Consider the following 68,108-nt stretch of genomic DNA (forward strand, 5'->3'; position numbering starts at 1 on the left):
ATCTCTCCAAGATGATCTGGCTCTCCTTCAGATTTTCTGATGGGGTACCTATTGCCAGTGCATTTTGAGTCCACCCACCTTGCTGCTTCTTGCCCTCCTTTTCCTTCAATCTTTGTCAGCATTATGGTTTTCCCCATAATAAGGCAGCTGGGTACTTTAGATGAACTGGTGATATCTGCCCCACCCCCCAATCTGCATTTATTTTTGAAATGGGTTGAGCCATTCTGAATGGCTTGGTTCAGCTTATCCTTGGGGGGTGGGGGAAATGCAAGATTCGGGTGAAGAACAGAGTATTTCAGGAATTAACCACTTAATGTTGTACGTAACTAATAGTTATTGCAGCATGGCACTGGATAGCACATTTTGTCAAAATGATTCCTGCCAAGATAACCATCTGGAAAAGTTAAAAGGTTTATCAAATCATACTGTACATAATGTAGAGATGTTGATTTTGGCAGGTTGAGAGTGGCACTTTGGAAGGCTGAAACTGTGTTGAATGGATAAAATGTTAGATCATAAAATTAGCACAAAGGATGTACTATTTCTTCTTTAAAAACCCATTTGAATAGAGACTCCATGATAAAACAAAAGGGCTTTAAAATAAACTTCTGGAATTGTTACATCGAATTTTGGATCATCACTAAAGTTGGGACATTTTACTATCTGAATATAATAATTGTTACTTGAAGATATGGTTCTTTGGTTCTAAAAAGCTCTTGTTCCATAATCTTGGTTTCTCCAGACATGCTGCCATTTCACTTAGCAACCCATTTGTTTATGCTGCAGCCGTACTGGAAGTAACTGCTAACAAAATGATGGCCAAGCCACAGACCTGCATATAGGTTCCAGAGTGTGCATTTAAAAATTAGTCTAAGAAATCATCATCAATTTAGTATGGTCATACACCAGCAATACTCTAAGAAATTACCAACAATATTAGAGCCCAATTCCTAAGGCAGAATTTGGCAATTATATTTTTCCCCTTTTGTTGAAGTGTATCTTTTGCTAAAGCAGGGCTGAAGCAAATTCCAGATAAGAGTAGAACCAAAATGGGTGCCTCCTCTCCACATATTCTCTCCTTCTGGCACCTTTCTTTGTTTGTTTTTTCTTCTCTCTGAAGAACAGAGATTTGAGCTGAATACTTATAAAGGGCTTATGAATGCAATCAGAGGTTGCCCATAGTTTCTCTCTTGGCTGAAAGAACAACCCTTCTTCCACCTTTTGTGTCATTCAAGAATTCTTTTATTTGCAATATTTACTCACTAAGGCAGGTCTTCTTGATTTGTTAACACTTTTGAGTTAGGTCTAGTTAATTGTGAATAGTTATATGCCAATCTGATTGCTTGATAGCTATACTGCTACTAATGAGCCACAGAATGAACTAGCTTTATCTGAACGAAGAACCATTCAGCCTTTTTATATAGTAGCATAGCATATACGTTGACTGTTTCTCCTTTAACACAGAAGAGAAGCCAGACCAAGGAAAACACAAAGCGGTTTCTATTACTGCCTGCCTTGGAATCTATGGCTAAAGCTATGTACTCCCCATTGGTTTTGACAGGCTTTTTCCAGGGAATTTGTTTGCATTAGCAGTCAGGCCACTTCTGCTCAGAGCATGAATGGTCACTTGGAAGAAGCATCATGTTGGGAGTCAATGGGGATGGAAGGGAGTAGTGTAAATACATGCCAGATTGGATATGATTTCAGATATCTTCCTGAATTTAAGTGTTCTAGTAAGAATGCTGATTAGACTATATTACATTTTGCCCTACATTCTGCTTTGCAAGGATCCAAGAAGCCCCACCGTGAAGCCAATAACTTTTTTTCCTACCTGTTGTACTGAGATGCTTGTTGCTTCGGAGTGAAGAATTCCTACATTACCATATTCCATCAATGTATTTAATTCCCCTTTAAAGCTTTTTTTAGACAGTGGCCTTCAGTAAATTCCATGAATTATTTACTGTATGTTGAAATGTTTTCTTTGGCACTTCCTGAATCTATGGCTAATCATGTACATTAGCTCAACCTAGACACACATGCAAGCTTATACACAGGCTATATGCACTGGGGAGAAGGAAGACTTCATTCAATGAGTGTGGCCTCCTGTTCTCAGAGCTTTTATGATTGCAATCACTGCTTTCTTCACAACCCCTGGTTTAAAAGATGCAGGGGTTTGTTCATTTTGTTAATTGAAAATTAGGGTGGTACTTCTGTCTGTCATCTGGATAGAAAATCAGCAGAATCTGCATATACTGTATATAGGCTCACAAAGTAAAAATACAAATTTAAAAAGGAAGATAAATATCAAGATGTACAGAAAGTAACAGATAGTTCCTTTCTAACTGTCTAGCATCTATCTTCTAGCATCAGGCTTGAAATCAGAAGACTGTGAGTTCTAGTCCCACTTTGGGCATGAAGCTAGCTGGAGATCTTGGACCAGTCACTTGCTCTCAGCCCACACAGCACCGAGGCAGAGAGCCTGGGATATCAATGCCTTGAATTACTGTTTCCCATGTCAACCCTGCTCTCTTTCTCTGGCATGTTCTTGAGCTGCTTAGGTCATACCACAGAACTACACTTAGGTTTAGTTTAGGATTTGTCAATCCTTTTGGGTTGGAAACTTGCACAGATGCAGCCTAAAACTCCCCAGAAGCACTGAATGAAAGCATCCAGTTACTAAGAAAAGAGGGGAGAATGAGAGTTGGCCACCTGTTGCAATAACAGTTTTGTCGTGGAGGAGACCAGGTTGTAGTTCTGTCTTCCTTCTGTTGACACTAGATCAGAGGTCCCCAACCTTTTGGGCACCAGGGACCGGTTACATGGAGAGAAGTTTTTCCACGGACCGGAGGAGGTGTAGTTTTGTGTGTTGCCTGCATCCCGCGGATGGGGCTTTGCTTGTTTTTGCGGACTGGTTGCTGGCATGCCATGGCCCAGTACAGGTCCACAGACCAGGGGTTGGGGACCCCTGTCATGGATATTACTTGGACTGCTAAATTTGAGGAGAGAGAGAGAAAATGAAGGATAGGAAGTCCAATTCTGAGGTAGAAAGACAGTGAGATACTACCCAGACAGTACATATCAATAGGAATCCCTCCAAAAATTTAAGGGATTGGGTTAAAAAAAAGTGAGGGACAAAATGCTAGGAGTGCATTAAGTTTGAGTAAAGAAGTTTAATTAAGTAATGATATTTATCATTATTATGTTGCTCTCTTGAGAATAACGTGCTTGATTCTGGATGGGGGGGTCGGGGGAGTGAAGATATCTGTGCGTACATAGTAGAGGAACACTACCTAAATTATGGGACATGAGGGAATATGACTTGCAAAACTGTGGTATCATATTTACATTCGCCCTGCTGTTTGTTTCATCAATGTTTAGATATGTGTAGTTTAATGGACTTTGACCTTTACAACGTTTGCATTTTTTAAAATAAAATATATTTTGTTGTAGGTTTTTTTTAAGGCATATTAGCCTTGCAACTGGCCAGCAAAAAAAATGGAATGCAGCAGTAGCATAGTTTTGGATTTGCTGATACAACACAATTGTTCTTAGGTTATTATGATGATGCTTCTTGAATTACATGTTTACATGCTATACTTAAACAAATGATGAGAATGCCTGTTATGAATGATGACAGCTTTCTGAAAATTGGCGTGGTAGAAAGGTGTTAGTGGTTGGCCAAAGTGGATTGCACCTTAAATTTAAAACACTTAACTTAGTTTTCTTTTCTGGCAATCAGATTGTACTCTTCTCTAAGAACTCTGATTTGTACTCTGCAGCAAATTGTAATTCTAGAACCCAGTTGGTTATTCTTTAGTTTGCTTTATGCATTTGTTTTTTGGGGTGTTTTTTTAAAAAAAGAAGTCGATTGTCAAAACACAGCAACAAAAGTAATTGTACTGGACCTCTTCAAATATATTTAACTGGCGCACTCCCAATTTTAGACTTGAGAAGGTTGTAAGACAGTGTTTTATACACAGCTAAAATAATCTTGAATTTCTATTTGACAGCAGGGATGCAGTTTTATGTTTTTTGAATCTTAGTTGTGTTAGTGGAAAATTGTCAAAGGCCTGCTGCTTTCCTAGTCTTGTTTAGAGCACTTCAGTAGTTTTCACTATACAAATCTTCAAAAAATTTCTAAGAATATTTCTACTTGGGGTAGATTGGGGAAAATGTTAGGATAGTCTATAGCCTCAAGCCAAAATATAAGTATTTTGGTACCTTTTGAGATCTCTACTGTATATATTTTATTTGTAACAGGATATTTATTATGTAAATGCAACCCGGTTTTTCTATAGTAGTAAAAGATGCCAGTGAATATGCTGGGTTTTTTTGGGGGGGGGGTTGTATTTTACTAGCAGTGAGGAAGGCAAGGTGGCCATCAGATGTGGCTAGAAGGATAAAGCCATACAACCAAGTTCTCTCTTTGCCACAGAGCAATGAACGTGAGGGTTTCTATGACATCACATAAGAGACTGATCTCTTTTTGCCTCTGTTCCTTTGTTGACACATTCAGAAATTCCATGTTCTTTCTGACAAGTTGGGCCAACACCAAATTGCTGGGTTTAAAAATATTCTCAGTAGCATATATCAGGTTTGTTTGACCAGTTATATTAATCTCAGTCCTTCAATGATTGTATCGGATTTTGAGCCCATTACTTTATGATTCTCACTTATTCTGCTCAGAAAACAAGCATATTATTTATGGGACATTTACAGGCAGTCTGAAAAATGGGGAAAAAAACCTTTGGAAAGGAGTGTGGAAACATTGTGCATAAAGAGACAATATAAATACACAGATCCAAGAAATGGAGGAAACAAAAAACGTTAGAGATGGAGATATATGAAATAGTTGCCAGGGGCAAGGAAACTGGACCTGAAATATCTATGTGAGATATTGCAAAACTTGCTAATATGAAATTACTTTTGCTTACAATACGCAGGATTTGTTTAGCATATGTATATTTAGTTTGACCATAGGCCTAGCTAGAATGATGATTTTTCCAGCTGCTTTATGTACAGATAATTGCAAGGTCCCATATAAAGTGAGTAAGTTCCTCACATTTGGCTCCTGCTTACTAAACCAAGGGTCCGTTGTCTGCATTGTCAGCATAAATAATAAAAAGTGCAAAACCATTTATACAAGTTTTTTTTTAAAAAAATATTTTCTTTGTCCCTCTCACAGTCAGAACTAAGGCACTATGTTTCTTTCTAGAGATTCCTTCCTGAAGCCTTTGGCCTATATTTGTCTCCCAGAGGAGTGTGAAATATGCTACAACCACATTGCTAAAATGTGCGTGAGAGGGAACAAGAGAAGCTAAGTTTGATTTCACAAATTACAGCCAGTTCAGTTCTCTACACCCACCCAACTAAAAATTTGTAGTTTCGTTTCTAAAAGAACTTTTGATTGCAATATGTCAGAAGTTTGGAAAGGATAGGAGAACCAATTGAAGCTTAGTAAGACTGAATCTACAACACTTTGATTTTCTTGTTATTAAAAGCTGCATCATTTCGTTCAAGTAGTATGGGAGTCTGCTGACTCGTAAACCAGGGTCTTTATATGAACTAGATCACCATGCCTTATTCTATAAGCCATGGACAAAACAGGTAGGGTTTAACATGATGCTTGAACCCAACTTCCATTTTCTGTTAATACTGTATCTTAGATCCCTGCCTTTCTTGGTTGGTGAAAGCCTTCAAGAAGGAATCAGGCCATTTGCAAACAATACTGAATGCCTCCTTGAAGGAGAAGATGGTGCCACCTGCCTGAAAGAGGCAATAGTGCAATCCTTCTCCAAGAAACCATTGCTTGGCCAAGCAGAGTTAGGAAATTTTCAGCCTGTTAAGTGTATCAGTGACATTCCCTTTCTGGGAAGAGTTGTTGAGAGGGTTGTATGGCTGCATTTGCAGAGTGCTCTGGAGGAAATCCACATCAGTCACTTTTGTAGAGGGGCCAGAATAGGGGAAGTGTAAGTCCTGGTCCTGCTCGTCCCTTAGTGGCCTTTACTACAGTATCCACCTTAATTGTCAACAAGAAGAGGGAGGCACAGTTTCTTTCTGAATGAGTGGTTCAGAACAATGGGGGGGGGGAATAAGAAGTTGCTGGTGGAATCAAATCCCAGGTGGGCACATCTCTGAGAAGGCACCATTGTCTCATGTGTTGATCAACTCCCTTTTGTATTACTACAACTGCTCTACATTGGGTTGCCCTTGAAGTTCACTCAGAAATTCCAGCTGGTCCAGAATGCAATAGCTTGAATAGATACGAATGTATTGTGAGTTGACTATATAGCACTCTTGAGAGCTGCACTTGTTACCAATCTCCTTCTGCATGCAATTCAAGGTGCTGGCTATCACTTTGGAAGCCCTTCATGCATCAGGATCATCTACTTTTAAAGCCCTTCATGAATATATTCAGGATCATCTACTTCCAGCTGGAAGATTGAGCTCTCTGGATCCCATCCCTTGAGGAATGCCATCTCCTGACATGCCAGAGTCAAAATACCTCTATTGCTGCCTCCCTTCTTTGGACGCGCATTCCCCCTGCCATCAGATAGGATCCAATTCTTCTGAACACAAAGCTGTTTTGGGTTTGAGGGTTGATTTTTTGTTGTTGTTATATTTTTGTATAGTGTTTTAATCTTACTAATGAAGTGGGTCTGTAAGCTGCCCAAAGTCAGGTATATGCTCCTTTTGATTAATGGGGAGCTATACAAACATTTTCAATAAACAAACTAGGCATTTAGTGGTGACTTTTTATAAACTGTTTTTGCAACATTAGATCCTAGGTCAGTGATGGCGAACCTTTTAGAGACCGAGTGCCCAAAAACTGGCTCCACCCCCCATCCCCCACCCCACCTGCCCGCAGGGCCACTCACCGCCTCCAGGGCCCACTGCAGATTGCCCAGGTAGCCCAGCAGCGTCATGGTGGCCACGCCCTCTGCCTGCGCCCTACAGCATCAACTGTGCGGGATGAGGCATGAGGGCAGAGTCTTGTCTACGCTGCCTGGCTGCCATATCCTTGGCTGCGCTGCTCCATGTGGGCAGCTCCACGTGGGGGCGACTCTGCTCCAGGGGGGCTGCTGATGAGGTGGCCGTGGGGGGAGGCGAGGCTGGGGCAATGGCGCATGTGCCCACAGAGACGGCTCCGAGTGCCGCCTCTGGCACATGTGCCATAGGTTCGCCACCACTGCCGTAGGTGATCCATTGCAACCTGTGTCTATGGAGAAGAGCAATGCAGAAAAGATGAACTTACCTATAGAGAAGCTCAGTATCTTTTAATGGACATTGTAATTAAAAGGCTGCTAAATACGTTGGTATTAATTATTCACAATGGCATTTCCAAGCTATTGTTTAATTGCTAAGATTTTAAAGGTAGAATAGCAAAGGTAGAAAGCGTGAGCCATAGAAATGGCTGGACATTTTGAACAGCAAAACTGAGAAATAGTTAGAACTGAAGAAGCTTCTTGGATGAGAAGGGAAACATTTTCAAACAAAAAAAACCAATGAAGTCCAGTTGCCTTTTAGTAGAAGCACCTTAGACAGTCATGACCTGGATAATTGAGAATCTCCATCAGTAGCAAAACTGAGCTGAAGACCTGCAGACATTCCTCAAGAGCCACCGGCATCTCAAACGCAACCAGTTTACTTCTATGTGTGCATCCACGTGTCAGGGTTGAATGCTGAGCCAAGAAGTAGCTTGTCTGGATCTCTTTTCTGTCATTTTCTCAAGACAGATAAATGAATGGTGAATGGTAAAACTGTAATAGTAAATTCTGTGTAAGAACGTTTTTCTGTGTGACGTTTGGGAGCCAGTCCTACGGTGCCTATAAAAGCTTGATCGGGTTGAAAAGGTCACTCTACTTCACCTCCTTGAGTCCCAATTTAGTTTGAGCACTGAATTAGCCTACAATATAATGAATGACTATCAAAGCAGTTAAGGATATTTAGAGGAAGGGATCTGCAACCAGTTTCTGAAATGATTTCTGCCTTCCCTGTCTTTATGGGTATCATTCATTTTAGTGGAAACAGAACGCAAACCAATGAAGGTTAAAAAGAAAAAAAAAGCAAGATTATTACTCTGTAACTTCATTAAGCAATCTTGGGATATTCTGATCTGCTTTAGAAGGCTGTTCTATTGCAACTGGTAGGAAACAGGCACTGTGTTTCAAAAACAGGTATTGTTTCCTTGATTCGGTCTCCTCCAAGCATGCTATGGCCAAACTAATATTGTTGCAAAATGGAAGGATAGCCTCTTGTAAACATGAAGGATAGTTTTGAATGCTGGATGGACCTCTTGTTTTTCTTTTCTGTGTACACTGACTGCCACCCAGACACAGACTGCTTGAAGTACCTAGGTTGCCTGTTTCATTGTCCAGAGGCACTGTTATGCATTGGGATGTCCTTTTTCCATGACCAACCGTAGAGAAGAACTTGGAAACTGTAGCTTTAAAGAAAGAGCAGGCAACACTAATTAGCCAAGTGATGTTTTTTTGGCCTCTAGGGACCATGGGGAGCATGACTGATGATGATGATGATGATGATGATGATGATGATATATCACCAGGAGGAAGAAGGACAAACATTTCTGGCTTATTTTTATAAATTGGTCAATTTATTAAAATGTGGGTTTTATTTTTGTACAACTTCTTTTATTCTGAAACTTAGCAGTTCAGTGGTTCTTGGGGTAGTCTTGGCAGTACAAAATGTCAGTTGGGGCCAGCATGCAGTCTCTGGATTGAGGTTATGCAGACATGCTCTTAACAGGCAACAAGAAAAGTAAGGCTAACTGTTGACATCTTAAATGAACGTTGTGGGCCTTTAAATGGATGCTGTGCTAAGATGGTATAGTGTCTGAGCATTATGGGAATCAAAACTTGAGTGCCTCTGTTGCTTCTTTAAAGGGGAAGAGTCATATTGATGCAGGTTGGAGTGTTGTGTTAAATACTAGAGCATGTGTACCTTTTTCCATTCCTGCCTCTATCTAGGATTTAATATAAGAATAGCGTGACAGATGAAATACCATGTTTGTCTGTAATAGAAGCATTTGAATTAAAAAATTGTGTTAAATTTTGCTCACATGCTCTGCCTTCATATTTTGCTATTTACAGCTTTTAAAAATTCCTTCCGAACTTCAGCTGCGCATTTGTGAGCTTATGCTGATATATTAAAAAGACAGTTATTACAAGCAGAGATGTCTCAGAGCAGACAGAATGATATTTTAAGAAGTCAGATGGGGTCACTTATTTGCAGTTATGATGTTCATCCACACTTATTTGAGCTGGAATCCATTGCCAAAATAGAATTCAACAGCTGATGCAGCTAAAACTTTGAAAATATTCATTCAAAATATGCGAAGCTTTGTATAAAAGCATAGTTACTTTTATTGTTCCAAAGTTTCTCTTTGGGAAGAAATAAAAGTTAAGCAGCCATTTAATCTATCTGTGAAACACTTTAGATTGTTTCGTAAGAATTGGGTTAACTTAACAATGTACAGCATCAAGAGGTTGTGATGTAGTAGATAATCCTAGGTGATGTTAGCCTACACAGTTCATTTTCTGCTCTGAGACAGGCCAGAATGTTGGTTTACCTGGAAGGTAACGAGCATGAAGATCTAACATTTGTGCAGCAGATGTCAGCCCAGTTTTGCAAGTTAGGATCACAGGGCTCCAGGAGAATTTGTTAAAAGCCTATCTGGAGGGCCAAAACTGTATATGAGTAGTGAAAGTGTATACTGTGCCTCAGATAAGGATTTAAATGTGTTTTTAACTCTTCTTCTCATTTCAAATGTACACATTATTTATAAAAGGGCTAAAATCCCATTTTCTTTTATCAGCTTTTGTGTGTGTGTGTGTGTTGTGTTGTGTTGTGTTGATATGCAGTTTCTAGCACCTCCAAAGGAGTCTTTTGCATAGTCCCAACTCAGAATATTGGCATGTGGTTCCTAACTCTGTGACTTGAGAATTCTCACTGTACATTTTTTTCCAATTGCACATTGGTTGAAATTAAATAATTCCTGTTTCTTAGCTGAGTGTGAAGTACAAATTTGCTCTAAAAAAATCAGAAATGTGTCCAAATTTTTCCTGGTTATTGAAAAGCAGAAAAATTAGCCTGAGCAACTTAGAGTGAATTGAAATGCAAATGCAAGAGTACTTAGGTGAGATGGGTGATATAGAAATGTGATGAATAAATGAAGATAAATAAGTGTTACTCCTTGTTATGTTTCTCTGAATTGTAGTATACAGAGATTCCTTTGAATTTGTCAAATGGGAGGCAGGTGTGTGGGTAGAAACTTGATGTCATGGCTATAATTTGTATAGCAGCAACTTAAATAGATTAGGTACATTTCTGCTTCCTAACATTAACATTTTAAGATCCACCTACTTTGAACTATGCAATCACTATATAGTGACTCTTCTGGTCTCTGCCAATAATAGTCAGTAGCAAGGGGCAAATTTTTGTAGTATTTTGACATAGAGCCATGATTTTAAGCAGTACACTAAAGAAAGTGAGACCTGACCCAGAGATGCTGTTATCAATACAACAGTGTGTTCCCGATGTCTCCTTACTTTTCATGAAATAAGAGGTTAAAACAATGTAATGTTAAATCCCTCTATGTAGATTAGACTGACTATTCAACTAGCTTTTTAACACCAAATTGTATACATTGGTTTGTAAACCACCTGGGTTCATACAACAATACTAGATTTAAAATAATGAATAAGCAGTGGTTCAGTCTGTTTTAGCTATAACATTGTATATGAATACAAAAATTGTGATTTGTTTTCCCAGGTTTTAGGGTTTGACATAACCACCTCTGATTTTGGAAAAGTTGGTCAGTTTAAAATCTAGCAGCTTTTATTTAGAGAGGGAGGTGTCACCCAAATCTGCAGAAAGATTGTATTTATAACTTAGCTAATATTGTCCCATTTGTTTTTTACAGAATGCCACCGACAGTTCTTCTAATTCTTCTCAGAAAAGAGAGCAGCCTTTACGAACACTAGCATCTTCTCCATCCTTTGAGCATCAACGAATTTGCACCCGTGGCCACTTTCATGACCAGTTTAGCCCTGAGCATTACCATCTAGAACAAGTGAGCCTATCTTTAGATTTTTTTTCCCTTGCTGTTCCAGAATGGTGATTTTTTTCATACTGGCTTGGCCAGAAAGTCGGGTGACTATCTGCATGTATGAAAGCAGGAGCTCTTTGATAGAGCTCTGTGACAGGAGTTCTACTCTATTGTCTTCCAAGTCATGGTTAGCTGTTTTTTGGGAAATAGCAGAAAATGTATTAGGCCTGGTGTATTGCCTATTTAAAATTTCCAATTAATTATTTTTTTAAAAAAAATAAATTTAATTAAAATGTAACCTATTTAAAAAGAGGCTATCTTTGAAACCGTCTGTTCCCTACCCTGCTCAATATGTATTTAAAAAAACAGCATTGTAATTTTGACTGTATCAGTAATTGAAAATGCATTGGTATTCTCTCCAAATGCTACAGTCATGAGAATGATTTGTCATATAGCTTAGCTTTCTAAGTTCAGAAGGTATAGGCAATCTTGGGGTGCTTGAGGCTTCAGTTAAGGCCATGGTAAATGACTGTGGGAAACTCCAAAACCCCAGCTTGTGTCCTCCTGTGGAGAGGAAGCTTAAAGGCATCCTTTTCAGTATCCTTCCCTACTCTAGAGAGTATCAGTTGAGGAAGGGTACCTTTCTATGGGAATTACAGTTTCATGTTCCACAATAATTTCTGTTGTTGGCTTTTACTGTACATAGAATATTTTTAGTCTTTGTGTTTACTTGTGTCATTATCTGTGCTTGTATCTCTGATAAATCTACTGCTAAATGTCATACCCACCTGCTTGCTTAAAAAATTGCGCTTTCTCAAATCTCTTTCTCTCTCACTTATAGTCAATCTTGCGATCGTGCCGGCATGTCAGCTTCCCCGATGATGATGAGGAGATTGTACGGATTAATCCAAGGGAAAAGAACTGGGTGACAGGTTACGAGGACTACCGTCATACCCCTGTGCGGGGGAAGTACATTGATCCCGATGATGGGGACTCCTATGTGCGGTTTGCCAAAACGGAGGCCTCAAAACATGACTACAATTACCCTTATGTTAGTAACGCTGATTTTGATCGAGGGGATGATGTTAAGGGTGCCGTGATAAAAACTCAGCCACCCAGTTGTAAACAGCGGCGGCGAAAAGAAGATGGGGAAAGGTCACGATGTGTCTATTGTAGAGACATCTTCAACCACGAGGAAAACAGGCGGGGTCAGTGCCAGGATGCTCCAGACCGAGTCCAAAGCTGTATCCGTCGAGTCAGCTGCATGTGGTGTGCAGACAGTATGCTCTATCACTGCATGTCTGATCCAGAAGGAGACTATACAGACCCTTGCTCCTGTGATACCAGCGATGAGAAGTTTTGCCTCCGGTGGTTGGCCCTAATTGCCTTGTCCTTTCTGGCCCCTTGTATGTGCTGTTACCTGCCCCTCCGGGCTTGCTACCACTGTGGGGTGATGTGCAGGTGCTGTGGTGGGAAACACAAAGCAGCTGGATGACAGCGCTCTAAGCTGGTGAAGGCCTGTTTTCTTCCCATTCTTGGTCTGGAGCATTCTCGATTTGTGCCCAACTGAGCCGGCCTTGGGAGCCTGTTGGAATCTAGGAACCAGACGGCTCCTTCTCTTTCCCTCCCACTTGGCTGCTATGCATTGATTGCTCTCGGAGTTCTAACAGACTAATGTACCACATAGACGTTTGTATTATTGACCTGTCATCCAGCAGAAGATCTTCTGTGTGATTATTCCTTCCCTCCTGCAAGGAAAGCGTTTGAGATGGGAATGGTTGAATGGGACGGAATTTGGAACATCTCACGGGAGTAACCTATATTTAGCAAGCTCGTCGCACCCGTGAGAGTATATAACAATGGAGTGAAATCCCACTTTGGATTGTGAGCACCTTGCAGCCAGTTTGAGGGTATGGGTTTTTGTGCATACAGAAGATGTTTATGGGTAATAATTGTACACCACGATAATGTAGGGCCAACAATCGCACAACCTACATTTCCTGAAAAGTTCCATCATGTTTTTTTGGTGGTCTTCTGGGATTTTCTGATTTTTGAGGGTTCAGCTAAAATGTGGGAAATGAGCCTTAGTATTACCTATGTATATTATATGTGAGAATCTAAGAAGTCCTGTGATTTCAGACCAATTTTTATACACAAATTGAAATCTTTATAAATAGGTTTCTCCTCTTCCTCTTTCCCCAGCCACCATCGCCTTTCTCTTCCAAATAGCAGTGGAAAAATTAGCTTTGCATTGATGTTCTTCCCGATAAAAACAGTCTTTACGCTGTGGTGTTCCTATCTGAGGCAAACGGGGAGTTTGCATGTTTGAAATTGACATGTACACTCATGCACTTGTGTACCTTGAAAACAAAAAGAGGGAATGTTGCTTTTAAACTTTGTCTACAGGTCAGTATGCTAAAGATAAGGGAAAGAATCCTCCATCCCCCCCTTTTTGGAATCCAGGGTGGGAGTGCGTCTGGAATTAATCTGAGATCTTATGCTTTCCAGACTAATCCAGAAATATAGGGAAACCTCAATTGCAAGGCATATCATTGGCCAGTGTCTTTGCCTTGAAGGCCTTTGAACCAATGAGGGTGCTTTGAACATTTTCTATCATAGAGTAGGACATAGGACTTCCTGCACCTTTACTTGTTAGATATGGATTTAATAGAGCCAAAGGGCACCGCCGCTATAGCATTTGACAATCACTTAGATATAGGCAGGAACGTGGGTTTGTTTTAATTGTTCAGTTTCTTTCAATGGAAGTGCATTTCTTTCTTTTTCTTTCTTTAAAGAAAAGCCTAAGAGGAATTGACACATACAGTATTGTCCCAATCATGAATCCAGAGATATTGCAGAAATGGGGGGGGTTTAAAAGAAGCATTTACTCATGCTTTTAGTACCAATGTGTGCTGTTAGCTGGTCTCTCCCCCTTTTCTTTACTAACCTGCATGCCTTTGTCCTTAGGTGAAATTGACTGAGAACAGTTTCCCCATCCAGGCAGCATGCATCTTCCATTTCTCAAGTTCCTGTATCTGCACAGTAAACTATACTGTGAATATAAATAATTCCTAGTGACGTCGGGTCAATGTTACTAGTTTCTCTGTTCCCGTTCAGTGACATAATGCCCAGATAGGAAGAAAAGGTAACAAGGCAAATTTGTACCAGGGTGTTTTCAGGTTCTCTGTTATTGGCCTAAACCAACATCCCACCCCCACCCCATCCTCAGCTATCTGCTATCTGCTATGCAGAGAAAAGGATCAACCTGCAGTTGGCATAAGGCCACCCTGTTCTCCACTCTCAAATGCACTGAACCAGCATATTTGGCATCTGCAGAGAACCAGGGTGAATAGTTCAAAACAAATCCCAGGCCCTTCTTATCATCTTGCCCTGAAAGATACTAGGACCCTTCAAATATTTAGTAGCCCTTAAGGTGGGCCCTGCTGGAATCAATAGGCACCCTGACACTGGCAAGCAGTGAATTTCAATATAACTTGGTAGTGTATAAAGCGTGCATGCATTGCAAAACCTGTATCAAACCCACTTCTTTGATTTCTGAGTTGTAAAATACAGCAGGGTGAAGCGATAACCTTAATTTTGTGAGGTTTTTATTTTCTTTTAAAAGTCATGTCTTGTGTACAAGGCTTGTAATTAACTGGGGAAATGATATTTTTCTAATATATGATGTGGAAATAGCAAAGGTTTTATTCAAAGGAATAAAGTGTAGAACAGTTTAGCTATAATATAGCATAGTACAATCTGAATATTCTGAGGCAGCTAGGCGCTGGCTTGTGAGAACAGGCACTGTCGTTCCTGCTTTGGGCAGCTGACTGCCGGGGCACGCGTGACCTTGCCCCTCTCCCACCTCTTCTATTGCACATAGAAAGAAGTCTTAATTAAAAGAAAAGGAAATGGCTTTTCGTTTTTTGCCAAATAGCAACAACCAAGAGTGAACACGCTTGCATTGTTCCATGCGAAAACAGGCCAGCAGCTCCTTCCAGGAGTGTTGTCGCTTTGATCTTGTTTAATTGCATATGCAACAATCTGTGATGTTGTGGCCAAATCCTGCAGCCAGAGCACCCCTGGATATACTCAGGCATTGATTTCACAATCAGAGGACATTTTTTTTTCAGTTTTTGCTGCTCTCTGCTTTGGGCACTTCGTAGAATGCATTGAACCAATCCAGAAAGACATGGGCTGGGATTCAGCACCCTTGCAATGAGCAGCCCTCCTGAACACAACCTCTGCCCCATACTTTTGCCATAACAAGCTACTCTTAAACTCAGGGCACCTCAGGAGAAGTATTAAGGAGAGGCCACACTGGCTTGCAGGTGTCAGTGTGGAAACCAGCCTAAGAAGATCTTGAGTCTGCTTCTCCTTGCATTGCCTTTACAGGCAGGAGCTGATGAAACATAGCCTGCTCCCATGCTGGCTGGGCCTGTATTCCCTCCTGGATATATTGAGGTGATTTGATGCTAAAGCTCCTCCCCCTGTCAATATCGCCCTCCTTTGGAGGGAAGGAATCTGCTTTTTCCCCTTCCAGAGCCCCTAGGGCAGGGCTAGGCAACCTTGGCGCTTTTATGACTCGTGGACTTCAACTCCCAGAATTCCTGAGTCATAAAAGAGCCAAGGTTGCCTAGCCCTGCCCTAGGATTTCTTCTGGCAGCTGAGCAGTGAGTACTTAGCTATAAACTCTCCTATCATGAAGATTAAAGTAAGGACCATGCAAACTCAGATCTTTGACATCATTAGGATTGGATCAATTAGTTTTAGTTCTGTATTTTATTGCGAATCTACCTGATTTTTCATTTTTGGACCCACACCCGAATTGAAATTAAATTACCTTTTGGAATGTGCACTTATGTGAGAATGTTGGCTTGCAGTTCTCCAAACAAAACAAAACAAAAAACACACAGTATCAGGTGTCAGGAGAAAGGTGAGCAAAAAATAATTAGAGTGTAGAATTGCCTTCTGCTGGGAAATATGCTTGCCATTCAGCACAAAAATGGTACAATTGTTGCCTAAAGTTTGTATTCAAAAAGATAAATACAAAAATGGGATAAGCCAGGGTTAAAGCTTGGAAAAATGAGGAATTAAAATTCAACAGTTCTTTCATTCTTAATAGAAAGTAAAAAATCTGAACTGGATAACTTCATCTTTCACATACATAGAGAACCAAGTAATATTTTTTTCTTTGTTTAGCAGATCAGTAAGAATCCGTATAACCTCCTTAACAGGCTAATTTACATCAACTTTTTAAAACAATTCCTCAATTGCAGCCTTCAATTCACTTGTGAGTCAATTAGCTCTAAAATCTCCATTGTTCGTGTTTCAAATTCCAAATCTGAGATTTGTCTGTAACATATAGGCAACATACATAGCAAAAATGAAAATACTGCTGTTAAATATCCTTTTTTGGAAAAGTGCTAAATGGTAAAAGAAGCTCTTCACTTTAGTATTATTATTTTTTAATTGGGGGGAAATTCACGGGATAAATGCATATTTATGTGCCTGACAGCAAATGACATCCCTCTAAAGGGTGACTAACAAACATCAAGCCAGCCTCAAAAATAAAATAATGGAACAACTTTATTATCCTAGCGGTTGTTGCAAAGTTGTCCCAATTTCCTGAATTTCTGTAAGGTCTTTCTCCTCTACAAAGCACAACACTACAGACGATATCTTAAGGATTGTCAAGGTTCCTCATTCAGACGCCCCTATTTATTTCATTAAAGCAGCTAAAATTTTCCACCTTCCTATCTGCTTCCTCCTGTAAATTCCTTCTCCCCATCTCTACCTTGGCTTTCTTTGAATCCTTGGCACTTTGTTTCACATTCCTTCTTTCTCTCTGTGCATTGGAGCGAGAGGTTTGCTTTGGGAAGGAGGCTTCAGAGGGGCATGAGCAGAACTGGGGGGGGGGGAACTGGGGGTGTGTAAATATTTCCCATTGATTTCCACACTGCAGCTGATCAGTATGTGGTTTTCTCCTCCTCTCAGCTTTTCAGTACTGACATTAATCATCTGAGAAATGATTCAGATTTTATTTTTGTATCTGTGGTAACAATCCATTAACGAAAAGGTGGGTTTTTTTCCCTCAGTTGTGATTTTTTTTTTAAGCTATTGCTCACGTTAACAGATTTAAGTGCCTGAAGCAACCTTCCATTATGTATCTGTATACTAAAAGTTAAAAACTCAGTTGTATTGATTTTTATAAGCCTTTTTACCTCTGTGTAAAGAATATATATACAAGTGTATGATGTACATTTTAGTTCTTAACTTCTTTTTTATTGTTTCTAATAAGTATGATCATTGTAGCTATTGCTTTAAAAATGTACCATGTAAATATAAATACATCATATAAAAACAAGTAAGTGTTTTTCATGTTTTGACAAACTGGACACTTTGGGTAATTGATGAGATTCAAGACAAACCTCTGTGGTGTATTTCTGATTTCTAAAATATATACATCAGCATTCCTTTTTTTTACTTTTGTTTGTTTTTATTTATTTGTTTTCACAAAACAGTTTCTTATTACAGAATAAATTTTAGTGTAAAATTGATGAATGATATATTCCAGGTCTGTCCTTATCATTGCAGTAAATGTATAGACTTGTATTCCAGTCTTTTTATGGCAAAATTCAGATAAACAAGCCGGTCTTTAATTAAAAGCCTGACTGTAGGTGAGGGTATGACAGGCTTTCCTGGCATTCAGACAATATGCCTCTGAGAAGATGCTAATTTCTAGCTTCAGTGCTGCGTGACATGGTGGTGGCTACATAATATCTCACAGGCATGTGATGGATGTTTTGTGTTGTAATTTTGTGCAGTTATTTTGGACAGCCCACTGAATAAACTTATTTAGGATAGGCTATTCAACTATAAGGATTGTAGGTATTTATATCTGCGAATAAGCCTCATTGTACTGCCTGCGATTATTTTAACACTTAGCATTTCTCAATGTTTGGCATTGTTGCTGGGAAGAGATGCTGTCAAACTAAAATGATTTTATAATGTTTTCTGAAACTTCATTAAGTGTTAAAAACCATTTTGAGAGTGGGTTATGGTTACAAGTTATTCCTTGAAGTAATATCAGAATTCTCAATCTCCACTTAAGCAGATAAAAATCAATTTCCTATTCTATTCTTGCATTTGGGGTTCTGAGAATTCCTTCCGTTATTACCGGGCTCCCTTCCCACAAATAAGTATTCAGTTTCCCAAGTTAACCAAATCAAGAGTGAGATTGCAATTATGAGAAGTTCAATAGTAGTAAATATGTTCTTGTTAGGAAGAGCTTGCAAGTGCAGTCTAATGGATGATCTGGATGTGTGGCCCAGGAGCCACTATGTCTGCTATTTGTACATAAGTCGTAATGGTTTCCTGTTTTCGTTTTGGTGAAAGCATGTCATTGAAACTTCTGAAGTTCCAAAATGTACCAAACTATCAACACAGTTGGAGGACTGATTTCTGTCATCTAAAATATTTTGATAATGGCTGATTTCCCCAGGAGTAATTAGCAGTGTCAAAATGTAGTAACAAGGCTTATAAAAAAGTGTAACATTCAAAGGGTTTAGAGGCACGGACTTCATAATCTCACTTGGAATTAGTGTTACAAATGCTTTTTTATCAGACTGCCCAGATAACAGGAAGTTTTCGCAGCTATAAAGAGCCTCGCAATTTAAAACAGATTTGAAAAAATACATATTCAAGATCTGCTGTCAGATCTCTTGGTTCTCAGAAGAAAAACTCACTAAATTTCATAGGACTTTTCTCCAAATATATATGCCTAGAATTTCAGCCTTCATAATCATTTTACCTACATCATCTATAGATAATACATAATCATTTTACCTACATTCATATCCAGAATAGGTTGTGAGTTGCTTTTTTTTAATTTCTCTATTTGGAGAAGCAATTCCACCAAGTAGTTATAAGATAGTACAGTAATCTTTTACTATTCCTCCGTTAAGATAGGACTGCTGAAACCACTCTAGCAGAGTGGTTTATACTATGTTTGATGGTATCAAAATATAAATTATTAGACAAGCAAGAGAAGTGGAACTACTTGCTAACCTGTTGGAAACTCTATTTTCAGGGTTTCTAATGGAGTAACAAGTATCATTTTCCCTCAAATCTGGGTTTCTTCCAGAGAAGGAAGAATGGAAACTGGACACATGATAAACAAGTCAGTTTGGAAAATTAAACATCCTGTATTTTTCTACTTGGTTATAGGAGTCCATTTTTCATGAAGATGGCAATGGGTAAACAGTGAATAATATGCATTTGAGGAAAAAGCAGTGACACCATTAGAGGGATCCCTATGTAAGATGCCTTTCCAGTGAGGATGAATGATAAATAGATTGGGACAGTGAAATGGGTATCATATAAATTTGATGTAGATGATAGATTAGATGAGAGAAAGAGAGAGGGAGAGGAAGAGTTGTTTTGAATTACAGTGACATATAAATAAGTTTAATAATAATATTTGCATAGTATTTTGAGAATGTAGTCCAAGACATCTGGAAGTCACTGAGTTGCCCATTCCTGTATTATGCAGCAAGTGCAGGGATGCATTTTTTCTTCACAGTTCCAACGGCATAAGTGAAAATAAACTACTTGGCTTTTAACCAAAGAAGGATAGTTCAAAGGATGGAAACTGTATGTATTTTTGGTGCAACAGCTTTGCCTCTCAGAATTTTTAGTCTTCCCATGGCCTGCATTTCTGGACATGAAGGCACCAACGCTCATCAAATTTTGTCAATCTTGGTTGCTATGAAGTTTGAACAATATGACAAGCTTGGCTGCTTTTGCTGATGCTGATTCTAAAACCCATATAAGTTGTAGGTTGTACTGTTAAACACCATAGGCAAGTCATGTAACCTCAGAGATACAATTCCAAGAGGAAGAAGGAAGATATTATATTTTCAGATTCCATCTGGAAAAATAACAATTGCTTGTTTTTGCTCTGAATGAAAAAAAAGTAAAGTTCTATTATTTTTTGAAGTACCGTATTTCTGGAAATTGCAGGGGAAGACATTCCGATTTCTCAAGAGATATAATTTTTTTCCCATGTGTGTGGATAAAATGGTTTTCTTTTTCCTTCAGGTCAGCCTTGATTCTTAGCAATTGCCTGGATTAGTGCCTGCAATTTTCTTGGCAAGATTTTTAGAAGTAGCTTGCCATTGCCTTGTTCCTAGAACTGACTGATAGTGACTCCAAAGTCACCCAGGCAGTTTCAATGCCTAAAGTAGGATTAGAACTCAGAGTCTCCTGGTTTCTAGCTTGGTGTCTTAACCTCTAGACCAAACTGGCTTTCAGAATGATTTTCTGTAAAAGAAGACCTGAGAAACTCCCTAAAAAATTCAGTTTATATGTCATTGCTATCTCTCTTGGGTGCATGGAGATATAAACATCCTGCAGAAAGAAAATATACATACTACTCTTCCGTTTATAAAACATATTCAAGTCTAGACATGTTCAGTTTCTAATTCATTGTTAACCAGTCTATTTATTTTTTATTTATCAAATTTTAAAATCCACCCTCACAAATGAGGCAGCAGCTCTTACACGGTTTATAATCCAATAATTGTAAGACTAAATAGAAGAATTCTGAAGTAAATAGGTGGAAACTTAATGGACTATTACTATTACAAGAAAATATAAAATTGAAGTATTACTAAGATCTAAAGAACTTCCTAACCAATTAAACCTCTGGTGTTTGTTTGTTTGTTTGTTATAGCCATCCCTCTTTTAGCAAACTCCAGGCAGCTTCCAAGCATTTCTTATCTACAGTATGAAAAAATTGTTTATCTCTGTGGCATCATTTACTTCTGTTAGTAAAGAATCAGACATATTGTTAAATAAAACTGATGTAATTTGTAAATTACTATTTTAACTTACATAGTAAATAGACAACTGATCCAGAAAGATAAAAAATGTTTGAACAATACATTATTTACAAAGTGTATAGAGAAGTGACACAAAGCATCTGGGGAAGAGAGAATTTACAAAACTTTCTCTGCTCTCCACTTCTAGTGAGAATGTGGAAGCCTTCCGTTTTTGGGAATTCCTCATGGCTTGGTTTCACACAGATTAATCCATCAGCTGGGTTGTTTGATTCTGGCTTAACATAATGTGTGGACTCAGGAACTATCCTTTGCAATTCATAATTTATGACTTTATGCAATGTGTAACATTGCAATCTGAACATTTTTTTTAATGAGTCTATGGTTGGTAGATCTCTGGTTGGTGGATCCCATGAACCTGAAGTCTACCAAATTTTATCATAAAGAAAGAGGGAAGATTTTCTGAATGCTCCTATTTCTGATCTAAAATAATTAGAGACAAGCAAAACCAGATCTTTGGAATTCAGCTTTAAGATGTAGAGACCAGTCATATGTTCAAGGAAAGAGCCAGTTTGGTCTAGTAGTTAAGGCAGCAAACTAGAAACTGGAAGACCATGACTTCAAATCCTGGCTTAGCCATGAAAGCCACTAAGGAAAATAGGAGGAGGAAGGAGTATTAGATACTATACATTCGCCACCTTGAGTTATAAATAATAAGTAAGTAAAATAAATAAAAATAAATAAATAAATGTAAGGGAAACTGCAAATCAACTCCCCGTTCCACTCCAATTGCAGGAAAGATTTTATCCAATTCCTTCCTATTAATCTCATATAGGAAACTGTAAACACTTTAGCCACCCACAGTAGAATGCATTCAATGCAAATGGCAAAATATAATTTGAATGGATCCTCAATATGCTGTGACTCATACGCACAATAGCTTTTTACCATAAAGATTAATAGATTGCTAGAGCTTTCTTCTTGATTTCATTTAAGTGCAAACTTGAGAGAAAAGAATAGCAAGACTGCCTTGAAAGACTATCATTGTATGCCTTACTTACTTACTGTATCCCTTCGTATTAGTGCCAAATCAGAAACCAAGAAATATATCTCTGAAGAATTAGGGCCCCATGATCTGCGTTCTTCTTTCATCCAGTGTTGCAGTGTGCATCTTGCTTTGGGTGTCTGGTTGCATCTTCTGCCCACAAAATAGCCACTTGTCAAAATAAGTCAAAACTGTTCTGTCTTCTGCCCTTGGCTGCCTGTAGCTCACCTTGCAGCAGAACTGTTCTGCAGACATAGCTTCATCCTTTTTCTCCTTCCTATAAGATGGAATTCATTTGGCTTTGCTACATTCGGAGTAACCAATGAACATTTAGTTTTTATTCACAATTTTGAAGAAGAAAAAAGCTTGCACGTGAATGTCTTTTATTTAGTTACTTATCACGAAATTCTATCTTTAGATCAGAGTACTCCAAGCCATCTAGGTTTTTATCACTGCTTCCAACTGAGCAAAAGTTGTATTCCAAACTACTATTTAGATTCTAAGTATAGGTAATCCTCAATTTACAATTATTTGTTTAGTGAATGTTCAAAATTACAATGGCGCTGAAAAAAATTACTTAATCACCATTTTTCACCCGACCGTCACATGATCAACATTTGGGCACTTGGCAACTGGCATGTATTTATAACAGTTTATAACTACCTGTAATTCAGGATATCATATTTGGGATTATTTTATCTTTTTGAGAATACTACTTGGCTAATGTAAACAAAATTATTATACAGGTAGTCCACTTACAACCACAACTGAGCACAAAAATTATGTTGCTAAGTGAGAAATTTGTTAAGTGAGCTTTGTCCCATTTTATGACTTTTCTTGCCACATTTGTTAAGTGAATCACTGCAGTTGTTAAGTTAGTAACACAGTTGTTAAGTGAATCTGGCTTCCCCATTGACTTTGCTTGTTAGAAGGTTGCAAAAGCTGATCACATGACCCCGGGATGCTTCAAACATTATCAGTTGTCAAGCATCCAAATGTAAATCACATGACCATGGGGACGCTGCAATGGTTGTAAGTGTGAAAAATGGTCATAAGTCACTTTTTTCAGTGGCATTGTAACTTTGAACAGTCACTAAGCAAACTGTTGTAAGTTGAGGACTCCCTGTACTCCTATGAACGGTGAACTGAACACCAGTCTATCCATGTTTACATCTATCACTGAAGAAACAATATGCTATGTTGAATCAAAGCTTATCCTAGCTGCAGGCAGGGAAACAGAGACCTTGTTTAAAGTTCAAGAGAAACAGGAAGGATGAAAATAAATTTTAAGAAAATGATCGTGGGCACTGATGTTAGTTTTTGTAATCCTATTAACAATAAAAGTGAAATACTTTTAAAATATTCCTACTTCCAGTTTCTTGTTTGTTATGTTATAACACTAACATCTGAAAAAGTGGTTTGGAGTTCATTTAACTGTCTTGTTTATATATACAATGAGCGTATCAAATTTGGATGCAATGCCCATCTCCTGTCCTCTATGACTCACATAAAACACTGCAGAATGACAACTTAAAACTGCACTGTGCCGTTTTCCTTATTAGTGCTTGGCCAGTTCTTTGGAGAGACGCATTGGGAAATGGAGCAATAATTCTGTCAATGCCTGACTTTTTGGGAAAGAAAAAAAGAGAGAGACACCCTACCGAGCCCAATTTTGTAGCTCTAACAATTATGTACAATCAACCTATTTGCATGTAGTCACAATACATCAGCTCACAAGGCTTGTATGTTTCAAGTTTGAACATGGGGGGGGGATGTTTTCTAGATTGTAATTCCTAATAAACTTAGACCCACATATTCTGAAAATGTTCTATTTATAACTAATGAATAAATAACCAAAGGAATATACTGGATTAGAAGAGTCTCTGCATATATAGAAGCATGCTGCCGACATTTTTAGACCTGGCCTTGCCTGCTTGTATATTTCTGATGATGGTGGTGGTGATGATGATGATGATGATGGTTCATTTCTAAAACTGGATGAACCCATAAAAACTGGTAGGATAAATGGATCCACAGCAGATAGTTCTGAAGTCCTGTCTTGAGGCTTTCTTTCTACTTACCCTGCATAACTTCCTTCCGGCCTGCTTTCCTTCAACCTCCCTCCCTGGAGTCCCCCTGGAGCTGGCTGTGATAAACTAGCCAGGAATCCCCCACTTCTGCCCCAAAAGCAGAAAGAAATCTTCCTCCCTCGGCCCCCAGGCAAGGGAGGAGGTCAGCCCCTAATTGTAATTGTGAACAATATGGCTATTCATTGTTTTGCAGTTCTGGGAAATACATTTAAGTTCAGCTTGCTCAATGATCTGGCGCTTGAGGAAGCCACAGCTGCCGCATATCTGTCCCATTCCACTGCCCCCAAATGCCGCAGTTCTCATTATAGGCAATTCGTCTTTTGACATATGGTCCTTCCATTATACTTGTGGCCCTGTTGCTAGGCAAGGATGTATATATACATATACATATACATACACATATACACTACACACACACACCGATCTGTTACATATATTCTTCTTCTTTCATCAGCAAACCATCCCTCTTGAAAAGAAGTGAGAGGCGGCGCTTTGACAGCCCACAGCAAGGCACAGAGCTGGGGAAACTCTTTAAACAGCACCCCTTGTTTTAATAGTGCTAAATATTTGCAGTTGCTCTGCTCAGACTTCCTATGTGCATCTACAGGAAGAGTTTTCCCTCAGACCACCATCATCGGCTGGATTGGCCTCAAAACCATTCACATTCCTCTGTTTCACGGTGGGCTAAAGCACAGGATCTCAACAATTTCCCCCCCCCCTCAAATGATACTGATAGTATGGAGGGAGTTTAGGGCAGTTTTCTCCATCCTAGACCTCTTTAGGTGCACTGGGACTAAAACTACAAAAAATCCCTGCAATATCTAGAGCAGTGGTGGCGAACCTATGGCACAAGTGCCAGAGGCGGCACCCAGAGCCCTCTCTGTGGGCACGTGCGCCGTCGCCCCAGTCCTAGGCCTTCAACTGGGTTTTATAAAACCTTTTTGCTTTAGGCCTCTGCCGCTGTGTGCAAAAAAAAAAAAGGTTCAATCAATCAATCAATTTCAACTTCTCGCAGGGGGGAAAAAGATCTCACAAAGTTGTAATTGATTGATTGAACTTTTTAGTCCCACCCAGTCTGCTGTTACCACCGCAGCCACGCCCATCCAATGGGCCACACCCACCCAATGGGCCACACCCACCCGGCACCCGATGATGCATAAGTGGGTTTTGGGTTGCAGTTTGGGCACTCGGTCTCTAAAAGGTTCGCCATCACTGATCTAGAGGCAAGGGTGGTATTGATTATCCAGAAATGGATTACTGAGTGGAAGAACATGAGTTCTTCCAACAATTTCCTGGGATTAATATCTTTTCATCTAAAGAATTTAGATCTTTCACTTGGTGGAGGGCAAGATAGGGAGTTGGAGAGGGCTCAAGTAAACAGGAAAGAGAATACAGATAATTCTCAACTTACAAGCATTCGTTTAACAGCAATTCCAAGTTACAATGGCACTGAAAAAAGCGACTACCAGTTTTCACACTTATAATCATTACAGCATCCCCGCAGTCACATGATCAGGCACTTAGCAACCAGCATGTATTTATGATGTGTGCAGCATCCCGGGATTACACGATCATCATTTATAACCTTATCAGCTGACTTCTGACAAGCAAAGTCAATGGGGGAAGTCAGATTCACTTAGTAACTGTAGTGATTCATTTTACAACCATGGCAAAAAGGCTGTAGAATTGGGTGCAAGTCATTTAACAACCACCTTGCTTAGCAATGGAAATTCTGGTCCTAGTTATAGTTGTAAGTCAAAGACAACCTGTAGACCAGGGGTATCAAACTGCCAGCCCACGGGCTGGACGCGTCACCAGGAAATCGTGCCCGCCCCATTGCTGGCAATGGGGAAAAAGCTCCGATACGTCGTGTGATGTCATGTGACATCACGAGTTTGACATGTCTGCTGTAGACTAATTCATACTTTGCCTACCCAGCTATAATGTCCTCCAAAGCAATCTTAAGTCAACTCTAAGCTAGTCAGTGTTGCAAGGAGCTTGTATTTTCATTGCTGTTGTTTTCCCCTGAAAGAATACTGCAGGTAGAAAGTGACTGGAAGTAGTTTCAATAATTACAATATTGAAACAAGTGTGCAAATATTCTTTGGGTGATGCTGAATAGTAAACATTTGTATCTTCTTAAGAATTGTAGTTTCCAAAATAAATATGGAAGGTTACCAAAATATTCTTTGGTAGGCAACATTATTATTTGTATTCCTGGTCTTATCTGGAATTCTATAAGGATGAAATAGGCATCCTCAGAAAATGGCTGACATGGTGGTGCACATGCCCAGTAACATAATGCTTACATTCTGGAAAGCAAACTGGGGGGGATTGCCCAATCTCAGGATTAATTGTGTCTTTTTTCTGAGTTAAGTGGGTTCATTGTCAAACACAGGTTGTTAACCAGCCACCATTTTTCTTTTCCGAGAATTATGCTAAGATGTATAGTCTCAGCAACACCCTTATAAATAAAAGCAATGTTTACAAAAGCATAGGTCCTATATTTTTTATATAATGAAGATATATTTAAATGTAATAGTGAAGTCTGGTGGAGTAGAGACCCTGGTTGGTATCAGGGGGGGGGTGCCAATGAACATACTTTCTATCGCTGCTCCTCACCATATGGTAGGAGCAATTTGGAATTGTATCAGGAGAGCTTTATTTTCTGCAAAAGAAAATAGTATACTGTGCTCAGTACATTGTGAACTGGAAATGTTTGGTGCATTTTGGGACTACTGTTTAAGTCCAGACTGAGCCATTAAGAAAACCCAACAGAATATCAATTTTTTTATTTTTACTACCCTGTAATCCAGGAGTGTCAAACTGCTGGCCCACAGGCCAGTTTCATCATACTGAAGCCGCACCCACCCCATTGCTGGCAATGCAAAAAGAGTTGTGATATGTCGCGACACGTCACGTGACATGGCGAGTTTGACACCCATGCTGTAATCCCTTAATTTGGAGTAGAGATGGGACAACTGAATGGAGCGGAGCACCCAGTAAATCCAAATGCTATACATCAATGGTCACATACAATGAACAGAATACAGAAAGGATACAGGGAAGATTCCATGCTGCTCTTATTCATTTCACAGGATTAGTTTCCTCCATTTCCCCCTCTGACACATCCTTGCCTCCTACTACTTCTTTCAGGTCTTCATCAGGTTCAGGGTGTTAATTTTAGCTTTGCTTATCCAATGCTCCTTTTTCTTTACTCTCATGCATTTACATCGGGGGCTGCAAACATCTTAATTTCCACTTGAAGGCAGCATGCACAACCCCAGAGAATGGAAGAGATGCTTAAATCTTTTCTACCTGAGGAAGCCCTTAGAAATTGTAGCTGAGTAACAAACACTTTAAATGGAAAGTTATTTTGAATCTTGTGCCAGAATTCATCTGAAAGTATTATTTCAGTTTTAAATCTCATCATTATTGTAAGTCATAAAGTCCCGCTCTATAATGTTGGCATGGAACTGCATCTGAAGAACAGTGGGGGAAACTAAGAAGAAGCATATATATGGATAGGAACTTGAGGAAAAGTGGCAAAGCAATGTTGCAAACAGATTTTAATTATTACACTTTGTGATTAATAAGTGCTATTATATTCACTGATTTTGTTTTTTAGGAAAAGCTCACAAATTCTTGGATAACATGGCTACTGCTTTCACATCGCTGAAATGATATCCTTCATTTCTATGGCACATACTCTTTTAGGTTTAGGATGGTAACACAGACACTTACGGGCAAAAGACAAGGAGCTCTGGAGAATTTCAAGGTTTGTATAAATATAACACACCATCAGAGGAGGAGATTTCTTTTAAAATGTGGGAGTAGGATAAATAAAACCAGTTCAATAAGGACTAAGGAACAGGAAAGGAAAACTCAGAGAAGTACACAGCACCTTCTGATGTCATTCCCAGCAATCCTTAACATGGGCCAGGTAGCCTTGAAGTTGTGGTTTAGCAAAATCCGGAAGGATGTGTTGTGCACCTACACTTGAGTGAATGAAGAGCCTCTGCGCTGCAATGCTGTAATGTTTAACTGCTGGCCATGCTAGTTGGGTCACTTTCAATAAAAATATTGATTAGATTGATATGATATGATACTGTGAGTACTAAAAGAGGCTAAAACTTTTTAAAAAACCAACACCAAAAACTAATCATTACTGTAATATTAAAACAAACCAGGATGTTGAGTGGGTAAACAGACCTCAGATTCATGAAATGAATATTTTTTAATTTAAAATCCACCAACTAGCAAAGGCTACCTGTTTACATAGTATTAAACTGGATGCATTCAGAATTAAAGAATTTTGAATAAAAGAATGCGAGTGCCAGAATTCATCTGAATTCAGTGTTTTTTCATCCTTGGCCACATAACATTCCTCTTTCATTTCAATGGTTTTATTGATGTGGGAGAATATTTTAGTGCTTCCAACGTTAAAGAGTTAAAGGTAAATAAATTCTTGCAAATCATAGAGAGAGCTACCTATAAAACTCAACCTGCTCCCTGTTTACCTTTACATGAAAGTGCCATTTATTATTTCCCTATAGTTTGCCTTGGGAATTAAGAGGGAGAACTTGTTCAAAATGAAGGATATTATTTATCCGTATTCTGTTTGTAAACTACAGCACATTCTTCTGTTAAAAGAAACTAGATTTATTAGTTCTGTTGTTTTAGAGAAAACTTAAGGTTCTCCAGATGTGGCTGGACTGCAACTCCCAGCATTCCTCACAATTGTCTATTGATTATACACAGCTAAGAATTGTAACTTGAGGATCTTAAGCCTTCTATTTCCGATCTATATTCCCTGTTTCTGAGGTAATCTTATGAGAAGGGGGAAAGGGTGTATGAATGTTGAAAACTGGTTTGGCATCTCTATCCTCCTCTTCCTCCTCCTCTCCCCTCCCCCCAACAATTGGAGATGAAATTGTTTCCTCAGCTTTTCTTCCTAAATCAGTTTGACTGTTCTTGGCAACCTCTGTCCTTCTGTACTGCTAGTGGGGATTCCCTCTTCAATTCCTCCTCTGGGCTGTTCCAGCCATCCTGCTTTGTGCAGATGTGATGATGCCTTCCTCTGCATCTGTCTCACTGTTAATTATATTACCAGACAAGTCTACAGCCTGAAGAAACAGACTGTTCATATTCTTTAACCCAGCAGCACCTAAAAGTCATTTCCTTCAGTTCCTCTCTTCTAGCAACAAAGAGCTTGGACAGATAACAGACAACTGTTCGATTCCCACGCCCCCTTTTTTTTGGCATGCATTTTACTCATTTTCAGAGAGCAAAACATCAGCTTCTGAACATATTCTTCTCTTTTCCCTGGACATGGAGAAATTCAATCTCCAGGATGTTGAATTTCCCAAAGGTCTCCAGATGGGGGAGAAAAGCATGCAGATAAAGTGATTACCATATGCAAATGACAGGTAACAAACACATCAGCCATGAGAAATCTGCTGATTTTACAAAGAACTGTTTTCTGTATAATTACATATGGAAGAAGGAAACAGTTTAAAGAGTTCAACCAGAAGCAATGCAAAGAGGATATAGCCCAATTATATGAGTAAAGCAGAACTTAAATACTTTATTGCCTGAAGTTTGATATTATTGTCTTTAGGACAAAGGATTTAGTACTGTATATCAATCATTCATTCAGAAGAACTGCTTGATGTGCTTACTTATCCTGATATTTCATAATCCTGAAGCTAAGCCCAGAATCTTTTGTTAACAAGCACATTGCAAAAACCCTACACCTATTTTCACTCAACCATGAATTCTCCATAATCTCAAACATACTCTCCTGGGGCTGAGTCCCACTGAAGTCAGGGAAAGTTATTTCTGAGTAGAATGTTTGACTTCTGGAGACTACATAAACAACAAATACTATTTGCCAGTCTTCTTCCAATATATTTTTTTTCAACTTTCCAGCTAGCCTGCTGTTCTCTGCTGGTGGATTCGCATCCACGTACAAATTATGAAGACCCCAACTCAATGGAATTAAAGCAAATAGTTAATACAGGTTTTAGAGGCTCTCTTCTCTTGTTCCTTAATGCCATCTCCCTGTATTGTAGCTTGCACCTGGTTTTATTTGTGTTTGCTTAAATTCAAGAAAACAGCTCCATGCATATGGCCATGGAAGCTGAGGTCTGGGAAGGAGAGGAAGCCAGCGTACCAGACCCTGTCTTTGATCCAATTAATGTCTGACAGTCATGGAAGAAGGGAGAGATGTTGATCTTTCAAAATGTTTAGCTTCTAAAACTTTCTATATTTATCTTTTATACCAGTCAATCTTTTGCCAGGAGACAAAGAAGGCTGCAATAGCTAGACATGATGCAGGATGGATGAGGTTGTCATTTTTCTGGATTTGACTGGAATTGTTCATGTTTGTACTGGGAGGAAAAGATGTTTCAAGGCTACTACTTGCCTATATTTAATTTCTGTTTTTCTCTTTTCAACTTGCGTAGGCACATGCACAAGCACTTACAGGCATACACATTTTTGTGTGATTTCTTCCCCTCCAGTTTTTTGAGCAGTTTCTGAAGTAATTCCATGTTATACTTTGCAATTCAAGTTTTTGTGCATCACAAGTTTGCTGGCCTTTAGGTGCTATGAGGTTTTTTTTTTAATTAAGAAGAGCACTTCTTGATCTTCTTCAGCTCCATTTCTACCTTGTTGCTTATCAGAAGGTATAAAAAGTTACATCCTGAGCAAGTTGGATGCAAAAACATTGTACACTAAAACTCTTACCAGACAGCCCTATACAGGTAGTCCTCAACTAATGACAATTGTTAAATGAGCTATTTGTTAAGTGAGTTTTGCCCCATTTTACAACTTTGCTTGCCACAGTTGTTAAGTTAGTAACCTGGTTGTTAAATGAATCTGGCTTCCCCACTGACTTTGCTTGTGAGGTCACAAAAGATGATCACATGACCTTGGGATCACATGACCTTGGGACACAGCAATGGTCATAAATATGAACCAGTTGTCAAGCATTTGGATTTTGATTGCATGATCATGGAGATGCTGCAAAGGTCGTAACTGTGAAAATGGTCATAAGTTACGTTTTTCAGTGCTGTTGTAACTTTGAATGGTCTTGTAAGTCAAGGACTATCTGTACAGTTCTGCCCCAAAATTTGCCCCAATTCTTTCTAATCCCATGTCTAAAATTGAGAACTGTTCTGGATCCTTAGATGCTAATGAGATTTAACTTTGATGGTGGTAGTAAATACATGTAAACAAGTATGTTCTGGAATCAGGCTTTTTCTTTAAGACCACCCAGTGCCGGACCTACCCAAATACAAGGAAACATCAGTGGAGGGAAAAGCCCCAGATGATACTGCAAAACACCATTAACCATTCTGAGTGTAGAACTAGTTCACCTGCTGTGGTGTATCCTGGATAGTGTGCAAGTATGAACCAGATGAACTAGTAATCTTAGGCAGCCAAACAACTACCCTGTACTAATCTCCTGGTTTATGTACCATAAAATAAATTTAGCACCATATGCTAAATAAATATATACTACTAAAACTCTGGCCATGACCTTTAACTAGGTGAATAATGGATCATAGGACAACAGTTTTTGAACTAAAATATCTCAAATGGGCTAACTCACAGAATATGTACAAAATCTGGGATCCATGATTCCCAAGGGGTTGAAATTTGGGGAAATTATGGCTGTTTCAGTGCTACTGGCTTCTGCTGGGCTGCTCTTGCAGTCACATATCTAAATTTTCACTGTTTCGTGACAGTTTCCCAGCCAGTCTCACAATGCCTTGCTTCCCCCCCCCCCCCGGTAGCCTTTTACCTGCCTGATGGGAAAGAAATGGAAAGGGAGGTTTCCCATGCTCATCAGATTTCCACAAGGAAACTCAATGGGGAAGCCAGAAGTCACTCCTGCTCCCACTGCTTTTTTGACCACTCTTAAATCATTGTTTCTTTGTTTAGGGAAGGAAATACTTCTGAAATGATGGCTCAACAGGGCACAGATTGTCTAGTCATGATATATAAATAAAATCCTTGATTCTATATTGGAAAAGTCTAACTCTATATTTAAGGTTGCAAATTTTTGAAGCATAGCACACAATAAAATAAAGCTGTAATATATTCTACGTAGGACGTTCTTGAAGACAATTTGAGAACTTCAGTTGATTCAGGATGATAGACATCTCCCAAAGCATCTTGCAATTTTTATTTTTTTTATTTTAGATTAATGATTTCTTTAATCTTTTTTGCAAGAGATTTGCACCTCTGTTAAATGTACAGGTAAGTAACTTGTTTGTTGCCTATTCTTATTTTACATCACCAAAAAGACTGGAAAGTAACTTTTTTTTACTTATTCAGTTCTGTCTCCACTTAAAGGCTAAGTACTGCTAAGCTTGGCCATATATTTTATAACAAAGTCTATGCTCCATTCTTTGCCATGTATTATTTAAAATTGTTTATCTTGGCAAGAATAGAAATCAGTGGCTAAATATCTCAGAGTGGAGCTGGAGGGGGGGAATGCATGTTAATTTGCATGCAATTAGCTTCATTCACCTTTAACAGATCCTGGGAAAATCAAAGTCAGTTCTCAGTTGACTTGTTTTTCACCCCCTTAGCTCTTGTTGGGACTCCTTATCTTTAGAATTCTTATGTACTTTATTGTCTGTGGCCACAACCCAGTAGAACAGGCCACTGATATTTGCAGTCTTGAGTTACACACAAAAATGATCCAATATAATTTTTAACAGTTTTCTGAATACAATTATTTTAGAGATTAATAATTGCCAATGTTTTTTTATTTAAATTTATTTCTGAAAGCTTTGGATGTAATTTATTTCACTTAAATCTAAAGCTCTTTTTCCCATTTCTGATTGAAAGCTCTATCCACAGAAGAGTTTATATTGCACATGGCAAATTTTTGGAAAGTGCCTTCTGAATTGTCATGCTAGGAGGACAATTGTGTTAGTTTATGGTATAGTCTTTTGCTTGTTGTCATGCAATTAATGTGTTTTGAAGTTGGTTGTCTTTTTTTTTTAACACCTTGATATACTTTTCTGCTTATGCTTTTTAAGGTATGTGTTTTTTTAAAAAGATGACTTACTGTCTAATTTCAATAGCATGCCCTATTATAAGGGAGCTCCCTCCACATTCTTTAAATATATTTATTTAAACATGCATATTTCATGCAAAGTACTTAAAATCTCCTTTATCCATTTCACTGTGCTATCTTCTAGTGCTATGTTATTAGAAATTACACTGATCAGTTAATAAACATTTCTATCTTTGGATTGCTGGCAAAATAGATACAAGAAAAAAAGAGTAAAAGCTTGTAAGCAAAAATGAAAACCAGACAAGTGGAACCACTATAAAATACTACTCTGCCATGGCCTGGATCCTAATCCACTGTGGAGCACATTTGCAGATTTATGCTTGTTTGTAACAAGTATCTTTACAGATGTTAAGGCTATATATATTAAGTTTATCATTCCTGCATCAAAAAAGGACAGTACTAGCAGAAATAAATATTTGGAGCCATTATTTTTCATATGAGATAGTTTCCTTCAATTGTCTATTTGCTGTTTATGCTGCCTGAAGCTACTCCAGCCAAATGTTTAGAGGCTTGTATTTTATAGGCATATATGGTTAAAAGGATCATATATTGACCAGGAAATGCTTTATGAGAAACAACTATATTTCTTGTTTAATGATAGATCTCAAATCACTGGGTGATAACAGTCACCATAATTTTTCTGTGGTACGTTTGCCTGAAATGACACAATATTTCAAATACTTGCTTTATTTCTCTTCTTCCCGGTCAAGATTGAGCTGAATATTTACCAGACAAACGAAATGCCTACATTCTGAGATTTTTCCCCCCCACACACATCTGCCACAAATTCAAAATTCTTTTTTTAATAACCTGCGGACATTTCCATATATAAATATGTGGATGATTTTAAGTAACATTTAACAGTCATATAACTTTTTTTTTACAAGAATTACTTGGCACTGCTTTTTTTACTGTGTTCAAAATTTAATACAATTCAATTTTTTTGTAATGTACCAATAATTCAAGTTTACAGACTTTTTTTTTTAAAACATATTACTTATAATAGATAATATCCAGGAAATCCAGTCCCAGATGACATTCTAATGTTGCCCATTTAAAAAAAAACACAACCCTTTATGCCCAATAGCAAAGAAAGAAGAAATGGTACCAAAACAACAAGGGAGCGGAGAAGAATCTAATAATATGTATTCAAGAACACAAAATGATTTCCTATTGCCCAGGGTAGGAAAATACACTTCCAAGAGAAAAATGCAAGAGGTTTGGGTAACTAATTTGTAGCAACAGCCAAGCAAATCAATGGCTTTTTAAAGGAATAACATTGATTTTTTTTTCTTAACTTGTACTGCCTGATTCATCTGATCCTAGCCACTTATCATGGTACTTAAGCCTAAAAATATTCTGGGATAATATTTTTTTTTAAAAAAAGGATGCTGGTAGTTTGACTTAATTTCAGAATTCCTATGTAAGAAATAATGTCACTAAACAGCAAATAAGGATGAAGGCAGAAGAATCAAAAATAAATCATTACAATCACATGATAGTCAAGAACTACTGTTTTCTTGAGTCCTTATACTAATAAAAATATTTGATCCATGATGAGCTTATGGACAAAAGCTGATAGCATTACAGCAATAAAGCAAAGGAAAAAAAGCTTATTGGAATTATCCAACTGCATACTGGGAAGGAAACAATGCAGTAAGCAGGCTGGTTTTTCCCTTGTTTTGTTTGCAAAGAAGTGGTCCAATTAAGTAGTTAAATATAGACATGTTATCAAATATCTAACAAAAAGGAGCAGAACAAAACCTAGCCTTTGAGTCTAAGGATAGTAGCAGGACTTTCCATTTCGTGTAGCTGAATGACTTCAATGATTGGTAATAAAGGAATGACAACAACAAAGCAGTGATGGGGAAAAGCCTCTGAGTTTATCGAACAGTCACACCAAGTTTCTCAAGCACACGCACTCCCTTCTCTTGATATTCTTGTCTGGTCATCCAGAAGTTGTCTTTGTCCTTCATGATGTCTGCAAGAACTGCACCACCTAGGAACACCATGTGCTTTCGACGAGGTGGATCTTCAATTCGAATCTTAAATTTCTTACAGGAAAAAAAAAGATACTCAATATAACTGAAGTTTGCGGGGCAAAATTTCCAAAATATAATGGTGATGATGATAGGTTTAAAATACTTTTTGGGTAAGTGGGTAATGAGTTCATGTTCTTAAATGTTAATTAAAAAACATTTATATAACATCCTTAGTTTAGAGAATATTGTTAAACTACAGAACTATAATTACAAAGTAGTTTAAGTGCTATGGGACAAAGTGGAGTTTCAAGCTGTTTCCACTTTTATTCGCTTGGATCAGTGTGTACTCGATATGCACGTTCTCCTCACACAAATATAATGGACCTATTAAGTCCACTACATATTAAACACCAATCTACTCTTGATGATTTCACAACCCCATGGAAACAGAAGTGGGGAATTGAAAGGGCAAGATATCTGTTCCTTTGATGGTTGTGTTTCCCCAGTTATGGACCACAACTGGATCTCATCTAAAGTTTTAATACATTAAGGACATAGATCAAAATATATCCATTTCTATATCTACATCTACATCTATCTATCTCTTTTGGATACATAAACACTTCTTCCCAGGAATTATTCTTTAAATAAAACAATCCCTTATGTCACAATTTGTGGGTGCAAAAGGCAACAGGTTCCAATTTTCTTCAGTAACTGTGAGAAGGCTGGAACTATGCAAGGTTCTAATAAAGAAATGAAAGTAGGTCCTATAAAGTAAAAGTATACTGCCTAGGTTATGGCAAGTAAAATGACAGGTATTTTTTAACTGTGTAGATTTTATAAGTGACAGAATATTATAACAAATAGTTTCTTCTAAAATGAAACATGCTTATGTTCTGAGCAGTCCCTAAAGGCAACAGGAAAAATATTAATGTTAATAAATTGAAATGTTATTTTAAGACACACAATTCTGTCCTATAAACTGTTAAAAGGTTCATGAAAATGTCAAATGATGCTATGAAGAGAAAAGAATAAACCTATTAGTTCTAATAAAGTGGTTGCATTTAAAGATCATATTAAATCATCTTCAAAATCTAGTATAGTCCAAAGTAGTTAATAGTACATAATTATCTGATGTGGAATTTTAATAATCTCTATTCAAAACTAACTTATTCAAAACTCACAAACTTAATTCAGGCTGTCCGCTATATTAGTGACCATCTTGCTCCCTCTAGTGACCACCTTATGTATGCTGTAATCAATAATTATTTGATGGGCGAGTACTTACTGAAAGTTTTTCCACATCACCTTTCAGAACTCGTTCCAGATAAAGCTGCTTCAGTTCACGTTCTAGGCGAGATGGTAGGCCAGGGTACATTGTGGAACCCCCAGATAATACAATGTGCTTATAAAATTCAGATCTAGAGACAGAACAGATACCTCATCAAGATTTTTGTATAAATTCCGGTACATCAAGGTATATACAATATAGTTATTTAATTTATTTGATTTCTGTACCACACACACACCCATGTCAACAAGTGATATGGGTGATATACATCATAAAAACAACAGAAATATATATGGCTGTTGAGTAAAACTATTACCATGAATGTTAATGTAGTCAAGCACTGGGGCCTTCAACATACTCGGCATGCAGTACATATACAATAAACCCTCAATTTAATGGACCTCAGATTTAACAGACAATATGGGCTTTGGCTGCAGAGTTCCTGCAGCTGGTATCGACTGATGTCTATGCTCACTATTCATCTCTGTTGTTTTAACTTGCTAGAGAAATTAATCTGGTTCCAGGATTGACCTGGATTGTAAGGCTGGGTGTTATTCTGGCTCCTAGCATGTCACCACTTATGGTTGACAGATTTATTTTCACAAGGCTACTGCTCAAATATCTGTGGCTTGCACTGCCTTTTGCTCCCATACCTACCTACCTCCTTCAGCTTTAGCAGAAAGCACTTCCACCTCACTAGTTAAATCGAATATTGAGCTTCCACAAAAAGAAAGATAATCCACGAAAAAGCATGCAAATGCTATAATAGCCATATCCTCTCCATTTCAATATCCTCTCTGTAACAATGACAAATACCACACATACTACCATTTTCTTATAATCCGTGAACATTTTTCTTTTTAAAGAATTTCCACATCCAAGTAGAGCTACAAATCAGGACATGTCTTTTCTCCCATTAAATGATTCCTGTGCGTGTGTGGTTTTTTTTTTTTTTTTTTTTTTAAACTGTGATATAGTATAAGAACTACCAACATCCAACTCATACCTGGTATCAATATCAGCAGCTTGGATGGTGTTGAACAGCAGCTCAGCAACACCAACTCCTTCCACATTGATTAAGTGAGGCTGGAACAGGGCCTCAGGTGCCTCAAATCGCTCCCCTCCAACTTTAATAATTCTGCCATCTGGGAGCTGTAAAATAGAGACAGTCTGAAGTAGCCCTGTTATCACTATTTCTCCTAGACTAAACTAGGTCAAAAGCTTGCTGGGGAAATTTCTCTCTTACTAGCTGTATAACTTGGACCGTGCTTCCTTTGCTACAATGCCATAACTATTTTTATAAATAGTTATCAATAGTTTTATAAATAGTTATAAATGCCATAACTATTTTTTAAAGAAAACATTAAAAATGTTTAATAACAATTAAAACAAAAATACATCTTTCATTACTGGAACCTCTTCCTGTTTGCTAATAACATTTTAAAAGTTGAAGAAAAAAAAGAACATTTCCGACTTCAGTCTTTTCTTTACTGATTTATATAATCAAATCTTAGACTAATTCAATTTAAAAAAAAAATACATTAACAAATAGCTTATGCAAGATACCTGCCCTGCCCTCTGTAGTGTTAATTGTCACTGTCAAAAGTCATTCTCACTGTTGGTACTATTTCACTTATTCCCAACTTGCAAACATACACATATATTCTGTGTATATGTTATAGAAGTGGTTTGCCATTGCCTGCTTCCTAGAGCTGAGAGTGCATGGCTGGCCCAAGATCACACAGATGCCTTTGAGCCTAAGGCAGGGCTAGAATTCATTGTCTCTTGGTTTCCAGCCTGGTAAGTTAACCATTATACCGAACATATAGATAAGGCTTCCTTATCTATATATTTTATATAGATAGCTGGAAAAAGTACAGAAGAGGATGGACAAAATTAACAGGAGGTTCAAAAACCTCCTTCCCTTCTAGAAAAGAATATAAAGTTTGGTACTCTTTACAATGCAATCAAACTGCACACAATATAGAGAATATGAATATGAAGATAAGCTGACCAGAAGACTTAAGAAAGACAAAGGGAAGAACTTCTTCATATAGCATAAAGTTAACCTAAGAAATTATAAGATGTGATTAGGACCATTAATTTAGAACATAGAACATCAAGGTTGGAAAGGACCTTGGAGATCTTCTAGTCCAGACCTTATACCATTCTGGAAAAATGGTTATCCAATCTTCTCTTAAAAACCTCCAGTGATGGAGCACCTTCAATTTCTGGAGGCAAGCCATTCCACTGATTGTTCTGTCAGGAAATCTCTCCTTTGTTCTAGATTGGATTTCTCTTTAATAATCTTTCACTGTGTCAAAGAAGGCAATAAAGTATTATCTGTTTTAACAAATCCATACTGGCTTCTAGTAATCACCATGCTTGTTTCTAGGTGCTCACAAATCCGCTTATTTGATTATCTTTCACAGGATTTTCTCAGATACTGTTGTCAGGCTAATTGATGTATATAGTTTCCTAAATCCATCTTTTCCCCCTTTTTGAAGATTGGAATTAGATCAGCTCTGTTCCAGTCCTCTGGTAGGTCCCCCATGCTCCAGAAGCAATTGAAGATTTTGTTCAGTGTTTCCGAGCTCATGTCTGCCAGCTCCTTCAGAACCCTGGGATGCAATCCATCTCGTCCTGAAGATCTAAATTCATCTAGAGTGGATAGGTGTCCTCTTACCAATGCTTTGCCTATTTTGACTTGCATTCCTGTTCTGTCTCCTAGACTTCTGATAAGTTGAAGTATTTTTTTTCCTTTTGTGTGAAGACAGATGCAAAGAATGAATTAAGCAGTTCTGCTTTCTCTCTGCTACCGTCATCTCCTTGCCATCTTCTCCCATTAGTGGACTAATTATTTCCTTTATTTTTTTCTTGTTTCTCATAAAAAAGAAACTTTTTTAAAAATTATTTTTGTAATTGTTGCAAGTCTTAATTCTTTCTGAGCCTTAGCTTTCCTGATTCCATTCCTTGCTGATTCGGGCTATTTGCTGATATTCTGTTTTAGTTATGTATTCCTCTTTCCATTTTTTATACTTGTCATTATTTCTCAGTTAGTCAAAGTTCTTCCTACTGATTTTGTCTGGTGTCTTTTGTTTTCTTTTTTCTGTGGTATTGTGTTAGATTGAGCTTTTATAATATCATTTCAGAGTTTCCCAATCATCTTTTAGGATTTCCATCCATGGAATCCTTCCTAAACTCTTAGTTTGTTGAAGTCAACTCTCTAAAACTCTAAGTCACTAGTTTTATTTTGTTCAATTACTTGTGCCAGCATATATTGAATTCCAGTAAGACATGGTTAGTCTCCCCTAAAGTTTCCACAACTTCAACCCCTTCTATCATTTCATTCCTATTATTAATGAGAATTTAGTCCAGTGTAGCTGAACCTCCAATTCCCTTCTTTACCTTTTGGATGTAAAAGTTGTCAGCTAGGCTCACCAGGAACCTGTTTGCTCTCCCCACTTGCTGCAGAGTTTGTCTTCCATTTGATATCAGGGTAGTTAAAGTTCCCCCATTACTATCTGTTCTTGCTTCCTGCACACCTTAGCTAACTGATTAGCAAAAGGTTCGTCTATTTCATCTGCTTGGTTGGGTTAGGGGCCTCCCCCCCGCGGCCTCCTCCTCACTAGCAGCCCCCCCAGAGGAGAGTCACCCCTGGGTGCGGCCCGTGTGGAGCAGCACAGCCAAGCACATGGCAGCTGGGCAGCAGGGACAAGATTCCGCCCTCACGCCCCGGCGCGCACAGTTGATGCTGCGGGGCATGGGCAGAGGGTGTGACCACCATGGCACTGCTGGGCCCCTGGGCGATTTTCATAAATGACTTAGAGGAGAGGATAGAAATTTGCCTATGTCTACAAGGGATGAGGAGGAATTGCTAACACTATAGAAAACATACTCAAGGTTTAAAAAGGTCTTAACAGATTGAACAAGAAAAGCAGGTGCAGGTACTAGTGGCTTAGCAATAATACTTGAAAGAACAATGTGCATCTTGACAGACCACAAGTTAAGCATTAACCAGCAATGTGCTGCATCAACAGAAATATAGTGTTGAAACCATCAGACACTCTACACAAAGACACCGAAAAACAGGAAAAAGAAACGTGTAAGATGCTAAGGCAGACATGTCAAACACAAGGCCCGGGGCCCGGATGCGGCCCACGAAGCCATCCTGGAAACAGTGAGGGAACGGCCTCCGCTGCCTTGGCCCTGGCCAGCCGGGAGCCAAGGTACAATTTTGTGGTGGCCATCTATGCTGAAACACATTCAGTCTTAGCTCCACAAGAAACAGCGAGGAACCAGCCCCTGCCGCATCGGCCCCGCCCCCTGGGTGCATGCTGGGAGGTGTCACCCTTTGTGAGGAATGACGAAATGCACCATGCCTTGGCACTTGCCCCGATCCTACCCCCTTCTGCTAGAGACCCTCAGATCTGTCCCACTCCTGCCCAGGCCCCCATAGGCACCCTTGACGCGAACGATGTAGAGCTGGCCATGCCCACCCAGTAGGCCGCACCCACCCTGGCCACACCCACCCACCCACCCACCCCAAGGGCAATCGCAATGCTGATGCGGCCATCAATGAAATTGAGTTTGACACCCCTGTGCTAAGGGGTCTGGAAATTCAATTTTATGAAGAACCTTTAAAAAGACTGGGTACCTTTTAGCCTAAAAAAGAGAAAGCAAAGGTATCATAATAGCAGTTTTTAAATATTTGAAGGGCTATCACAAGGAAGAGAGAGTGAATTTATTCTCCATAAATATACTTTCTATTATTTATTGGAATTCTATGCTACCCATCTCACTAATATAGTGATACTGGCAGCTTAGAATATAAGTGTTGAGTGTAGAGCAAGAACCAATGGATGGAAGCTTTAGGGAGGTCTAAACTTGATATAAGGAAGAATTTCCTGACTATAAGACCTATTAAGCATCACGACATCCTGCTTTCTGTAGTTGTGGGTGCTTCATTGCTGGAGGTTGGAGAGACATTGTTGGAGATGAGAATTCTTGCCCTGGACAGAGGATTGGACTAGATGACTAGCAATTCCTTTTCAATTCTATAATTCTACTAAATAAATACTACGACTACTACTACTACTACTACTACTACTACTACTACTACTACTACTATCATCATCATCATCATCATCATCACCATCATCATGTTATTGTTGTTATTATTATTTAAAATATACTGGTTGCTAGTAATGATGGACAATGACTGCTTTATGTAGGTATTTGCTTTCCTAAGGCAGTAATTACCTTTTATTACTAGCAACTACCTATAATTTTTCAATAAAGTAAATATATATATTAAAACTCATAAAATTTAATTGAGCATGGCCATAGCTGTCATACCATGATGTAGCCAATCCGATTAATGTTTAAGGGTAGAAAAGTAACAAACAAACACATTCATATTTTTGTATTTGCTATCCGTTAAAGCAATCAACTTGAAGAACTAATAAGAATGGGGGAACAAACGTTATCTTTCTGAACACTGTTATAGCTTAATACCAATAATTCTAATTACCATTGATAACATTCAACTTATAATGTCTACTTTGAGGGCAATTCTGGATGGCAAACTTAGTAGCTGAATCATCTCATCCAATTTTTGGACTTGTTTTTTTTTTCTCCCGCTCCATTTTTGTCTAAAGAAGCATTCCAAAAATCTCCAGTTTTTGTATGATCTTTTGTACCATTATTCTGCTTACTCTTAACATACCATTAATGTCTGAACTGTTTTAACAGGGGCTCCAGATGTCTTAAAGTACCCATCCATGTAATCCCTTGCCATATCAACTAGGGTTTATTAGAGTTGAAAAATAACAGGCTGTCTACTTTTGTATTATAATGGAAAATTGCAAATGCACAGAGTTACTCACCGTGTAGGACTCAACTAACACAGTAGTTTCCAAGGCCAATTTCTGCTCCTGTTCAATATTGTAACCCACATAGCAGAGCTTTTCTTTAATCATGCGAACAGTCTCAAAATCAGCAGAATGATTGAAGGCATATCCTCGTAGTAAAAGTAGCTAGTACAGAAGTAAGACAGTTAATGGTGGACCTGAAATAAGGCTTTCAGATTGAGACATTTTTTTATACAAAAGTGATAATTTTTATCATTTATAGCAAAATGACAAAGATACATTGCATCTTGATTGATAGCTGCTCATATTTTATTTTGAACTCAAACCTATTACTTGAGTTTTTCATCAGCCATTAACAGAAAACATGCAAGCTGATCTACCCAATACTTCAATATACAGATATACCCATTCTTAAAAAGTGTCCATAGACTCTTTCTTGCACATAAGGTGCACTTATCACAACTTATTTGCTTGACCCAGTTTTAAAACCCAAAATGATTGGGACCTCACATGTATCTCTGTGAATGCCTTCTCTCCAGATAAGCAAACAAACAAATAATAAATGCCTCCTGCAACAGACAACTGGCTCTTCAAGACTAGAGGTCCCCAACCTTTTGGGCACCAGGGACCGGTTCCATCAAGAGGTTCATGGGGTGTGTGGTTTTGTGTGCTGCCTTCATCTCACGTATGGGGATTTGCTTTTTGTGCGGCCCTGTTGCTGGCATGCTGCGGCCCGGTGCTGATCCATGGACCGGGGGTTGGGGACCCCTGCTCAAGACATTGCAAGGAGGCCTTGCTCTAAAAATCTAGTGATACCCAAACTCCAGCTTTTACTGATAATAAAAGTACTGTTCCTTGAATAGCTTATCATGGCTAAAACCTCTAAACTGGAAATAATTTCACTTATTTCTTCATTGCTGCTACACTATTTTGTAAGATAATTTTTCATTTACATAATGAAAATATTGCCATAAATCACTTCAAAGTGGCAAGAGTAGCTTGGAATTCAGCAAGCCTTAGACAAGTAAACATGTTCTAGTATTCTGAATAAATGCTCAGTGCTCATTCCTTCCTTCGGAATAATATTACACTTTTGCTAGAAATATCCCATTGGGTGGTTTTCTGGTCTTCCCCATTATAAGCTTGTGAAAAAAATGAGCTAAAGACCTACCTACTGGTAATATATTTTTTTTCAAATTTAACAACTCCAACTTACTTTGATGAGATATCTGGTAATATCTCTGCCAGCAATATCCAGTCTCCTGGTGAGATGAGGAAGAGAAAAGCCTTCATAGACTGGACAGATGTGAGTAACACCATCTCCAGAATCCACAACAACACCAGTTAGCAAACCTGAAGAAAAATAGCAAACGGAAAATAAAACAAAAGAAAAATAAGAAAAACAAAAACCCTCACGAGACCATTTCAATCTGATTTCAAACATATACTACCTTGGTCTTCCACACTGATCACTTAGGTTTGCTGAAAGTGACAGATAATTTTCTTAGAATTATTAGTGGTATTTTAGCTATAAAAGTATGTTAGTTACAACATTCTGCTGGGAAAAAAAATCATCTGTAATACAGGATACTTTATTTTATTTTATTTTTAAATTTCTTTTTTCTTTTTCTCTTTACAAAAAACAAAATACAAAGTACATTTTTCTTTTTCCTTAACAATACTATGTCCTATATCTCTTACATTTATTTACACTTATTTACCTTACTTCTCATACTTTTTTATTCCTCAATTCTAACCAATTGTAATACCTGTCCCATATCTCATAAAATTCTCACAGGTGCCACTTCTACTGGCACAACCAATTCTAAAAATGTGGTATGTTCACAGATGTTTTTCCATACAGAACATTATAATGTGCAGCTGTTGTTTTTCCTAAAAATACTTGGGATGTTATTTTGTCTCTCAGGCTTCAATGTTAACATCTGCAAGATGCCAATAGAACATTAATTGGACTGAGCTATAGTTCTTGTTAGATTCAGGTGAAGTGATGGAAATGATGAATTAATGTTCGGAATCAGTAATAAAATGGATGCAAGGCAGTAAAATCACATTCAGTCCAGACAAGAAAAATTCTGTTTATAGCTGACTAAACTAGAAAGGAAAGGTTTTTTTAAACTAGATTTTTATTTGCTTAAGCTTTTAAGCATGTAATACCATCTGGTTCTGAGTTTACTACCTTATTGTTCTAATGTGTTTTCTCACTGTGCTGCACTTTGTTCCCTTCTGTGGAACAAAGCACAATGCTAAAATATTTTTCAAATACTTTCTATTTACATATATAGATCTTAATATTTTACGAAGTATATCTTAAAACAACCCAATAACAGAACTTCAAATACTCATAAAAACAAAAATTATAACAGCAGAAACAATAAAAACAGCAACTAAAATCATAATGAAGTAATTAAAAAAACACAGATGAATTTATACAATAATGCATTTGGATTTACACTTTAAATTTATTAAGCAAAATAATATCCTTAGACAAAAATACTATCAGAAAGGCTGTCTAGTTTAAGGAATTTTTGTTAATTTGGATTTGGTTCAAATATATTTCTTTATGAACATATAATTCAAAGTAAAACTTATTCTCACCTTGTGCATATAGAGTAAGAACTGCTTGAATGGCTACATAAACCCCAGAAAACTGGTATGTTTCAAACATCACCTGAAAGATAAAAAATGCCTTTTGTCTGCAAAACTGAAAATTACATAGCTATGAAATATGGAAGATGATTACAAGTATTTCCTAAACAATATGAAACATACGTTGCTGTGTAAACTCTTTTTTCTTAAAAGCAACATAAGAAAAAGCATAATTGTGTTTGAGAAGTGCAATATGAATTAATACCTAGTTTCGCAGGAAGTGAGTTTTATTACTCAAACAGAAAAGTGAAAACTTCCTTAAATAGTTTCTGCCATTCTCTTCCTCATTTACTTATTACTGTGCCAAAACTACTATTGAGTATATAATCTAAAATTTTATTTTGCCCAAAATTAGACCTATTATGTTTTTGTTTATTTACAGTCCATTACCAATATTTTAAAATATTTAAAAGACAATATAAAAATACATCTGATATAAAACAGCAGTATAAATTAACAATATAATAAAATGATGCAAAAAATCCTCAAGCAATAATAGCATAAGGGAAGCACCAGATGATTTTTACACATTATGGCTATTGTTAAAAAATTAGCAACCTTGTTGGCAATATAGGTAGTCCTCGACTTATAGCCACAATTGAGGCCAAAATTTCTATTGCTAAGCAGGATAGTTGTTGAATGAGTTTTGCCCCATTTTCCATCTTTCTTGAAAGTGAATCATTACAACTGTTAAGTTAGTACATGGTTGTTAAGTAAACCTGGCTTAACATTGACTTTGCGTGTCAGACAGTCACAAAAGGTGATCACATGACCCCAGGACACTGCAATAATCGTAAATACAGGCCATTTGCTAAGTGTCCAAATTTTAATCACGTGACCACAGGGAGCTGCAACTGCCATAGGTGTGAAAAACGGTCATAAGTCACTTATTTCAGGGCTGTTGTAACTTTGAACAGTCACTTAAAAAATGGATGTATAAGTCAGGGACTACCTGTAGGTGAAATTTGATCATCTAGGAAAAAAACAAGGAGCAATTAAAATGTTTAGTAATTGTTATTATGAATTAAGTCCTCCATTTATTGTCTAGAACAGCAGTCCCCAACTTTTGCAGCTTAGAGGCCTGGCTGGGGGGGAGAGAGAGAGAGGAGACCTGGGCTGTGCGAGTGGTGGGCCGGTGCGCGTGTGCAAGTACAACTCAACTTGCATGAGCGGTGGGCCAGTGTGCACTCACATGCGCACACAGCTCGACTACCAAGAAAATTTTGGATACCTCCCTGTTTCACTAATTTGGCTGCAAATGTTGGTATCTCCCAAAAAAAATTATATATGAAAGTTACAGCCAATGCTAAGAGTTTGTAGTTTAATGGACTATACATGTTTCAAAGTGTTTGCTTTTAAAAAAGTTTAAATATGAAAGATACAGCCAATGCTAACTAAGAGTTGTAGTTTAATGGACTATACATGTACTTGCCTTTTAATTAAAATTAGTAAATAATCTAATGCAAATATTAAAATTATTCAATAACGTAACAAGATGATATGGTAATACAGAAGGTATTTATCAGTTAGAGTCATAGAAATAAATATATTTCTTTAATATTCTAATTTATTTATTATTCTAATTCATATGGTGCCTATCTCTTAGCTTACAAAGTTAAAACAATAAAAACAACCAAACAATATATCCATTTAAAACAATAAAAGACAAAAGCATACAAAACTCATCATAAATATTCACAGAAATCACATTGATGATACTGCAACCCACGGTGTCGGATGATCTCACCCAACAGCTTCATGTAAATGTTAAACAAGAAAGGAGAAAGTACCAAACCCTGTGAGATTTATGCCATAAATTAATTTTATTTTACTTAGAAAAGTGGTAATAAGAATTAGGCTGTGATTGAAAGACAGTTAATATGTATAAGGGAGCAAAAATGTGTATATATTATACACACACTCACATAGAATTCTGTGGAAAACTGTCACAATTGCAGATTGCTAAAGTTGTTGTGGCAGATGGTTTTATTGGAAGTTACTTTCAGTACGAATAGAGACTTCATATAAACTTCTTAGTACTTCATACAAGATTTTAACATTCTCAGTGGATTCAAAATGGAATATATTTAGCTCCATTAAATCATTCATTTGTAAATATTTAATTTGCTAGCTTTATAACCCACCTTTTCTGCATGAACTGAAGGCAGCTTACATGAGGATTGAGACTGAGCAGAGAAAATGAACCTAAAGTCAACCAGTAAGTTTTCATACCTGAGAGTGGACTTGAACTGCAATTACCTCAGCCATGTTCAATGTTTTAATCCAGGACTTTGTAAACCAGGGGTAGTCAACCTTGGCTCTTTTATGACTCGTGGACTTCAACTCCCAGAATTCCTGAGCCAGCTGTGGGAGTTGAAGTCCACGAGTCATAAAAGAGCCAAGGTTGACTACCCCTATTGTAAACTGTAGTATGGAACCCAGTTTGGTATTTGCAAAATATATTTACAACTATTTCTTTAGGCAAAGCAAGAGCACTCCCAGAACTTGTTCTTGTTTTGTCTAGGCAAGCCTATAAGTTAACTTGAGTATGGAGGATGGCTAAACCTATATATGCATCCATCTGTCAACTAGGGCAGTTTTAAAGTTTATTTATCATTTAGTTTTATTCATGAAGGGGTGTCACACAAATTCATTTATCGTGTTAAGAGATTGCAGTATTAAAAATTTAGGAACGCTTGCTTTAAATCTTTGTCTAGGTTTCACTACAGTATCTTGATTCACTATAGAGAGAATACTGAATTATGTCTAGTTTGTCTGGCACTGCTATTTTAGCTCTGCTCAAGGGGAAAAAAAGAATGGATGCAAGATGCATTTTCATTTGTCACTTTCTCGATAAAATTAATGCAGAGCTACTCAAGCTAATGATCTAACTCTACAGTCTTCTTCTGGAGAAACAGCCAGAGTGGTGCAGTGGTCAACTTGTTAGAGTAGGATTGCTAGGGGAACAAAATGAAAATGAATTCCCATGTAAACCACTTGAGCTCTTCAAGGATAGGTGGGATATAAACAGAGGGGGAGAGATACTGTATATCTTTAAGCAGTTTTTAAATTTATTTAAGTTCTGAGAATTCAGTCAGTTTTATGTATTCCCACCAAAACTGTTCTTTAATAAAATGGTTTACACCACATATACAATATATTATGACACAATTCCAATTTGTAAATGAGGTATTTATACCATCAGGCAAGGACAAATTGGACCATAAATAGATCCAGATTCAGCAGCCATTTTTTGTTTCTTGCTCCACTAATAAGAGGTGCATTCATAAAGTATTTAAAAGGTGGCACAAAATGTAGCAGCCTGAGTACTGATGCAGGAGTACAACATTCATCAAAATGTTATTCAGTGCTTAAGTATTTACTCTGAATTCCTCATTTCATTTAAGCAATACAGGATATTGCTCAAAATCCAAGATCAAACAAGCAAAAATATAATCACCCAATTGGGCTTTCTCCTCCTCCCATGCAGCATTCAACCCGTGCATTCAACCTTGAAATCTTTTCCTGACCATTAACTGGAAAGGGTACACGGTAACAATTTCAGAAGGAAGAAGTTAAACTTCATTTTGTTCTGCTAATGAGATTATTTTATCAAGTTAATAATTTTATTAGTTCTGGTTATAAAGATCTTTTAGAAGTTTTTCTCTCTTCAACTTTATCAGTAAAATCCATTTCCCTCTGAGCTCCAAATTCAGAAACTATTGTCAATTTGTAATCAAGTCCTAGACTTGATAAATCTCAAGCATGACTATTTTCTGACATGCTGTAAAATGAGTAATTAAAGTGAAATTGTACTGTTTTCCAACAAACCTCTTAGTCCTCAACAAATATATGGAAACCAGAATCAATAAAGATAAAAAAAATTACTGCAAATTTAATATGTTTAATTTACTACCCAGATTACATTACCATATGCCAGTGGTGGCGAACCTATGGCACGGGTGCCAGAGGCGGCACTCAGAGCCCTCTGTGTGGGCACGCACACCATCGCCTCAATCCTAGGCCTTCAGCTGGTTTTTATAAAACCTTTTCGATTTAGGCCTCCGCCGTTGTGTGCAAAAAAAAAAAAAAAGGTTCAATCAATCAGTCAATTTCAACTTCTCAGAGGAAAAAAAATCTTGCAAAGTTGTAATTGATTGATTGAACTCCCACCCAGTCTGCCGTTACCACCGCAGCCACACCCACCCAATGGGCCACACCCACCCGGCACCCGACGATGCATAAGTGGGTTTTGGGTTGCAGTTTGGGCACTTGGTCTCTAAAAGGTTCGCCATCACTGCCATATGCCATTTAATTGTGAAACCACAATATGTGTTATGTGATCCTGAGGATATATTTATACACCATATGTAAAAATGTGTCATTGCCCTAAGCTAGACCTCCAACCTGTGATTTTTCCACATTCACTGCATTAACAAAAACTATTACAATTCACCTATATAATATAAATTTAGCAACAATAGGACATTTCATTTGTTGATAGGATCTTCTCCTCTAAGTAAGAATTAGTAAGAATCTCAGGCCAAATTCTCAACTGAGCCAGACTATTCAACTTCCAGTTTTTGAGTGGAACATCAGATCATAAAAAATTGCTCTATTTGGAAGTAAGCCTATTACATTTGATGTACTTTTCTTTCAAATTCTTTTTTTTTTTTAAACAAGGAAGTTTATCATATTTTTAACAGAATTATTAAAAATATTTGCAAGTATGTGATTTTATTTTAGACAAAAATATGCATAACTTCATTGAAAAAGCATTCTATAGAACTTCACTTCTACAGTACTGCTTTTTAAATAATTTCTGAATATAGATCTAATCTGACCTTTGATAAAATGTCAGCTTGACTCTTATTCATTAAAACTAAATAAAAGTTATCCTGAAGAATGAGTAAATTAAGAAATGCTGTTTTCCCTTAAGAAAAACTAATTCTAGGTTGGATAGAATTATTTTTTTTTTTAAAGGGCACTTACCTCCACAATCTTTTCTCTGTTCTTTGTTGGATTCATAGGAGGTTCTGTAAGAAGTATTTTACAGTTTTTTGTATCGATGTTGAGTTTTTCTGGTCCAAAGGTGTAATCCCAAAGATGTTTCATATCATCCCAATTTCGGACAATGCCATTCTCCATGGGGTAATTGACTTCCAGCATTGATCTCAACTCACTTGCTTCATCCCCAACCATAAGATCCTACAATTTGCAAATGGATACTAATAAATTGTTATTTTCTATAAACTTTTATTGGAATATATGTTTTTTAAAAAGAACCCTCCCATAAAATGAAATGGCTTTTCTAGTTATCCTTTATGATACGACATTTGAGGGGGAGAAATTGATTTATATACTCAATTGAAAAGCATAAAAAGGCATTAATAATGAAAAAAATACAACCACCACTTTTTAAATAGTTATGTCCATATACAGTTCACGGATTTGATTCATTTTCATGCAGGTAAGTTTATGTCACCTGAGACTGATTTTAAATAATGTTAACATTATATACCAACTACTGTTGAAGCCTCAGGTGTATTAGGGATTGTAGATTTTGCTACCTTCAGCGTTACTTTATCATAAATATATACATAAGATCTTGAAATTCTACACAAGAAGAATAGGTGAATTTAGCAGAAAAAAATTTCCATGCATGTTTCATGTTTCTGTAAACATTACTAAATGGTAATAACGAGTGCTGCATAAGCATAGAGAACAAGTAGCAAAAGCAAATAAGGGACTGCAAATTTCACACTGATTAGAAAAAAATGGATGTTTTATATTAGTCTACAGTAAAAAATTGATATCTGAGAGCCATTTATTCCAAACCTGGGTTACTGTTCTCCTGCACAAAAATATGAACTTCACTTCTAAGTCTTAGTTTAAATACTTTCAAATGATTCAGGAGTCCTATCATTATCATAAAAATTACACAATACTTTGTTCTATAAAATAATGATGAAGCTCCATTGGCTGTTTTAACAACACATGAATACAAGATTATTTTTAAGTTTTTGTCCCATCCCATCATTATCCTAATTAATATATTAAAAATAAATATATTTCATAAGGAACCATTAAATTTGACTTCAGGTTTTGAAGTTAATATTCCCCATAAATGGAAGCAGATATTAAGTATCTTCTAACAAAAAAAAAGAACTAGCATTCAGTGACTAAACAGCACAATGTCTGAATCATTGTGGTAATCCTAAAAACTAACGATATACAGAATTGTCAATTAGCTTTCAGCAATGTAGTTTTCTTAGGGCTGTAAAGCCAAATTAATTTTTTTAATAGAACTGCAACAGTTTATTTATTGTAAAAATGTGAATACAGCCCTTTTCTAATTCAAGACAGTTCACCCTATAATAGATCAAAAATTGTAGTTGTAATTAAACAGCCTGTCAAAAATCATTCATGAATCCAAGCAAAATTGTTTATGTTTCAGAAATAATCTGGATTGGACTCAAAAATTTCATCATCACTACACTAGTTCTATAACACTGCTTTAAAATATTAATGTTTAACCATATACAACACTCGTTCACTTACACCAGCTTTTAGTGCATGCTTCAGAGATGATTTGCTTAAAACTAAATTTCAGAAGCATGAAAAAACTTTACTGAATTGTCCATTCAGTTTAAAAAGGTGTAAGAAAGAATCACCTATGTGGGAACATAACAATACAGAACATACTTAGGGTAGATTCACACATATAAACCAAGTGCTTTTCTCATCCTGTTGTAAGAATTTCTTTCATCTTTGAAAATAGGACTTTGTAGAAAAGTACATGCGTGTCTTCTTTTGTTTTTATACAGATGCATATTTCCGTAATTATTTTAGCTTTGCTTTAAGGGACAAATCTTTGATTGCCATTGCACTAATAAATTCATTTATGAATAAATATAACTATTTCACTAATGTGAAACTTGGATATGATCCAGAGGCATGAAAATTACAATAGAAGGCTTTATGAAGAAAAAAAAGGCAGTTTCTATGTGTGAACTATCCTACTTGTTCGAATGATCCCACAGAATAGGTCTTGCCCATACAGCAAGTAATGTGTGGGTATTTTCCGTATGTTTCATTTCTGTCGAGTTCAATAAGTGGTTTCTAGCATAGGTACTAAACACATACAGACCTGTAGATGTCTTGCATTTGCAGTTAACTACAAATATCTACAAGAATTGGATGTACTAGCTACCAAATCAAAATGATGAAGAAAGATTAAAATAGGAATGTATTCAAAACATAAAAATAATACAGGACAAAGGGGAAAAAAGCACACAAAGAGAAAGAAAGAAAGAGAGAGAGAGAGAGAAAGGCTACAAGCCCCATGAAGCAAAAGAGTGGATGATAGCAAGGGGCGCCTCACTTACCATCTTTTTGTTATTCTACTTCAACAGGTCAAGAAAGATGAAGAAAAGGCAGAAGCAAGAGAATCAGAAGAGGCCCTGGTGAAACCTTTATCCAAATTATTTCAAGTATACATAACAGAAACAAAGCAGAAAAACAGATGCAGAGATAGGTGGAAATGCTTTGAATATAGCATACTTTAAGATAAGTGACAGAAAGGCTACCGTTAAAAGAACCCAAACTAAAACGTAACACAAAAATAGCTCCAAGAAAAGGTTATTTCCATGCACACAGTGGCTGATGGTTTTATCAAAAATGCTCTGCAGATATCCTCCTGTATCAGCAAATTTGCTAAGAATAAACCTTCCCCCATGTTAATCTCAATGAAATTCAATCATAACCAAGTAAATCTATCTATATCCTTCCCCAGGAACTAGCAATAAATTTAACATGTTCAATATCTTGATTGCTCTAAGATTGTAAACATGAACATATTTTGACAGACAAGCAAATAAGAAACTAGCATTTACAAAACTGTTAGTTAGATGTTAAGATTCCAAAGGATATTCTACTCACAACATAATTCACCAGCCAAGTACAGCACACACTCATTTGCTGAGACTGCTAATAAGCAAGGTGCCTAATTAACGTGACGTTTCACTAATATACAAACTTTAGCACTTACAATTGCTATAAAATTTACTTAGATCGTTTTCAGGAGCGAATGTTTAATTAAAGTGAGATAAATGAGATTTTAATCTTTGCAATCTTTGTAAACTTTAACAGCCTCTTAAACATTATCTATGTTAACACCTTCAGTCTTAAAACAAATTTATTAAGCCTAGTGATTATTTAATCCTAAATAATAAAAACTCCATGATGTAAAAAACCCAGTTGGATTGTGCTGCCACAATTTCTTTGCTGACAATCTTTTGCTTAACTATTTTCATCATCTATCTTTGGAAATACTTATAAGAAACCTACATCTGGCAGTCCTAATCTAATCTGCTGCACTCTCAGAACCGCCATGCATAGTAGTTAGAAAGTGGTAAGACTCCTTTTAAAAAATACTAATTAATTGCGCTTGTAGTTTGTAAGGTAGTCAAAACATTGAACATCCTTGCTTCTCTGTGTTTGTCGGGGGGGGGGGTTATTTCCAAACCCACTTTGCCTATTTGGGGGATGAGCAGAAATGGGAACTGTACATTACACTGTCTCTAAGATGCTATAAAGTAGCCAAAATAGGAGAAAGAACACACATTTACACCCAAAATAGCATACCAGACAGGAAGAGTACACAAGCTCCTAAATAGTAAGCGAGTGGGACAAATTATTTATTACAAAAAGAAAAAAGTGTCACCATGTTTTCTTTTTTTGTTCTATCAAAAGCATAGGATTGCAATGGCTACACTATTAGGATATAAACTGGCCAGAAACCCACCTAATTAATTAAATAGCAATTTTTAAGATACCATCCCCAATGGCTAAGAATGGCCTTAGTATTATCCTGTTTTAGAATGCGAGAGGAATTCCAGATTTGACTGTTTATGCACTCAAATGGCTAGGGGACATGAAGGAAGCCTCCCTCTGGGCAACAGTGTTGTCACCAGCAAAAATTTTTAACCTACAGTAGAAGCACCCTTTAATTAGCTTGGTAGGTGCTTCTGACATAAATATAGATAGACTCAAATTGCCTGTTATCTATCTCCATCAGGCACCCATGTGCTAAGCAGGGGTAGGCAACCTTGCCTCTTTTATGACTCATGGACTTCAACTCCCAGAATTCCTGAGCCAGCATGGCTGGCTCAGGAATTCTGGGAGTTGAAGTCCACGAGTCATAAAAGAGGCAAGGTTGCCTACTCCTATGCTAGCTGAAAGGCAGCCTTTAAAAATCAAGCACTGCAGATTCAATGTTGCAATACGTTTCACCATAGCCTCCTTTTAAACAAATAGTTATTTCCCCTTCTCTCAGATTATACGCTTGTCTTGCTCAGAGTCCCCCCACCACACCTTAACAGTCTGAGTTTTGCAATCTGAATACAGCACCTTCACTATACTTGCTGGGGAGATTTCAACATGCTCCCTTCACCCGTACATCTTGATAGTAAGACAAAACCATTTTTTTAAATGTTATTTTAGGGAACGACTATGGGGAGAATGCATCCAATAAAATAAAGCAGCTATCAGGAAGCTCTGCTGGAGGAGGAATATATTACCTACCACAAAATAAATGAATTCTGCATGGTAGAGGGTCCGAACATGGAAGAACAAAGATAACATACAAACGTTTCTCCTGGTGTTGTAGAGAAGCAAAAACAATTTTTTAGCCCAGAACAAAACCACAGCCTTATATGGAGACAGATACAGAGCACAAAAGTCAAGAGAAGCTTGGAGAAGGAAAAAAAAAAAAACCCCAATCGATTGTACAGTATATTGCTTCAATCTATAAATCTATCAAATCAGCTAATTTCTTGTCTCTATGGAATACTCTGCTGGTCAAGGCTAACAATTAGAAAGTGAGATATTCTCTTATTGACTTGTCTCTCACAGAACAAATTGGAAGAGGCTACAGAACCTAGATTGCATTTATGTATTTATTTATTTAGGCTTATCAGCCATTTCAGTTATGATTAACTCTAATTCTCTTGTAAGAGGAATATGAGGTTTTTGCATTGCCATATTATATCTTTCTTTAGCTTTAAAGCAGAATACATTCCATGTATTTAATTCATAGGAATGGAGTTCAGCGTATACCTTATGAAGAAAAGTGAGGGAGCTAATATTGGTAAAAGATTTCATGAGGGTAGATAAACAAACAATACCAGGGGATTTTTCTTCTCTTTCACGCAAGTAAAATAACAAGTTGTTAGAACAGACATGTCAAACTTGCGACGTCACGTGATGCCGCGCAATGTATCGGAGCTTTTTTGCCATTGCCGGCAATGGGGTGGGCACGGCTCCGGTATGATGAAACTGGCCCGTGGGCTGGCAGTTTGACACACCTGTGTTAGAAGAAACACCCAGAGAAAAAAATGCCACATCCTATTTTTTTATATCAATGTGCTAATTCTTTTTGCAAACTAATAACTTTGCTGAGTTATTTGATCATCACATAATGTCTCAGAAGCAATTATTCTGAGGAAGAGAAAAACACCCCAAATTACCATGCAAGGAATCAAGTTTCTTAAGTATTACCTTGATTTCAATGTTTCCCACTTTGGCAGTTGAACGAATAATTGGTCTTCCAACCAACGCAGGGAAGATATGTTCTGGAAAATTGGATCCTGCATATCCACATTTCACAAACTATAAAGGAAAAAAACATCCTTCACGTTAGTTTCCAGATATGTTATTCTATAATTTTACCAAACACTTTAAAGATCACTAGATGTATCATTTAATAACTTTTGAAAGCAACCTCTTCTGCACTCATATTGTTTTGTTTCACAGGAAATAGCTGAAATTATGAAAACACAGATACACATTCTAAAGGCTATACCTGGTTAAATATACCCAAGCCATTATCTAAACTATAATTAAATTTCTCTAGATTTTAAATTTATCCCAATAAAAGACACTATATATGTGATATGGAGACAAGAGTAAAAATCTGCAAATCTTGGCTATCATGAAAAAGTTAAGATATACAAAGAGGCTTAAAGACAAGCCTCCTTAATTTGCAAAATTTACACAGATTAACACACCAGATATTTTATGTCATTAACAATCCTGGCATTATCAATTATCATTGAATTTGCAAACAGTTGCTAAACGAGGTAGTCGCTCAATGAGAAATGGCTCTACTCTTCTGCTGATGCAATGTAGGAATGACTTTCTTTTCTTCTTCTTTTTTCTTCCTTCCTTTCCCTTCTCTTCCCTTCTTTTTCTTTCTGGCTGCTGCATCCTGGTGTTGACTTATGTTATCTTGTAACTCACAAGATACCAAGTCTGTATGTACTACTCTCTAGTATAGTTTCCTCCACAATGTATACTTGACTTTTCCTACACAAATATAGGATTTTGTATTTGTCCCAACTGAATGTCTATGTACAGCAAGGCACAGATAATGTTGGTGAAAAAAAATGCAAGAATCTTTAGTAGGTACTGTAAAAGAGATACAAAATAATATTTCAGCCTTGGGAAAGGTGTGAGCTGAAAAAAAGGTTTAAACTAACCCTGCTTTTATTCTATGCGGCACATAGGAGGCAGAAATAAACCCTGGCAGCTTTCTAGATTCATGATTTCAAGACTCACACTGATATTACCTAGTTGGTAATCATCTGCAAGCAAACAGACAAGCTCAGAGAGCATCAAGAACTCCACATTGCAAGATTCGTATTTTTATTTAACATTCTTCCCTATAGAGTTCTAATAGTCCTTGTGATATTTACTTCTTAACCTAGCTATCTCAAGGGGCTGATAGTACAGAAGCCCAAGTAAATAAAATAAAGCTCATCTAGCTAATTTCTGCCCCTTGATCCACCTTCACAACTCCTAAATTTACATACAAGTAGTCCTTGACTTATAATCACTCAATTAGTGACCATTCAAACGGCATTGAATGATGTCACTTATGACTGTTTTTCACACTTACGACCATTGCAGCATCTCCATGGTCATGTGATCAAAATTCGGAGGCTTGGCAACTGGCTCATATCTAAGAGTGCTGCAGTGTCCTAGGCTCATGTGATTACCTTTTGTGACCTTCTGACAAGCAAAGTCAATGGGGAAACCAGATTCACTTAACAACCATGTTACTTAGTGATTCACTTAACAATTGTGGCGAGAAAGTTCATAAAATGAGGCAAAACTCACTTAACTGTCCTACTTAGCAATATAAATTTTGGGCTCAATTGTGGTTATAGGTTGAGGACCACCTGTATTGTTTTCCTAGATATCTGCTATCCTTCTCCAAGTTTATGTCATCCTCAAATGTATTTTTCACTTCTTATCCAATTGATTTATAATGCAATTGAACAATGTGGATCCTAAAAGGGAGCCTTTCAGTATGCCACTGAACACATCAGATAAGGCTAGTAATACATATTTTGGGGAAAAAATTATTCAATCAGTTCTATATTCATTTTATGGAAAATTCAGATGTCCCCACCTGATCAGGATCTGAACAGGGAGAAACCAAAGTAAGATGGAATAGCTGTTAATTCAAAAGTTACTGATTCCAGTACTATACCATCTCAGTCTACACAATATTTGACCCTTGATTGGGGTTCTGTTTCCTCAGACACAGCAGGCTGCTATAGGAGCAGGCAAAGGCCATGGCTAGTTGTTCTTTATTCAGCTTTGGCTAGTATATCAGTTGTGACCTTACCCGATACAGAAACCACTGAAGAAAAGTCACCCACACCCTTGCCATATTATGTCTGGGAACCATTAATCCAGAGCATCTTTTTAAGATTTATTGTTAATGTGCTGGCCTTTACCGAAATGATTACAGCATCCAACCAATAATCAGACACAACTAAATTGCAAGATAGTGGTAGTACGGTAGTAAGCTAGAGCACACTCACACAAGGTGACGCAAAAATAAACTGTTGTTTAAATAAAGGATGAAACCTAAATAGAATGAAATAAAAATAAAATTCTTTACAAATCTTTTATAACGTTTTAGAAAAAATCTATGTTTACACTTTCAGTCTGTCTCCTTTCTTGGTAAATTATCAAGTATTAAAGGTGATACAATTACTCTGTTAAAAATAATTATAGCTAGTGTTAAGCACTAACTATTAAAGAGTAATAATTCATGGTAGTTTCTCCTGAGAGAAATGATAAACTAACATTTATTTAGACCAGGGGTCTTCAAACTTGACCCATTATTCTGTGTTTGTGCAATATTAGGCAAGTTTGACTGACACAAACTTTAAAACATTCAAAACCAGAAATATTAAATATTAATTTCAACCTATTAAGTCTGATTTTTTCAATTGGTACCTATTTATTAATCAAATTTACTAATTTATTAAACAAAATGCATCTAGCTTTCATAAATATTTATATCAATGTTGAGTAATCCTATTTCTCTTATATGCAAAGCAAAACCATAAAATATTCATACAGTCCCAGCTTCTCTCAATGACATTAGAATCATCTCAAATTAACAAAATCACAATAAATGTATTTGATATAAAAACAATGAAAACTTTTTTTTAAAGACTATGCTGATTTTTTTTTTAAGAATGAAGAAAACCTTTACATTTCCAATCTAATAGGAGGGTTTCAGCAAAAGCAAAGGACACAAGATCAGATAGCTAATATAATGTGAAAGCAACATGTGCTACAAGAAGAATTAAAGAAACAATCCTGGTTCAACAGAAGTTCTGATTATCAGTAGCAAACATTCATATTCTGGACATGTGACAAAACTGTATGTACTAGAAAATAGCTACTCTGCTTGGCAAGGTTGAAGGAAGTACATAAGATAAAAATCAACTCGACCTCTGAAGTGAAGGTTACTTCAATGTGCTACTTCTTTATTTATAGAGCATTTGCATATGTGTTTAAAGTCCCTTTTTTTAGCATACTTTTAAAAGAGACTCTTGGTACTTTCCTTGTCTTTGGACCGTTCATTGCTTCAAATAAAAAGCCCTGAAAATCGCACTCAAGGAAACTTCGCTTGGGTAACTGCCTATAAAATTTGGAGGTGGGGCGAAGAAGCGTCATGCAACACTTTTTTTCTTCTTTTCCCCAAGCCAAGTCCTAGCAATGCAGGACTGTTGCGACTTCCGGTGCATAACCAAAAAAAAACAAAAAACAAAAAACCCCAGTCCATTTGAATGAACGAGAAAGATTAAACCATACCCCACATACAGGAAATCGTTCTGCTCGGGGTTGAGTAGCAGGAAGGAAAGGCGCAACGGCGAAGTTAGAGGCAGAGCTAACTGGCTGAAATGTGTAGTAGCTTAATAACCGGCTGACGGCAAAATAATAGAAAAGGAGGGAGAGCGAACGAATCGCCCTCCAGCCTTCCCGTCCCTGGGCTGGCCAGAGGGAACAGGACGAAACCGAAGGCGCCCCCGCATCTTCTGGGCTGCAGGACGGGAATGAGAAGCCGGGAGCCCCGAGCCTTTTGGAGGGAAACGTCTTTTCTACGGAAAGGAAGCGGGTTTTCCTGCCAGCGCCCTAAAAGAGCCGCAGCTTCCTTGAGAAGGCGCAGCCCAACTTCCCTCCGGCCAGGAGGGTATATTTTGTTTGTTGCGGCTGCTGCTGCTGCAGCCAGGCCCACGAGGGTCTCCCCACCCACCTTCTACCAAAACCGGCCATCCCCGAAAAGCCCAGCCCTCTTTGCTCACCCCGGTGCCGTTGTCGCAGACGACTACTTTCCTGCCGAGCGCGTCCATCTTCCTTCCTCCGCCGCCGACCGAGAGAATGACTGAACTGAATGACAGCGAATGCCCCGTCCCCGCCCGCAGCTCCACCAGGCCTTCGCTAGTTCTCGCAGCCCGGAAGGGAAGCAAAAGGAAACAGGCGCCGACCACGCCCGGCCATGACCCGCCTCCGCCATTCACCCGAGAAGCGCCGGCAGCCGCCGCCGCCGACCGCCCTCCCACTTCCTTTGCCATGACTGACAGGCTCGGCGACGTCCAATCAGAGATGCGGTTTTCCCCGGGCGTCCATATTTGTACCGATCGTTCCCCTGCCGGGGCGTCTTCTCGCAGTTGCTTCCTCATTCAATTCGGCTGTTGCCAGGGCAGCGGTGCTGGAACCTGGGCCTTTTGCTAAAGCAGTCGCTGCTTTAGGGAACAGTAGCGGCTGACGATTTGCGGGAAGTTATGATAGAGCTCGAGATTAAAACTAGTTGCCATTATTATATGCACAAGATGAAATCACAGCTGCCAGTTCTTTAGCTGGTGTTCACCTTCATTGGCATAAAGTTCTTCCCAAGAACCTAGGATGTCGTAATGTATTCGCCTAGTACGGAATATGTGCGGATCCGAGTAGGGTGGTCAAGGGGTCCAAATCTGACTTAGTACAGATGTTCCAAGGAGCATTGGCTGATTTTTAGTCTTTGGACAGGCAAGTAGTTTTGATTAGTGCTTAAAACTATATCCAAAAGAATCCTGACAATCAGCTGATGGATTCTCTTATACCATTCAACACAGAACATTTTTGCCAAACCAGAATGGACGTGAGCAACCTTTTCACATGGATTAGATATAGCAGATGGCTGCTATGCTCATATTTATAAAGTTCAGCTTGCATTATCTGTCACATATCAGTAGTATCTCAGGGTGGTTAAGATCTCTGAGGCAAGGATCAGGTTAGATACCTGATGTGCATCAAGAAGCTAGTTTGAAAGAACAGACTATTCCACTCCCCATGAGCCTAGAAAATAGTGAAGAGACGGACTCTGCTCAAAGCAGCCATTTTTAAATTTTATTTTAGTCCATTTGTATGGCCTTCAACTTATAAATCACTCTGGGTGGCTAACACTAAAAGTGGCCAAAAAAGTATAAAGAGTAAATAATAGAAAAAGGATGCAAAAACACATATAAACTTTTGCTAGGGTCAAAATTCACATGTATTAATATATATGTGTTTCTCCTGCAGGGAAATAGTTCCACAACACAGCTCTGAAAGTCAGTTAATATTTATATTCGTAGTTCAGGCAGGCTGGTTTCAAAGTAGTTCATCGTCTCTGCCACACCGATAAGCAGCCCCCAAATTTTTCCCTTTTCCCAGCTGCAGTCTTCAAAAGTGAAAGTTCCCAAGGTCAACAAGAGTCTTATCTAAATCTGGGCTTCAAGCCAGGTTTCCTTTAGGCATAACAAATTGTAGTGCCATAATTTGCCACTAGATGTCATTAGCGCCGTTTTCCATTTTTTTAAATCCAAACTTATATTAAAAGCTTTTCCAATCTTTTTTTTAATTCTCAAAAGCACTTTTAGTCCCCAAATATTAAAGCCATATATGTGTATTAATTCCAAATTAATCTTGTAATTTTCTCTGTTTCCCCCAAGTAATTAGTTCACCACTTTTCTTTTCCTGAGGAAATGGGGTAGAAATTCCCCTTCCCTCTCTCATTGGGGAGGGTGCTTTGGTCAATTTTTTCAGGAAGAAGTCTTAAAGTCATAAAGAGAGGATAGAGTTTCACCCAGTTTCATCCACATTGCTGAAAGGTTCCTTGTTAGTGCTTATTGTCTTCGTCAGCAGCTTTTGACTGGCTACACGAATGTAGCCGGTTGGGGGGGCTTCCTCAGATCAAACGGAAGGGCTGCCACCCTCCCATGATCAACGAGGGTTCCCTCCTTGCTTGTCGCCTCTACAGGGGGACTTTTGACCCTTTCCAGGGTCCCCAGCGGGGCAAAATCGAATGCAAAAGACGGAGCCCCATCTTCCTACACCCGTTCTGCCACAACATCAAACTGGAAGCCACGTCTTTTGCATCTTAAACTGTAACTCTAGCCACTTTGTTCTAAATGACAAAGTGTCTGGTTTTGTGAATAAAATCTCTGAGTGTTTTAGGTCATCAGCTTCTTGGTGCTCCATGTGTACTGCCACCAGGGTTTCCTCCATTTTTCCAAGTCTCATTGTGTCAGTAATATTGCCGTGATCCAAAAAAATCTAAATCATTGCCTTTGTTTTTTGTTGAAGAAATCTATTTTTGAAAAGGTAAAAAAAAATAATTATTGCGCAGTTTCTATTTGGCTATGCCCTGAGTAAAAATAAAAGTAATTTATTTTATTATTTTAGCACTTGCAAGTCAAGTTGTGATTTATTTAAGTATTTAAGATTGTCCTCATGAATTCATGTAACTGTTGTGTGAATTATAAAATATTTTCTGTAAATGAAAGCCACTAAAGTTGTCTAAGTAACCTAACTTTATTGGACAGTGTTACAATTAATGAAAAATACTCTTACATATATTTATTGCTATAGTATATTGTTCCAACATATTTTTAAATTAAGTTATTAAAATGCTTACAGCATTCAGATTACTTACTGAGAGGTATAATCTCATTGTTTGAGATGACTTTTTGTATTAATTCTATAATAGCAGTATATTTCATACCCTAATATAGTTCTAGCTATATATTAGAAAGTGTTCCTTTTTTCCCTTTTTGTTTTTAAATGGTTAGTATCTCATCTTCAAGCCTTTTTGAAAAAGGATCATGTAATTATTAAATTTTATTAAAATTTTAATTGTTATAACTTCAATTTTATGGGTTATTATTTCTGTCTAACTGCCATATAGTGTGTACACAACCTCTTACTTGACCAGGAAACCCATTTTGCACCAAGTCTAAAAAAGAATTCTTTGTGGTGTTTTGATTAATACAATTTTATTATTTTCATTTAAGAGTTTTTGCAGAATACAGATGTGTCTCACCAGATAACAATACCTAATTGGTTTTGCCTGACCTGAGATGCCAAGCAGGTCTGTGCCTGGTTTTTACTTAGATGGAGATATCCAGAGAAACCCAGAGATGTAGAGTAGATGGGAAATTTTTAAAATATCTGGGCAGAAGGCAGTACAACTCACTTTCATTTTCCTACCAAGAAAGCTACATGGACACATCTCTGAAGTTACCAGGAGTCAATCCCAATTTTATCTTTACAAACACTGATACCATTTTATAAGTTAGTGAGTGGGAGCAATTGGATAATCTAGGACAGCGGTTCCCAACCTTTTCTATACCCAGCATCCCTAGAACGCTTCTGATATATTCTCGCATCCCTTACAAAAGTTCAAAATGAATTATGCATATACTGTACACTATAATTTTGAAACTTCTAAACCAAGTTTTTGCACCCCCTGGAATATTGTCTTCCATCCCTGGTTGGGAACCCCTGATCTAGGATATGCATACTAGTTGCATTAGCTGAGTAATATTCTATCTACAAATCAAATGTTTTTGCTGTATAAAAATTTAACCTGCTTGTATTGGCCTTATATAATTTTAAAAAATAAGTCATCATGACAATTTAGTATGCCAACTTTATGAAGTAGAGATAGTCCTTGACTAACAACCATTTTTTTAATGGCACTGAAAAGAGTGATTTATGACCAATTCTCACACTTACAACCGTTGCAGCATCCCTATAGGTCAGTGATGGCGAACCTTTTAGAGACCGAGTGCCCAAACTGCAACCCAAAACCCACTTATGCATCATCGAGTGCCGGGTGGGCGTGGCCCATTGGGTAGGCGTGGTTGCGGTGGTAACGGCAAACTGGGTGGGACTAAAAAGTTCAATCAATCAATTCCAACTTTGCAAGATCTTTTTTTTCCCCACGAGAAGTTGAAATTGACTGATTGAACCTTTTTTTTTTTTACACACGGCGGTGGAGGCCTAAAGCGAAAAGGTTTTATAAAACCCAGCTGAAGGCCTAGGACTGGGGCGATGGCACGCGTTCTCAGAGAGGGCTCTGAGTGCCGCCTCTGGCACCCGTGCCATAGGTTCGCCACCACTGCTATAGGTCAAATGATCAAGCTTTGGGTGCTTGGCAACCAGTATGGTTGCAGCATCCTAGGATTCTGGGGTTGTCATTTGCAACATTCCTAGGGAGTTTCTGACAAGCAAAGCCAATGGGGAAAGCCAGATTCGCTTAACAATTGCATGATTCACTTTACAACTGTAATGATTCACTTAACAACCATGGCAAAAAAGTCATAAAATGCGGCATAATCCACTTAACAGCTGCCTTTCTTAGCAAAATATTTTTTTGCTAAATTGAGGACTTCCTGTATTATATTGATTATTTGTGTTCCAGGTGCTAAATAGTCATAAAACAATTTATTTGGTCCATGAAGGGAAATCTTAAACTAACAGTTATTATTTCTAGTCTAGCTATATTTAATATGATTGGCTGAAACACTATCTGGAATAGGTTTTCCATAATCAATGTAAATAGTCTGCTTTGAAAATTTAAAATTCACGACTTCCGGTTTGCCATCGCAGCGCCTGCAGACACAGGAAGGCGAGCTCCGTCTTCCGTGTCCAAATTCATCCCTCTGGGGACCCTGGAAAGGGTCGAAAGTAGGGGCGATGAGCAAGGAGGGGACCCCTGCTTGATCGTGGGAGGGTGGCAGCCCTTCCGCTTGATCCGGGGCAGCCCTCCAAACCGGCAGGGGAAAGACCTGCCAGAGCAATATGGCTTGTCACTAAGCTGCTGACAGCCGGTCAAAATTACCATCAAGCATCTTTAAAGCAACGCGGATGAAGCTGGGTGAGATCTGATCTTCTCTTTACGATTTTAAGTATTTTCTCCTGTAAAAGCTGCCCAAAGTATTTTTCCCCCGTGAGGAGAGAGGGAAGCGAATATCTACCCCATCCTCCAAGAAAAGCAGCGACTAACTACCCAGGGGAATTAAAGCAATTCTAAGAACAATTTTAATCTAATTGGATCTATATGTTTTTGAAACCTGGGGACTAAAAGTTTTTCTATTCTTACTGGAGATATTTGTTTTAATTTAAAATAAAAGAAATAAAACTTGAAAAACTATCATAAAAACTTTGGCCTTAAAAAGTTTTAAATGGCATCGGTGACATCTTCTGGTGAAGTATGGTATTACAACTTGTTATTGCCTAAAAGAGACTTGGCTTGAAGCCCAGACTCCAGATAAAATTCTTCTGACTTTGACAGATAGCACCTGTGAGAAATTCAGCTGTAATAGAGAACTTCTGAGCAACATATTTGGCCTGCTTGAACTATTTTTAACGTTTTATTCTAAAGTCTTCAACTTAATTAATTAAGAGAATATGGATGAAGATCAGGAAAAAATCCTTTCCATGTTGAAATCAATACACGAACCATTCTCTCAGCTTGTGACAAAATAAGATGCAACATAAAGGAACAAGATGCCAGCTTAGATATACAAACCCAGATGTTGACCACAACCAAAGAACTAACAATGCAGAAAATAACAGAAGTGGAACAACCAAACACTAAAACAGAAAATTCAGAAAAGGGAGTGACAACACTGAAAATGGAAAAGACTTTCTATATAAATCAGAAGAAATTTGAGGAGAAGGAAGAACAACAGATTGAATGGAAGATAAACCTATCAGGACAATCATAGGAAATTGGAGTAATAGGGAGGCAATCTAATGAATACAAATGGGCTAGTTCTTCCAAAAAAACTGCAACTAAGTGGTCTTTCTTATTTCAAATAATATATATAATAATAGAGGGAGAACTATTTGATGATTTAAATGCACTGACGTGGAAGGCTAGTTGGCAAAGGAAAAAAGCCAGAGTAAGGCTGAAGAAAATTAGGGTTTTGATTTATTAGAGGGGATTTCATATTACTAATTAGAGGGTTGAATATGGTGGAAAATAGATAATTTTTAGAAAATAAAGTATCATTATAATTGAATAGATAAGATGTATAACAAGATTAATAGACTTTGGTATGAAAAGGGAAAAAGGGAGAAGCTGAGATAAGGGGAATTTTGACCACCTAATTTAAAATATTTGGAAATCAGTTGAAAATAAGAATTCTGTTTGCTTAATATGAGATAAAAGATATTACCAGAAAAAGAGAGGGAGTATTTGAACTTTTAAAAATTAGAACCAAATGAAAAAATCCATGAACATTACTGATTTATTGGTTAACCCAGACAATACATCTAATGGTTTTGATTTATTGGGGATACTGTATTATTACTTAGATGGTTTAATATGGATAGATAACTTTTAGAAAACAGAACAAGACTATACTCAAATAGATAAGATGTGTATTTAGAATATTAGATTTTGCTATGAAAAAGGAAAAAAGAAGAAGTTGAGAAAAGGAAACTTTGGTTGCCTAAAGCTTGGAAATTATAAATATCAAATGTTAACATGAATATTGATGGGAAATTAAAGCTTGGGGAAAAAGCAATAACAGGACATTGATTGTATATAAGGATTGAATGTAAACACAATTAAGATATGTATAAGCTAAAAATTATTGATACGTGTAATAATGATGTTTTTACTTAGTTGATAATAATAAGAACTACATTAGCCTAATATGAGATAGTAGATATTAACGGAAAAAGAGAGGAAATATCTGATGTTGTAACTTGAGATTTGTACTAAAGTTTTATATATGATATTGAACTATTGATTAACCCAGCCACCACGTTGCTTTTTAAATACCTAATTGTAAAATTAGAAAACTAATAAAATATTATATATATAAAAAAAGAAAATGTAAAATTCACATGGAACATGATTTTATCCTGTATTTACTTAAAATATATTAGTAAATAAGATGAACTGATTTCTGGTGCTTAATCAATTCAGTGTGCTTTATTCCTAAATAAGTGAGCAAAGAATTGTGTCTTCAAGAAGACTTTGATTAGAATTCAAACTTAAGTAATTCTGCAGTAGATCAATTGACATTTATGGAGCATAGGCTATTCATGACTAAATTTATGCCAGATTGATTTCAATTGCTCTACTCCAAGTATGAAAAATCCTGAGGGCAACCTATAGTAAATACCCAATTTAAAAATAATTTTAAATAATTGTATTTTAATCCCTTTGTGGCTCTAGTAGCATTTATTCCCAAATAAGAATAGAGTTGGAGTTTTGTTTAAATTTTTGGTTTTGATGATTTTATTAACATCCAGAATGTTTATAGACACGGGCCAGCATTATATAGAAACTGCTGTTTCAGGAATGTCAAGATGGTATCTGTAAGCCAGGGGTGTCAAACTGCCGGCCCATGGGCCGGATGCGTCAGGCGGAAGCCACGCCCATCCCAACTCCAGCAAGGAGAAAAAAGTCACAATACGTCGCACCACATCACATGACACAGCAAGTTTGACACCCCTGCTGTAAGCTAATCAAATAGACAACATTTTTTCCAGTGTAGATGCCAGCAAATCCAGGGAGAACACCCCCCAAACACATGTAATTTTAACCAGTGCTTTTTTTGTAAAAAAAAAAAAAAAAAGTGCCAGAACTCACACACATCATACAACCCGCCTTGCCTACCCTACAAGGTTTACCTTTGTAGTTGAAAAAAAAAACCTTCAATTTTTAGTGTATCTAACAGACTAGGATTTTGTTCAAGGCAACTCTGGAAAATCCATCAAAAAAAGGTGACAGAACTCCGTTCCGGTGTGTTCTATGACAAAAAAAGTTTTTTAATCAGTTTTTCATCTGTTTTCAGCAATATCTGGTCAAATTCTGTCTGTTCTTTATAAAATCCCGTTGTTTTAACATCTTTTTCATATCTCGTTTGAATTTGCAAATATGACCACCATGATAAATCAATATCCTGCTCTTCTAAATCTTATCTACGGTATACTTCAATTTCCCTTCATTGTCCAGAGTATCTTTATAGGTCACAACTTTCTCGTAATTAATCAAGTTTGGGTAAGCAAATGCTTCCATTGTTGAAAGCCATCCAGATATTTTAATATAAATTTTTGCTTTTATTTTTTCCCATTTTAAGAAAAGTGCATTTCTTATATAATGATTTTGAAAATATCTATGTATTTTATTCTTCCCATACCACAGAAAGGCATGCCATCCCAGTTGTAGGTCATCCCCCTCTAGGTATAGTAATCTTTTGTCTCTAAGCATTGTCCACTCTTTTATCCATGTTAATATAGTTGATTGGTAATATAGCATCCAGTCCGGCAGTCCAAGTCCTCCATTTTCATTTGCTTCTTTTAACATTTTCAGTCTAATTCTGGCTTTTTTCCCTTCCCAAATAAATTTCAATATTATTGTATTAAGTTCATCAAAAAAGGTTTTTCCCAATCTTATAGGTATTGTTTGAAATAAAAAAAAGTATTTTGGTAAAATATTCATTTTCACTGTTGCTATTCTC

General features: G+C 37.4%; 2 protein-coding genes across 2 annotated transcripts in view; one reads left to right on the forward strand and one right to left on the reverse strand.

Annotated features, from left to right (window-relative positions):
- The window catches only part of SPRED2 (sprouty related EVH1 domain containing 2), a 21,043-nt gene extending 8,480 nt beyond the window's left edge, over positions 1-12,563 (forward strand). The window contains exons 5-6 of the mRNA XM_015815508.1: positions 10,943-11,092; positions 11,910-12,563. Coding sequence (XP_015670994.1) covers positions 10,943-11,092; positions 11,910-12,563 — 804 coding nt within the window. The remainder of the gene's footprint in view (positions 1-10,942; positions 11,093-11,909) is intronic.
- A 21,482-nt stretch (positions 12,564-34,045) lies between these two features.
- On the reverse strand, positions 34,046-59,797 carry ACTR2 (actin related protein 2). The gene is made up of 9 exons (XM_015815507.2): positions 59,628-59,797; positions 55,516-55,626; positions 49,948-50,163; positions 44,905-44,977; positions 43,505-43,641; positions 42,304-42,453; positions 37,422-37,567; positions 36,413-36,545; positions 34,046-35,196 (listed from the first exon to the last, which is right to left on the reverse strand). The coding sequence occupies exons 1-9, from the start codon at positions 59,673-59,675 to the stop codon at positions 35,026-35,028; spliced, it is 1,185 nt and encodes a 394-aa protein (XP_015670993.1). The 5' UTR covers positions 59,676-59,797; the 3' UTR covers positions 34,046-35,025.
- Between the last annotated feature and the right edge of the window lie 8,311 nt (positions 59,798-68,108).

The sequence above is a fragment of the Protobothrops mucrosquamatus genome, unplaced genomic scaffold (assembly GCF_001527695.2).
Source record: "Protobothrops mucrosquamatus isolate PMUCROS unplaced genomic scaffold, P.Mucros_1.0 scaffold345, whole genome shotgun sequence".
NCBI classification, from domain to species: domain Eukaryota; kingdom Metazoa; phylum Chordata; class Lepidosauria; order Squamata; family Viperidae; genus Protobothrops; species Protobothrops mucrosquamatus.

Excerpts from the sequence above, each read along its gene's own strand:
- ACTR2 (XM_015815507.2), bottom strand. The coding sequence starts at position 59,675 with ATGGACGCGCTCGGCAGGAAAGTAGTCGTCTGCGACAACGGCACCGGG. Across the intron at positions 44,978-49,947 it reads ACAGAGAAAAGATTGTGGAG|GTGATGTTTGAAACATACCA; the intron begins GTAAGTGCCCTT and ends TTTATCTTTCAG. Across the intron at positions 37,568-42,303 it reads TGTTAGTTGAGTCCTACACG|CTCCCAGATGGCAGAATTAT; the intron begins GTGAGTAACTCT and ends TCTATTTTACAG.